Here is a 67,338-nt window from a genome sequence, read left to right as displayed (position 1 = left end):
TGTTTTTTGGGGGGTGGGGGTAGGGGGGATCATCTGTTTGGACAGATTCTCTATCGTGATCATTGTGAACGCTGGAATCACTTATTTCTCTGTCACCAGTGGGAGACGATCTATATTAATGTGCCTGTCCCTGCTTCGTCTATGTTCAACTACAAAAGCAACTTAAAGAACAATTTAATATCGCAATATCTGACCTAATCCAAACACAACACATGAGATACATGGGAATTGCTTTAGATTGTGTGTTTTCTTTTATTCTTTGTTTATATTTTTGTAAGATTTCTCTTTTTTTCTTTTCTTTTCTCTTTCTTTTTCTTTTTCTGTTTTTGTGCTGGATTTTAAGTCATCTTCTTATGTACAACCTTTACATGCTTATTTCTTTTATTTTCACTTTGAATTTGTGCAGGAGCAGCATTTGTACAAGCCTTTTGGCTTTTTATTCGTTCCTATGCACATAGTCATATTGTTTTGATTATATGTACAAAAAAAAAAGATGGATGGAATAACGCCATCTCCAAGGCGGACAACCTTGTCCTGTCCTGTGGAAATCCTGCTCTCTGAAGTCTCACTATACAGCACAGACGAGTCTCTTGCTGGGAAATTCTCCCTCCTTAGAGCGATCTCTCACTTCTTCCTCTTATTTCTGTCTTTAGAAAATATGCAAAATGAAACAGGAGATCAACACAAAATCATCTAAGAGTTCACTTTCTTCCTTTTTCATTCTATTTTATTCCTTCAAGTTTCTTAGAACCTCTCATTCTCATTTTTCAAGTTAATGCAAATCTGTTCCTAAAAGTTGCTGTAATTGTTAATGAGTCTACAGTCAGGTGTGATGTTGAAAAAACATTAAATCCTATCTGTGAAAAGTTATTCCTTGAGCCCTGCTCGCTACCGTCCCACACACAGGTGTCACAGCAGAGCTCCGGCTGAATCTCCACACAAATGACTGGAGCGTATGCGCCTCTGGACCGGACCAAGATGGCGGCCGTATTTCTCGTTGCGCAGCGCCCCAAGCGGGGTCTACTCTTTATTATGTCTATGGTGGCAACGACCAGCCCCAGTCACTGATACGCACATTCTCACGTTGGTGTTTGGTGAAATATGACAGGTCATTTACGGTGTTCTGACTTTACAAATGACACACTTTGCGCAATGTGCAATGTGTGCAATCTGTCATTTTCCAGCATCCTTGTATTCCCACAGCTGAGCAGCCACACTTAGAGGAGGAGGAGACTGGAGACTGACTGTGAAGCAGCTTTGTCTGGAACTCCAGCTACTAAGGTGTATGTCAGGTTCAGAGGTCACTGATGAACATGTTACTTGAAGTTGTTGTGTAATTATCTCCTACTTGAGTTAATTTACTGTAAAAAAAAAAAAAAAAAACATTTAAAAATAGATTGTCCTATTGTGTATGATATTTACATGTGAATACATAGAAAAGCCCAGACCTAAACATAGAAAATCTCAATTAAAAAAATCAATGAAAATATGTGACACACTATGTTTTTCAGGAGCTTTTCATTGCCAGAGCCGTCCCGGTAAGCAGTGCAACAACTTTCATCAAGTTGGCGGATGACACCACGGTGGTGGGTCTCATCTCTGGAGGAGATGAGACTGCTTACAGGATGGAGGTGGAGCGACTGTCAGACTGGTGCACCATCAACAACCTCACCCTCAACACCTCCAAGACAAAGGAACTGCTAGTCGACTTCAGGAGGTGTAAACCAGACATACAGCCCATCACACTCAGCGGGGACAGGCTGGAGATAGTGAAAGACTTCAGGTTCCTGGGCACATACATCAGCCAAGACCTGACTTGGACTGCAAACTCCACATCCATTCTGAAGAAGGCACAGCAGAGACTCTACTTCCTGAGGATTGTCAGGAAGAATAACGTGAGAACTGAGCTCCTGGTGTCCTTCTACCGCTGCCTGGTGGAGTCGGTACTCAGCCATGGCGTCTGCCAAGCGGTCTTCCATCTTCCCGAGGGGGCTTCTCCGGAGCCTCTGCAGTGGTGGATGGAAGGTGAGCAGCCTGCACAGACAATAACACACTGAACTTGCTGAATTCTTGACGGATTTACAAACGGTTTGGTTTATTAAAAACCCTATTAACGTGGCTATGATTCAGGCCACGCAGACCTGTTGAAATTGCAGTTTTTCTTTTCGAAAATCGCTGCATAGTTGTGTGTTTGCTACAGCCATTTGCAAGACTGGGAGTTTATTATTATTATTATTATTATGGGACTTTGTTATTATTATTATTATATAAGTTTCCGTGAGACCAATAATAATTTTGTGACAACAACATATTTTGTCTATTTTGTCAGCTGCATAAGTGTTGAGCAGAATGCATGAGGGACCCTGTCAGGAAATAACAGATGACAGTACATCCACCTATAGAGGATGGAGATCCTGGTTCAGAGGCTCAACCCTCCTCAGCAGCCACGGAAAGACAGCCCTCTGATCAAGACATGGGGTTTAAGAGAGAGAGGAGCAAACAGTCCATGACATCCATGACCATGCCTTTTTTGAGCTGCCTGATTCTCTGACTTTGTAGTCTTGAAATCAATGTCCTCAAAAAAAAAAAAAAAAACCCTCCTGACCCTCATTTCCAACCTGAACGATCCACTGGAGACACTTTGACTGTGTGAAATAACAGTTTGAAATCAGCACACTGGATGTCTGTGGACCCCTCACCAATCAACGCTGGTCCTGCGCCTCAGCCAGCCTCCAGCTCCACACGGTGGAGGCCTTGATGCAGACCTGATGCCGCTGATCCGGACCACAGTCACTAAGTGGCAATGATGGCGCCTGGACACCCGCACCCACGTCCTTTTCTGGATCCAGGAGAGTGAGGGACTCCTTTGTTTCAGACTGAAGCAGCTTGTGAAGGAGCCACGCTGTATATCCACAAAGTACCGTTTATAAGAGCTGATTCCAAATGCTCATCTGGAAGAAAACTGATTCCTGAATTTGACAGCAGCTCATCTTGATATTGACGTTTTCAGATGGACAGCAGTTTTTAGAACTCTTACATGAAGTCCATTTCATTGGAAAAAACAGATTCCTCCTCCCTCCTGAGTGTAATCTCAGCCTTTGTAGAGGTGAGACTCTGTCATGAGGCTGGTGGGGGTGAATGCTGTTGGAATCATTTAGATGCTTTTTCCACTTCCACAACAGTTTGATCTCAGGCGGGCCAGACCAGTTACAGTTGCACCCACGATTACCAGCTTTGCATTGAAGCTTTTTTCTTTTTTGACAATTCCAAATGTTTTCCCCAAATATTTCTCAGCTGGTGGGCCACGGACCACGTGGGTGTTTGCCAGTGAAAATAGAGTCCAGGGGGAAAAAGCTGAACGTCTATTCACAGAGCTGAACAGTAGATGGCGATAATTCCTTGTAAAACGGTTTGACACCCACCCTCAGGATTTCGTATTGGTTATTTTGACCCCATCTGTACAATTTAGTGCACTGCTTGACTTTTTCTGGACTTCACGGGAGCAGTGCATTCATGCCAAGAAAAATAAGGTATTTTAGGAGCTTCTATGTATTATTTGAATATGTATGATTTTCTCAGTTAGTGTTTGAATTTGTTTTTAAATACTGGATAACTTCATGAGGGCCCCGTCCTGCCCACCCGCCCCTCATCAGCAGGCTTGGCTCCGTGAAAACAGCTGACAACTAAAAAAAGTCAATGCCTCATTGTGGTTTGAATGTTCTGGCCTGCAGGTTGTGTGTTTGACAGCCCTGCTGTGGAGCAGTGGTTCCATCCGGAGGGACCAAACGATGGAAGCAGGTGTACAGTGTGTGTTGCTGCCCATTCTGACAGCAGCGGGTTTCAGCTCAGGCACCACAGGCCCTGTAGGGAAGAAGAGGGACGATGGAGCAGGGCAGGAGTGGAGGAGGCGCAGACACTGTGGGTCTCTGGCCCTGAACTTTGACCCCCATAAGCTCCCTGTGCTCCCTCACTGTGACCCTAGAATCCTAGATGGCTCAATGTGAAAAAAGCAATTTCCCAATGGGAATGAATCAAGTATGACTGGGTAGTTTTTGTTTTTCAGTTTGTGGCCTTTTCAGATGTCAGGCCTTTGAAGCAATAAGTAATTCCATCATGTGTTACCCTCATAAACTTGGTTCTATTTCACAAAGTTTGACCTTTCTACTGTACCAGTATTGATTGCCACAGGTTACTCAGAATTCTGACTTTATTCTCATAATAATAAATCTCCATGCAGGACTTCATGGATTGATTGTCCGCGGGCGGACATGCAGACTGGGCCTCAGGTGCTCTTCCCATATGGACACAAACAGCGTTGGTGTAACATGCTGGTTGATGTTGTTTTGTTCTGCTCCTCCTGGCGGTCCTGGTGTTCGGGGTGTCCGTGATGCTGATTGAGAAGCAGATCCAGAAACTGGACGAGTGGAGAGCGAAGCTCGGTGAGACGCTCCCGGCCGTGGAGCAGTCGTTCTGAGAGGCGTCGCAGAAACACAGCGGCTGGTGTTTGGTCTGGAGAACTTCGGTCCTGCTTCACCACACCTGATCGCAGCGAGGAGTCTGATTCTGGGCCTCCCGGGAGCTTCTCAGTAGATCCAGGCAGACATCTCCCAGGGGGGTCCGCTTCTGCCATGTACCATGAGACAAACGTCAATTCAACTTTTTACTGACATGATTAACAGCTAACTGGCCAGCAGTGATATAGGGGGAGGCGGTTCATTAATAATAACCTTCCTGCTAAATTTGTTACCATTTCAAAACGCTAGTCACAACTTTCTTCAAGAATATAATGGTGTCTGCCATCAGTCTCTGAGGAGTCCTCACATGTCCTGCTCTCCGTCCCTCTCAGAGAGCGTCCTCCTCAAGCCAGAGGTGGCTGAGACTGAGCGGCGTGTCGGTGAGGACCAGCCGCCGCCGGCCAGAGGAGACAACACGGTCATCATTTACAACAGAGTGCCCCAGACGGCCAGCACGTCCTTCACCAACATCGCCTACGACCTCTGCAGGAAAAACCAGTTCCACGTCCTGCACGTCAACATCTCCCCAAACAACCCTGTCCTCTCTCTGCAGGACCAGGTGAGCGAGCAGGACAAGCAGGACTCCAGCTCCCACACCAGCTGGTTTCCATTCACCCTGGTGCTTCTGATGCAGCAGAGACAAAGGGTTCAATAACACATTCTCTGGCGTGGTTGCACGCTGCTGTGCTGCTTCAGAAAAGTTCTGCTTTCAGATGACAAAGCTTTAACCACGCCCTGAGTAGGGCTGGGTAATAAAACTATATACCGTAGATACTGATCACTAAATAACTTTTCCTCCGTAGACATATGAAACACGGCCAATAAGCTTTTGGATAGATTCCATATTTCAATGTTTTGACGGATAATGACAAAGAGCTGCTCCCTGCTGAACCAATCATGTGTCTGGAATAGAGCCATGCCGAGGAGCAGCCGGCCTGCTGCAGCCGTGGACCCCAGCAGTGGGGGGACGACCTGTCCTGCTCTCACTGTGCTCCAGTCTTCCCTCCACCGTCCAGGAAGCTGCGACCGCACTCCGCCCAGCGATGCCAACCAATCTCCCCAAACTCTAGAAACACAAACTGAAATTCAGCCGGCTTTTATCCCTTCTTGACCCTGAGAGAGAACTTTGAATTTTCATTTTTTTAATTTTATAATGACAATCAAATAACCACTCGTTTGTTGTTTTTAGCTTGGACTGGTTTGTTGAGATGTGCGACTGTGAGCCAGTATTATTAGTCTTAAACTTCACTGCCTGGATACACAGCGCTCAACTCTCTGTTTTTGAACATCACTAATCTGGAAAACTTTAATTTGTCTACAGAAGTCCTCCTCAGTCACTGTTGGGCCCACATTGCTTTCTGTTTCCTTTGGGGAAAGACAGCTGAGCTGACTCGGTCTCACTGAAATGTCCATCTGGTAGAAGCTTTCAGTGACTTCAGAACTTTTACATTCATCTCAAGCACCAAACTGCAGCTACTCTTTTCCATATTAAGCTTGTTTTAATCTGACATCTCCAGATTCGTGTTGTGAAAAACATCACCTCATGGAAAGAGAAGCAGCCCGGCTTCTACCACGGCCACATGGCTTATCTGGACTTCGCAAAGTAAGATCTTTCACTTCCGCTGGTAGTGATAGTATTCACAGTACTTAGAAATGGTCAGTTTGTATTTGTCTGGAGGATACACTTCATATATTATCAGCTCTGATCAGAGAGAGTAGTCCAGCTCTGCTCCACTGTCACTCCTCCTTAATAACGCCCTACTAGAAATAAGCTAAATATTCTTAAATCTGGGCAAATTTTCTTGTTTTGAGCAAAAAAATCTGCTGATGGGGTAAGCACAATTTACTTGGCTAGAATTCTTTAAACTAGACTATAAATCTAGCCACTTTAAGACCATAATGTGTCTTAAAACTAGAAAAAAGAGTCCAAAATGTAAGAAAATTTGCTTCTAACAAGCAAAGAAACTTTGTCGTGTAAGAAATATTTACTTAAAATCACTTTTTTTTTGCTGATAAACTGTATAAATGCATGTTTTATATTACTGTCTACTCGTTTCTGACAGTACTTTTACAATTTAGTGCAAACTTGTTTAAAATCCTATTTTTGTGACAAAAACCGAAGTGGTTGAACAGCTTTACTACATTTGAATTTCGTGATTGGCTGGATGATGGCATCCAACGCATTTCATGTATACCATTGTTGTAGCTTATTACTAGTAATTCTAGCTCAATATTAGCTGTAGTGTCTTATTGAGAAAATGTTAGATATACTTTCTGAAAACAAGAATAATTTTCGAGAACAAAACTTGCTTGTCAAGATTATTTGACTTTTTAGACAAAAAAATAAGAACAATATCCCTGAAATAAGATTATTTTTACTTTCTTAGAAATCCTTTTTTGCAGTGTGAGTGTGTGTCTTCAGGAGGGCCTGACTGTAAACCTGAGACGCTCTGGATGCAGATCCCTTTTTTCTGCGGACATGTTTCAGAGTGCTGGTGAGAGAGCGGGACTGACTGCTCATGGCTGCTTCCTGATTGCTTTGTGAAGGTTCACTGGACACTGAATGACACTCGTAACCACAATCTTAAACACCCTCTGATCTTATTGTTTCTGTCCATTTTCTGTGGTAAAATATGCTTAATTTCATTTTAAGAAATTCATGATGATTGTTATATGTCATACAATGCATAACATAGTTGATATAAGAAGAGACATTTACTGTGAAAGGTCATTTTGGCTTCCACTACACAGTATGTTATTTTGATACTGCCTGCATGTACGCTGACATCAGATTGCAGCTGGAGATGATGGAAGCAACACAGTGTTTTGTGAAATCGTTCTCGTTACCATCCTCCTCAAACATGGGACAACACAGCAGACAAACACACAGAAACACAACAGTAACGTCCCTACAGTGGACAAAACCTTGATCATCAGACCTTGCCATCCTCACTCCCAGCCTCGTGGCTCAGTCAGTCCCCAGTTTCTGGGGGCTCGTCCGGTTATGATTAAAGCTACACAAGCAGTTTTACAAGCCACATTATATGCATTCATATTATAGTCCATTTCCACTAGACTATATGTAAGCAAGCAAGCACTCAAATAAAATGTAAGATTTCCCACAAATCCCCCTCTTGGCCAAAAACAGATTTTAGGACCACAAAATTAACATTCCTGCAAAACATACATTTCTGCATGGTCTGCAAGCATGTCTCCAAGTACATAAATAAATAAGTACATCAATTAATGAATAAATAAAGCAATGTTCAGACAAGCAACAGTTTAAAACAAAATGGTGAGATGAGTGTTGATACTCAACTGCCTCGGTGGACAACTGACTTCCCACAGTCCTCTCTTCAGGTTAGGAGGCCGGTGTGTCCTCTCCTCCAGGTATGGAGCTCTTCAACCTAGAGAGGCGAGTGTGACAGATGTGATACCACTTGGCTGCTTTCTCCTTCAGTCAGACAGCATGGGTCGTCCGGGCTGTCGCTTGGAACGGTCCGTCCCAACATGCCTCTGTCCACCCCCTCTTGGGTCAGCGCAGGTCCACAAACCCTAGATTCACGTCCTACTCCAGGTGTTCATTGCGATCAGGACCAACCTCCTGGTCCTGGAAATGGTCTCCCGGTCTCTGGTTCCAACAGGGTTAGGAAGGATAGTTAAACTGAAACACACACGCAGGCGTGTGAGCGTGGCTCTTTTCTCAGCTTTCTTTGAAGGAAATGAGTTTCTTGTGTTTATCAGTTGTGTGTGTGTGTGTGTGTGTGTGTGTGTGTGTGCGTGCGTGCGTGCGTGCGTGCGTGCGTGCGTGCGTGTGAAGCTGCAGAAGGAGCTGAAGAACCTGTGTGTGGAGGAGGGCCAGCTGAAGCGAGCTCTGGACATGAAGCTGAACATCCGGCGGCAGAAGAAGGAGGTGAAGGAGCAGCACGTGAAGGAGGTGCTCGGGTACGGGCCTGCGCTCCTCCGCGCCGCACGCCGTCCACCGCGCTCACGCCCCCGCTGACCCGAGCCGCTCTTTCAGCCAGTGCACCCACATCCACCAGAGGCGCGAGGAGATGGCCGACAAGATCCAGAAGATCTCCGGCCAGACGCAGCAGCTGAGGGCCGAGATCAAGAGCCTGAGGGACGTCTGCGGCGAGGAGACGGAGAAAGCCCAGGTACCGGCGGCCTCCCGCAGCAGCGGCAGGCCACTTCCTGTTCCCACGCTGACGCCTTCCTCCTGTCCCCTCCAGGCCATCTACAACACCCTGTCCGCTGCCGTGGACAAGCTCCACCAGCGCATCCAGGCTCACTCCAGAGACCTGAAGCTCGCCGCCGCCAAGATGTCTGCAAACATCTGAGCCTGTTTACTGTTCTCATATCTTCTCACTTTCACAGCCTGATCAGACCAGGGGGGTTCCACAGTCTGACAGCTCATCTGTTTAATGCTGTTTTGTCTTCTGTTTAATGATTCATAAAGACAAACCAAGTCAACCATGTGTTTGGAAAAATTCTTTATCACTTGTCTTCATATTTTTCTCATGAAAAGTTTGACCACATGCCGACTCTTCTGTTTTCCTGATCAGCCCAGCCTCTTTGGACTTCAATCTAGAAACACATTTCCACTCTGATTTCACTGTAAAGCTGATGCTGCTGCATGACGACGAAGAGAAAAGAACTGAGGCTGGTTCTTCAGCCGATCCCCGAGCTGACGGGGTCAGAGGTCGTCCTCCTTCGGCCCCCCCGCTGCTCCTTGATCCGAGGCGGGCCGGAGCCTGCTGGACCTTCTGAACGTGGAGACCTGAGTCTTGTAGTCCTTGATCTGGGTCCTGGCCAGACGCAGCTGGTTGATTTCACCGATCAGAGTCATGTTCTGCTGGACAGACGGCCGTCACATGTCAGGAGATGAAACTCCAGCGTTTAAAGGTGCAGTACGTCACATTTTCAGTCAAAAAAAGAAACAACGTAAAACTATGTAAATGCATAGTTTGTCTTTTTTGTCTATTTACAGATGTGATGTAAATACATCAGCTTAACTCCTGGGACAATACACAGGTTCACGTTCTGCTTTCATAAGTGCTCAAAACTTGTTCAATAATTTAATTGACACAACTACAAATGGTGCTTCCACAGGTGCTCAAACCTTAAAAGTGTTGAAGTAGAAATGAACACTTATCCACCTCAGCTACAGTGTCAGCCGCGCTGAAACTCTCCCAAGAAGAGGCTTGGACATGCTGAGGACACCCAGGCCGCTCGCTCACATGCTGCACTGCTCACTGGGAAGGCTCTGGCTATCTTGCACAGACGGAAAAGCTCCTGGAAAACATATTGTGTCACATATTTGAAACTGATTTTGTATTGAGATTTTCTGTGTTTAGGTCTGGGGATTTCTATATATTCTCATATAAATATCAAACACAATAGGACAATCTTTTTTTACATTGTTTTTTACAGTAAATTAACTCAAGTAGGAGAGAGTTACACAACAACTTCAAGTAACATGTTCATGAATGACCTCTGAACCTGACATACACCTTAGTAGCTGGAGTTCCACACAAAGCTGCTTCACAGTCAGTCTCCAGTCTCCTCCTCCTCTAAGTGTGGCTGCTCAGCTGTGGGAATACAAGGATGCTGGAAAATGACACACACATACAAGTCTTATTCATGTTCTAGATATTGAACACACACATCAGCAAAATAACCCCGGGCTTCAGTCGACAACTGTCTCATATTCACTTCATCCCATTAACAACAACAACAAGAAAAAAGCAGCTGACATTAATGCTGACTTGGTAATAAAGTTAGATGGATTTGCAGAGCACATCTTTGTCTCTGGAGGTCTGGAAGACACAAGGTCTTTGGTCTGTAGTTCACTTCCTGGATCCTAATGCTTGTCTCTTAGGAGGAATTTAGCCACACATAGAACATTTATCAGTCCTAATCCATTTCAATCTGTAGCCAAAGCTAGTCTAGTGTGGTGTGTGTGTTCCGTTCCAAAGTTTGTAAGAGTTGAAAGGTTTGTTGAAAAAAGAGGGCAAAAGGTTTTAGTGAAGAAGGTGTATATCCCTAACAAGTGTGAGATGCAGCGGAGTGGCCTACCCCTCCCAATCCCCTCTGGGCTGGTGGAAAACTCTGGAAACTCCAGCTTACGGAAGCCCGACAGGCTCGTAACACAAACTCGAGGGCTTCACTCCCAGGCGCCACCTAGTGGTACATGACTGAGAGAACGGCAGCAGAACAATGGATACACCAAAGAAAACACTGACGTGAGTGAAGCACGGAGGGCGATTTCTCATTGATTGTTTGTTTGTTTATAAAAACTATAGAAACACAATAGAAGGTGCGGGGCGAAGAGCAGGAAGTGAGTTTTTTCAATCGTCCAATCAGCTTTTTCTGACGTCACAATTTCCCGTCATGCACCTGAACAAGTGGAAAACAATCGCTGGTATTGTGGCCGCAACCGGAGCAGGTGTGCCAGACCATGTGAAATCGATGTCACAATGCTGTCGGCGACCTGGCAGGACTCGGTTGGTGGGATTTTGACAACCTTGTCATGTGGTCGCACCAGGAGTCACACTCATCTCCATTATATGCAATTGAAATAGTGTTCGCGCGGCATTTCTTTATGCCGGGAACTGCCAGCATCTTCTAAAATATTATTTTATTCATTATAAACATTTGAAAACGCCAAAAATTGTGGCCTCTATCATGCCTCTTTGAATGACGTTTGCAGATGAAAAAAATGCGCAGTATTGAGCGAACTATGATTGATTTAATGTGCAAATAAAGTTGTGTTGAAGTCCCCCTGATATTATTTCGTGTTGAGTATTCGAGTTTTTCTCCAGTGGTTTTTCGCTCATTTGTTGAAAGAGAAATGAGTTTGTGAAAATAAAATGGAGAAATGTCCAAAGTAACAGAGTATAATGAAGCGATGCTAGCAAGAGTAGCTAACATTAGCTGGCATGCTAAAAGCACATTGAAGAGGTTACGGTGGAGGAAAGCTGGCAAACAGGATGGTGTAAAGAATGTGGGCAAAAGCAGCCCCCGCAGAGTAGCTCTGCGGTTCTAAAGTGGTTCATGTGTGTCTCGATCGTGTTGCAGTGGATCAGTATGTATGCTAATGCGGGAACCGAACTCGCTACCCTGCAGTCCCAGGCCTGTGTTGCTAACCGCAAGGCTACACTACGGGGCACGCACACACACACACACACCCACGCTCACACGCACGCGCACACACACACACACACACACACACACACACACACACACACACACACACACACACACACACACACACACACACACACACACACACACACACACACACACACACACACACACACACACACAAAGCAGCACATTGTGCTTTCTTCTGACCAAATATGAGAAATGTAGAAATGCTTTCGGGTGACTGGGAGACTTCCCTCTTTCCATGTGGAGAATAAACACAGCTCTGACCCGGTCTCAGATCAGCTTGACTTGTGGTCTGGTGGCGCCCCCTTGTGGGAAAAGGGAAGACGTGTGAATTGATTGAAACTCACACAGTCCAAACTGTACAAATAAGGATTGTTGTTAATGTAACAGATGATCAATGATCCACCTCAATATCTGAGGCCCTTACACCAACTTTGAAAACACCATGTTGTTTGTAGGTCACTTCAAATGCCATTTGAATTTCAGAGCAACATCAGAAAGTTGGTCAAACAGTGCTGTGGAGAAGTGATTTTGGCATTGAAGGGGATGAAATGCTTGACAGACACAGACAAAAGAAGAGTGGAGGTGGTGTGGCGTTGTTCACTCACACCACTGTGGAGTTTCAGGTGCTGGAACACATGTGAAGCATAGATTACAATGGATTTCTGATGTACCCTCTTCTTAACCGTCCCTTTTTACCGTCTGGAGTAATAGTCTAGTGGTAGAGCGTACGCCTCTCACCCGAGAGCTCGTGGGTTCGCGTCCCGGCTCTATCGTGTTGTTTTTTTCACTCATTGAAATTCTGGAATTAACTAAAATTAATTAACTAAAACTCACCAAAAACACCCCCAAAGCGTTTTTTCTCTTTCCTTCATGCCTGCCTGTTTGAGTTTTGCTCGTTCAAAACAAAAACGCTGGCTAGCTTTAGCTCTTTAGCTCGAGCTTCTCTTCACCCAAAGACACACGAAAACGTCTTTTCCTGTTAGATACCAAGGGCGGACTGGCCATCGGGAGCACCGGGAGGTTTCCCGGTGGGCCGCTGCCTCAGTGGGCCGGTCGGACCACGAGAAAAAAAAAAAAGTCTGACGCGACACCGCCAACAGCGCTATGGTCCGCTCCACAAGGAGGCTGGACTGTCAGCTGGACAGCTCCTGATGCCATAGGCTGGTTTACCTGTGATTGCTGCTGATAGCCAATCACATTTCATCCCTGCGGTGGTTACGTCCCACCCACTCCCTCACTCTGCAGCTGCTGTCAACTGTCAATCACACACAGCCGAGACGGACATCTGACGGCAACTTTGGATGGATGCAAGAATGCAGAAAATATGGAGAAAAACAAAACAAAACAAAACAAAAGGAAAAGGTGGCGCTGAGAAGCTCAGGGACAAAAAGAGAAAATCCCTTCATGACCGGCAAGTAAGTTATGTTTGGTACTTGTTGATGCTTTGATGAAAATGTATTTGGTTAAAGTGAGATAATTCAGCACAGCGAAATTTCCTGTAGATGTGAACCTGGCTGTGCTGTTGCTAATTATGATGGGATGGGGTCTTTCACCTTTGTAGCCACGTTGTCATCTGGTTGAAATTAACCTGTTCTTATCAATTAATTGGCTGTAATACTAAATGACCATAAATTAATGAATTGTTTACTTGTCTGTACAAGTTCGCTATCAGAATAATTCAGTGATACATCCCAGAATTTATTATTTTTTTCTTTTTTATGTAAAATACCTACTGATGATGATGCGTGATGGTGATGATGATGATGATGATTGGTAAACTAGTATAATTAATAATATTAATCTCTTATCTAGATTAAATATAACCCAGATGTGGACAGAGAAGTGAATCCCAGACTTGTTATGGTAAGGCTGATGACAATAATGCTTGTTTGCCCAACCATAACCCACATGCACTAATATCAAATGCTGTTGATAGTAAACCACTAAAACTGCTCTAACAATTCACATTGCCAATCATTTTTGTAGTCTGATGTCCATGCTGCTGACGCAGAAGGCCAAGGACAAGAAGTCAGGTTCCCCCCATCAGTTGATTATTTCACAAGGCCAAAGCCAGAGACTTAGACGTCTTCCTCCATTTTCACCACAAGCAGAAGGCAGACAGCCCTGTAGTGCAGAGGCCATTTTGTTTGATGGAACAAACCAGAAATGACTGACATATAATGAACAAACCAAAACACTCTTCTGCTTTCTTTGCATGGCTTCTGGTAATGTTGAGATAGCAGCTCCTTTATCACTGGCATGACCACCTTCACCCACATACACCTGAGAGTCGATGAGTATGACAGACAGCAAGTATGCAAGAGGTGACAAGTTTTGGAGCGCATCATAGATGTGATCAAGCTCATCGGCAGAAGGGGTTTGAGTCACAGAGGAAAGCAGGCAGAAGCAGCACACACCTTAGATGATGAGACTATTGATCATGGCTGTTTTTTAGAGATCATTCTTTTACTTGGAAAATATGATGTCTGTCTCAAGGAACACCTCACTCTCAATATAGAAAAAAACAAACAAATCCATCAGTCTGACTCTGGATCAAGAGGAGGTAGAGGTTCCCTTGTCACTTTCCTATCAAACAACCATCAACTACATCATCACCACTATCCAATAGCCGACTGTATGAAGGTCACCATCGGCACCGAAATCCGGGAATATTTCTATTCACATTGCGTGTGACTTAGCTACTTACCAATCTTTAAATTAGTGAATGACTTATTGTTACAGACTCTTGAACTAACATTTACAATGTGACCTATTAGTTTTAACCCAGGTTTCAGGACGGCATGATGTGTTATTATAGCTAATGTAATGTTTTGTCTCTCACCCATATAGGCCTGCATGTGTTCCAGAGGGGACCCGGAGAGGACTGTGATCCACATTGTGGATGGTTGTAAACATTTTAACACAACTGACTAACAAAGGTTAAGGTATAAATAACTATAAGTTTTTATATTGTATTATTGTGTATAGTTGTTTGTATAATAGCTGCACAGTTTTTATTTTATATAAAGGATAAGTTATCACATGATAGTATATAGCTGTTTGTATAGTTGCTTGCTGTGTAGTTTATTTATCTATAATATATATATATATAGAAATAATATTTACATCTATATTGTTCATCTATTTTTAAATAAAACAAACGTTGTGAAATGAACTTATTGTTGTAATTAAGTTGCCCTCTAGTGGTTTACTCATGGTATAGACATGTGGTGTCACTAACAGACTGGCAAATAGGTAAGCTAAATTCTATTGTACCAACATGCTATAAAATCATAATATACCTACAGTTATTTTACAATAAGCTCCTTAAAGCTTAAGGTTAATTATTATTATACGATTGTGGTCCAAATTGGTTCTTTTTTCAGCGAGGAACTCAGGAACATGAAACTTGTGTTGCTGGCTGGTTGGTTGCCACACTACGCATGAAGTGGGCCAGTCTGTCCATGTCTCCTGGGCCACTTTTACCCCCCAGTCCGCCCCTGCCTCAGGTTAAAACACTTTATTTTAAATAACAATAAAACATTTCTTTAAAAGAACAATCACACTCATTCATTCAAGTAAGACGGTGCTGTAGGCGGGAAGGCGCCCAGATGCACCGATTAATAAAGACGAGGTGTGGCGCCAGCGGACACAGCGGATGCTGACAAGCAGAGCAGAAACAAACTCTTCGTGTATGCAGATCCGGACGGCCGGGCTGGACAGGCTGGTGGAGACCAGCGGATGAATTGAGAGTTTGAGGAAAGTCTTCTTTAAAATATTCTGCGACCGGTGAACCGTCACTTCCTGGTCTCATTATTTTAAATTTCTTCAGAGCAGTGACTAAATCTTTTCTTGTGATCTGTCAGATTTCTTCCCTTGTTCTCTTGTTGATGATAAAACTAATCTTTTAAGAATCATTTTATATTCTCTTCATTTTCTTTTTCTTTCTTTTATTTGCTCTTCACCATGTCCACGATAGATAGATAGATAGATAGATAGATAGATAGATAGATCACATATATGAAAATAGTTTCCAAACCCAAACAGAATCCATACTTTGAACATGTAACGTTCAGTCAGTAAAGCTGTAGCCTCTTCAGATGTGCTGTAGCGGCCTTCTACCACTGGGTGGCAGCAGAGCTTGAATGTGAAAGTCGAGGAGCTGCAGGTCAAATTCTGGGTGAAATATTTTTAAATCAGTGCCTGGAGCTGCAGTGATTCCTGTGGTCACATTTCCACCTGCAGCCGCAGCTGTGACGGCATTAGCGCATTAGCATTAATATGATTATTAATGTTCTGATGAACACACTCGGGGGAGGCTCGCTATTTACGGCTCGCTCGGCCAGCGGCGGACTGATCAAACCCAATGAGAGAGACGCTGGAAATAACCTGACCTCTGACCCCACAAATCTTACACCTCTCTCTCTCTCTCTCACACACACACACACACACACGGTTTTCCATTCGTCCTGAACTCAGAGACCCTGTGAGCAGATCAGTGTGTGCCTGCTATATTCAATTATACTGACACACACACACACACACACACACACACACACACACACACACACACACACACACACACACACACACACACACACACACACACACACCATCCAGCAGGCGGCGCTGTATGAAATGTGGTGTCATGTTCTGAATGGCCGATGGAGGATTTACAGTGTGTGTGACTGGATCATCACATTAGAGGATATTTAAAGTGACAGAGTGTGTGTGTGTGTGTGTGTGTGTGTGTGTGTGTGTGTGTGTGTAAACAGGGACCGAAACATAAATAAGTGCTTAATGAGCTCTACAGTTACAGTACGCTCGCTCACACCCACAATGCTTTGCAGCGGCTTGTCCCGCATTAGGTTACCATAGTCTGCGTCTTTGTGTGTGTACGCGGCCACCACAGCATGCTGTGCATACACACTGACTCAAATAAGACACAATAATACCTGAACAGACACACACACACACACACACACACACCTCGGAGTCCGGATTAACCTCCACCGATCAGCCATTTTTGCCGACTCAGCAGCGACTCAGCAGAAAGTGTCTGACTCACACCGCCACATTCAGACTTCTCAGGATCGTGCAGCAGCTGGAGCCTACGATTCGAATTCGTTCTGGAGTTTCTCTCTCTCTGTTCTGCTCCTCATACCTGGAGAAAAGCTGCGAACTCCTAAAACTCAGTGTTCAAACTACAAACAGTCTCTCTCCGCCCGCTGTTCTGGACCGCCGTCAGGGTGGACGTCCAGGGTTTTCCAGCCATTTGTGCGTCACTTCATTCTCTCGGTATAATCCACACTTGATGTCAACACGGGAAATCCACTTAGACGTGGCTTCCGAGGCCGTCTTCGATAATCCCCTTCATAAAGGCTCTTAGCGTTTCTCCTAATAAATGCAGGTGCGGACCGTCGGCCCGTCTGTTCCTGCAGTCAATCAGGAGCTGCTGTTTGGCCTCTCTGGCATTAGTACCAATTGACCTTTGACTAAGCCCCGCCCCCAAAATATTAACAAGCCTGGAAAAGCTGACGACTCCTTTGTTGTTTTCTGGCCTCTTTTAGTTATTAAGATGTGATTCAAACTGTTCCACCCTGGATTAGCCGCCCCGATGGCCGCCGTCCGTCAGCAGCTGGATCATTCTTTATCCAGTAAGAACACCGAAACACCACCAACCATAGATCATGAACAATAAAACGGTTTTATTAATAATCTTTTTTTTTTTTTCCACCACAATAAAATTTAACAAAGGCTCACTAGAAAAGTGTGGACTTCTGTGTTCTGTACAGTAGATACAGTACGTTGTAATAAAACTGGCCGCAGCGTGGCACAGTAGCGCATTCACACCCTCACAAAAAAAAAAAAACGGTATTCAAACACTTTTTTGCACATTATTTACAGATAAAATCCTCGAGTAAAACCCCGCTGGCAAACGTCACAGAGAATAAAGAGCCAACAGCTGATAAGACCTCCGACTCTACTGAAAGAGCTTGGTGGCTGCAGCTGCTTTCACACCAGCCAAAAACAAACAAAAGCTGTATGCTACCGAGAGGTGAGAGAAAGCAGACCATTTTGTTACAGCGAGACAGATTTTAACTCTCCTGTATATTCGTAATGTCCCATAAATACGGATTTATTTAGCTTTGTTTAAAGGTAAAATATGTAACAATTTAAGTCTGAACCAAAAATACCACAACCTACCAGCAGGTGGTGCAGTGAGTCACTCTCCCACTTTAACTGCCTTCAGTCTAAGAATAGAAGAAGCAGCAGATTCAGACACGAAAATTATGGAAATTGTGACCAATGCAGAAGTTTTTGGCAACAACGAACTCAGTGGAAGATGGATTCACGGCAAAAAATAAACTAAAACCATTAACATTTTTCTGTTTCATCAAGTTAAACAAAGAAAGCAGCGAAACTTGACATTGACTTTTTTTTTTTGTTGCATTATTTCATGAACTCTCTCTTTTTAAAACACTAATGTTGAACTGTTGGTTTAGAAAAAAATAACTGAAAGTATAAAATGTTTTGACGGAAATGTACGTACTTCATCTTCAAAAAAGCTTTAACTGAAAATTTTTTTTAACAAACTCAAGATGTAACATTTCAGCATTGTTTGTTAAATTAGCTTCAACAGGAGAGTTAAAATGAGCGTCACGTGTTCAAACTGCTGCAGACTCTCACCTGCTCGATGTGTTCTTTTTTCTTTCCAACTAACTCTCTAAGCACTTTCCTGCGTCTGTTTGAGCGGCTAGCTAACAGCTAGCTTTGTAAAGGAATGCACTTTGGTAGAAATAACCAAATGCCCTGGGTGTCACAACAGCGGTAACAAAAATAACTGAGCAATCTGAGGTACCAACATTAAAAAAAAAAAAGTTAACGCTAACAGAGTTAGCGACGAGCGCCGCGCAGCCGCGGCTAGCAGGTAAAAACTCACTACTGGCTTTCAGATCGCAGCAGGCTAGTGTTAGCTTCACTGGAGAGGAAACGTAGGTCAGTGCAGCAGCTAGCGGCTGGACGCTAGCAGTCGAACGGCTAGTGTTAGCTTCGCCCTGTCGTTAGTAGGCGTCGCACGGCGACAGTTGGCTGATATGTGTCTGTACATTGTGCGGACACGTTACGCGACCCCCCCCCCCCACCGCCCAGCCCGCCACGCCCACCGTCACCCCAACACACACAGGTGGAGATGTCGGCGCCGTTCTGAAGCTGCGGCGGCGTCGGTTTGAGCATCGGCCCGCAGCTCTGACGGCTCTGTAAACAAGACAAGACTTACAAAAATAAAGTCTGCGTTTGGTGTGCGTTGAAATCCAGGCGGGAAGATAGAGTTACTGTAACAGAACGCTTGGATCGCACAGCCGATGTTTCCTGGCAGTTTCGACAAAGACCGAGCAGTTGTGACCACCGGATGGCGAGAGCGACCAAACCGCGTCTTTGGAGGTCCGAGCCAATCAGAGTGCAGGGTTTGGCCGTTGATGCTCACACTCCAATGCTAGCTCACTTTCCTCCGTTAGCTTTGGAGTTCAAGCGTAAACATCCCGTTACTGACATCTCTTCAACGTGTTTCGTGTGTGTGTGTGTGTGTGTGTGTGTTTTGGAAGGGCGTGGTATGGCGACGAAATACCGAAGGCACAAAGTTAGGACTCTCAGCACTCCGACTCACAAAAAAAAAAAATAAAAACAAAACCAAACAACCAATCAAGTCTTTAGAAAACAAAAACATCAGATAGGACCCCCTTCTTCCTCCTCTTCCTCCTGGAGAGGGCGGAGCTTCCCCTGAGATGGGCGGAGCAGGTAGTGTCTGTATTTCAGTTCCTTCTGTGCATGGCGGCGTCAGATTCCTCCGTGCTACATTAGCGCCAGGCGCTCACGGCCGACCATCTTCATCCTCCTCCGTTTTCAGAGTGTTCACATACAGCTGTGTGTGTGCGTGTGTGTGTGTGTGTGTTTGTGTGAGGGAACAAGCTTCCAAAAAAAAAGGAAAAAAAATCTGAATATTGCACACGCACACGGAGCTACATACAGCGCTCACACACATTCAAGTATACAGTCAGAACTGCACATCAGAGTCAATACGTAGATTCATTAATAAATATTAAAAAGTGTAACAAATAAATAGTAAGCGTGTCCTGACCCCCCCACCCCCCCGCCCCCCCACCCCCCCACTGTCACACTGAGAAAACCCACAAACCAACACTGCACTTTGATCAACATGTTAGCGGTCGTTCTGACTAGCTTAGCGTGTCAAGCTAGTCGCCATCAATCTTTGGGGATTCGTTAAATTTATAAATAGATCATTGAAAAAGAAAAATTCCAAATCCAAACAAAGTACAAAGACAACTTGTCTGACATTTTATCATAAAGGATAACTTATGAATATAAAACCAGCTATTTTTAGCAATTCCTGTCGTCCAATTGAGGAGAAGCTCAAGTTGTCTTTACTCATTTCAAATTAACACCATTGGTTCTGTTTCGATTCACACATCAGTTTGGTTATTTTTTTTTTTTTTTAACTACTGTACTTTCTTGGTCACGTTATCTGAATTTGACGACCGCCGAAATGATCCCTGCTGATGTTTTGGTGTCGTGAGGTTTTCCCGTTGTCCCCAGCGTGGTTTTCCCACTCCGACGGTTCCTCTTTTTCTCGTCATTGTTCATAAATACGTCCTTGAAAATCCCTCTTCAGTCCACCTGCTGCATGTTCTCTGCTCCTTCGTCTGCCTCTTGTGCCCCGAACAGTCAGATTTGGTTTGTTGAAAAGGGAACAATAAAACTTCCTCCTCCTCTCCTGTCTTGACCTATTTCGTAAAAGAGATGCACGATACCGCATTTAGCCAAAATATGTATTTTTTTTTAACATTTTAGTCTTTTTTTTTTTTTTAAGTCTCATGAGTCAAATGCATCAAATCCATTGAGATTCTATAACTTTAAGCTAATACTGGCTAACGCCACTCGCAGGCTGCGAATATCGAGCATCTCTTAATCTGCCAACACCTCCATAAACCCACCAAACCAGATAAAACTAAACTAAAACCCTCTCGTCGTTCCGTTTCTTTTGTAAGGCCGGGCAGTGGAGAGCTAACAAGCTATGGCTAAAACAAGGCTAAGGCTAGCCATCAGACCGCCAAAAAAGGCATAACTGTGAGCCAGCTACAGCTAGCTGACGGATTTTAAAGTTCGCTAGGCTAACTGCTAGCCAGTTATAAAAGGGAGGGAAAAAAAAAACAAAACAAACTAAAACGTGATACGCAACAGGTAGCCGGTTAGCAGTTAGCCAGCTGACAGGCACTATGCTAGCGTGATAACACGGGCTAGCTACACACTGTGGAACAAACGCCAGCTAAGACGGTTAGCCGGCTAACAGGCAGAGGGTTGAGTCGGGGTTTTGACGGCGTTGAAATGATTGAGTTTCATTTAAAGGGGACCAAGGGTGGGTGGTGTTGAACTTTCACCTTTAACAGAAGCAAATAACTAACTAGTGTTGCGTCATCGTGGCTCGACTTCCTTCCATCTGGACGAGTGCACTGACTTCCATTTTCTAAAGGAACAAGACTGCCATGATCCGATTACAAGTCATAAACCGCTCGTTTTATGAATCGGTTAAAAAAGTGAACAACGTTTCACAGTCGGAAATAGAATGATGCCACTGTTAAAAACATTACTGAACTTTATAAAGTTAAAATTTTAGTGAGTCAGTCGACAGTGAACCGTCGAGCTTGAATCATTTCAATGGGAGCTAGTTTGAAATTCGATGAAGCTGGTGTCAAATTACATGGATTCCTAAATTTTCTCTTTGGTAATTGAAATTGTAGTGACTTGTGCCTTTAGAATTTTTAAAATAAACATTGAAATTCACCTTTTTTTTTTTTTTAATATGATTAAAAACGCTTCCTACTGGGGGTCATAAAGGGAGAAGCTGTTTAAAAAACCCCCTGATGTGGAGCACGGCGGGTCCCCTTTAAGTGGAAAACATCCCCGACCTGCAACGAGCCAGACCAGATGAAAGTCCTCAGCTGTAGTGTTGGAGGGTCGACCCTCCAGCTGTCCGGACGCGACCTCATAAGACTGAAGTTGTAAAAACAAAAAAAAAAAAACAATGTGTTTTCTTTCTTTTTTTTTGGTGTCTGAACCCGCTCAGCTCAATAGACTTTGTGCTAGACCCTACTTGTTCCCTCCCTCAGCACCGCGTGACACGACGTCTGATTGTCTGAGCAGGTTTTCCGTCGTCCCCCGTCCGGCTGCTCCAAATAAAAAACACAACTTTCTTCTTCTTTTTTTTTTTTCCAGACAGTTCTGAGAGCTGGAGGCGTCCTGGACGCGCCGCCGGGGAGGTTGGGGAGTTTCTTTTTCGTGGTGAACGCACCCCGACATGGCTGAGAGTGAGCGGTGGCGCCGCAGCAGGCGGGGTGCGCTCACTCTCAGCTGACCAGCTTGGGCAGCACCGTCCGCGGCTGGATGTTCCCGTTGGCGTCGGTGATGGCGGCCAAGTTAGTCCTGGTTTTGGAGGAGGAGGACGTGGTGGAGGCGGCGGCCAGCTTGGAGATGGAGGTGATGGAGCCGTCGGCGGCGGTGCCCCGCTTCGACGACGGCGTGGTCTTGTCGCCCGCGGCGGTTCCCGTCGGCGGCTTCGGCAGTCTCCTCCGCAGCCACGGGTGCCGCAGCGCCTGGCTGGGCGTCATGCGCAGCGCCGGGTCCCACTCCAGACACTGCTTCAGGAAGTCCAGGAAGAGCGGGTCGTCGCAGCCCTTCAGCGCCGCGCTCCACTCCTTGCTGGCCGGCGGGCCGCGGACCTTGCCGCGCCGCGAGCGGCCGGCGCCGAGCGCGACGCTGCCGTCCGGCTGCGTGGTGACGGCGCAGTACCGCGGGTAGCCCTTCGACGACACGAAGTTCTTGGCCCTCTTGGAGGCGTCCAGCAGCTTCTGCGCCGGCATGCCCAGCAGCTCCATGATGCAGGCCAGCTGGTCGGCCTCGTCCTCGCCCGGCAGCAGCGGGTAGCCCGTCAGCAGCTCGGCCAGGATGCAGCCCAGCGACCACATGTCGATCGGCATCCCGTACCTGGAGCCTGCAGGGCGGGGAGCAGCGCCGCCGTCAGGTTTCACACACAATCACACCGCTTACAACATCGGTACAGAATGCTACTGTGACCAAAAGCTGCAGTACTACCAGTAACCACTGGGGGGCTGTGCTGAGTCAATGTACACATCAAAAGGTCAAAGTAGCTCTGATTGTTCCTCTTTCTCTGTGCAGCACTAAATCCCTTATTCAAACAGAATAAGATGCCAAGCTCCACTGAGCTATATCCTCCCCTCTGCAGCCAATAGAAACCCTGGAAAACCTAAGCCCCGCCTCCAGGAAGGAGCGAGATTGTCTTACCTAGAATGACCTCTGGAGCTCGGTAGAACCTGGACTGGATGTAGGTGTAAACTCTCTGATGTTCGTAGCAGCTGGAACCAAAGTCTATGACCTGACACACACACACACACACAGAAACAAAGACTATCATTTTCACTTTACACTGAAATAGATATAATTGGTTCACAATATCAAGCGGTGTGATTGATGTTTTGTGTGTGTGTGTGTGTGTGTGTGTGTGTGTGTGTGTGTGTGTGTGTGTGTGTGTGTGTGTGTACCTTGATGCCGCTGCGGCCCTGCTGCTTCAGCAGGATGTTCTCGGGCTTCAGGTCGCAGTGGATGATGCGGTTCTTGTGCAGCGAGTCGAGGCACTGCAGGATGGAGTGGGCGAACTTCCTGACCAGCGGGAGGCTGAAGCCCTGGAACTTGTTCTTCTTGATGAGCTCGTACAGGTTCATGCTGAGCAGCTCGAAGGTCATGCAGATGTGGTTGCGGAAGGTGAAGTTCTCCAGCATGTGGATGACGTTCATGCTGGAGTCCTGGTCCTGCTTCCTCAGGTGCTCCAGGATGCGGATCTCCTCCGCCGCCTGCCGGTGGAAGCGCTTCTCGTTGCGGACCATCTTCAGGGCCACGTGGGTCTGGGACTTGTGGTCGAAGGCCTTCACCACCTGCGGGGCGGAAGCGGGGATCAACAGCCATCACAAGCGGCCTCAGAACTGACGGAAAACGACCACAGAACCACAGAAATGAGTGACTAACAACCACACCAGGGCATTACATGAACTCAAAGTCCACAAACACAAGCACACACTGAATCCATGCAGCACATGGAGCGTGCGCACACACACACACACACACACTGACTCCACAGAATAAAGTCTTCAAAAGCACACTGAAAACAACCACATTACATAAAAGATAAAGAGAATTAAAAATCACAGCAAATGCACAATAAAAGGAACCTGATATATGACAAAAACAAACCTCAAAATCACAAAAATGAGAAACATACACCAAAATTTATCACAATGACAGATTATAAAAGGCCACAGACTAAAAACAACCGGAAAGAGAAGAAACATTTCAACTGGAACTCAAGAAAAACCATAAACACACTAAAAACACTTAAAACATTCAAACAGTCTAAAATAACCACAGTTCAGCACGAACACACCCAAAAACGCAAAAAACAAAACAAACAAAAAAAAACAAAACAATTACAAACAATGATAAAGAGAATAAAAATATCACTTACAGCTGCTACAAGTATATAAAAATAAACTAAAAAGTACTATATATAAACTTCAAAAACAACATGTGAACTTAAAACGGCCATAAAGAAACAATAAATAACTTTAAACGGAGTTCAAATGATCACAAGCCAAAAGCAGGCAGGCTGGGGGGGGTGGGGTCGGTTGCCATGGCAGCAGGCGGGGGGGGGGGGGGGCTGGGGGCGTTACCTGTCCGAAGCTGCCCTTGCCGATGACCTTGAGCACCTCGTAGCGGTAGGCGATGTGGTCGTGCGGGACGTGGATGTAGGACCCCTGGTCGTCGTCGTAGCCGCCGTTGTTGGCTCCGCCCATGACCCCTGACCTCTTCTTCGCGTTGGGACCCACAAAGAACACTGAAGAGAGAGCGGCGGGCAGACGGTCAGCGCCCCGCCTCGCCCCTCGCCCCGCCCGCCCCTCCCCCGCCGGCCCGGGCGCAGCCTCACCCTCCGGGTAGCTGAAGACCTCGTGGTGCTCGAACGACGACATCTTGGCCATGAACTGCTTCATGGCCTGCTCCGGCGACAGGGCGCCCGGCTTGGCCTTGCCCTCGGCGGACTTGGCGGAGGCGGCGCTGCCCTGGCGGCCGTGGTGGGCCGGCTCCGAGGACGAGGCGAGGCGGTCGGGCGGCGGCAGGCCGGGCCGCGAGCCGTTGGGCTGCGAGGTGAGCACCGGCCGCTTGTTGGTGTTCTCCTCGTGCAGCTGGACGCCCTCCGACATGGCGGCTTTGGAGCCCCCCTGCAGCACAACCGGCGCAAAGGGACAGGAAGTCATCCGGCAGCCATGTTTTCTGCCCCCTGGGGGTCAGACGGCTGTGGTGCAGGGTGGCAGGAAGGCAGTGAGGTAACATTTCATAACCCGCTTGTGAAGTGTGCCAAGAAATGCTGTGTGTGTGTGTGTGTGTGTGTGTGTGTGTGTGTGTGTGTGTGTGTGTGTGTGTGTTTGTGTGTGTGTGCGTGTCCTTCACAGCAGCCCATAAACCAATCAGCTGTTTAAAGCAGGACGCTAAAATTAGCGTCCAGGCTGCAGCCGCTGAAGTTTAACTTCACACTTTATTCCACTCATTCTGCTGCAATTAAAACATATTTATACATATTATGGTTCCTGTTATAGTTTAACATTTATGTTGTATATAAAGTTAGATCTTTTCCTTTATTAGATTTCTATTATTATTCTTATTACGATTTGCACTGTTCTTATTCTGTATTTGCACTTTTCACCACTTGCCGCTCTCTCCTGCGAGCCTCCGCACCTGGAAATTTCTCTGAGGTGACATTAATAAAGTCTATTCTATTCTAACAGCAAGCTAACAATAGGCTCAGCGCGAGATAAGAACAGGCGAACAGCAGGGTGACGTCATGGTAACGGCACGGTAACACCATGGTAACGCCACGGCAACGCCACGGTGACGCTGACAACCAGGGAGAAAATTTCTCATGGAGACATAAACTCGAGCAAAACCAGATCAGATGAGATCATTCAGAACGTTTACATGCAGCCAATAACCCATTTCAAACCCTTTTCAAACTCGAAACCCAGCAGCGCGTGGCCATGTAAACACTTGCCAAAACCCAGAAAAAGAAAAAGACCGCTGGGTTACTCCTTTTCAAACTCGAAAGTGCCGCCTTGTAAACGATATCGAGGAATGAGACGTTGTTTGTGGCTCTGCGCATGCTCCATCCGCAATGAATCATGGTCTTTTGAGTCCAGGAACGAGTAGGCGCGAAACTCACCACACTTTTGTCCGTGTGAGGCTTCCGTAACGCACGATACGAACTGTTATTCTGAGCGCGCACGTCGCACATGCTTCCTTCTGAAAGTCGGCGATTTGTACGGCCTGCAGGAAAATCATGAACAACAGAACAACCGTTCTGTCGGCGTTCCGTCTGCAGAACGGAGTCACCGCAGCCTCTGCAGTCCAGTGGAGGAGGTTGCCAGATCTGTCGATCTAGGCCATAAAAAAATCTGAAACTCGTAGAAAGCAGCCCAAACCTCCATCTCGGTTGAAAATCCATGTTAAAACCGTATTTGTATGATAAAAAAAAAAAAAAAAACACGTCATAAATACATAATCATTTCATCAACTCATCCATCGTGTTCAAAAAAGAAGCTTGCTTTGGCAGAAATCCCACCCAATCTGGCAACACAAAGCCGCTCCGGCCAGAGCTGTTTGTTCTGAGAACAGCATGACGCGCGCCGTGGTTTGGAAAGGGAGATCCTGATCGACTGCGCTGACTTGTAAACGGGGTAACTCTGTCTGTTAAAGCATGTAAACGGGGTTTTCCTAATGTTTCAGAAACCCAGATGTTGACCTGAACCCAGATATTAGCTGCATGTAAACGTAGTCACTGTTTGAAGTCGAGGCTACAGGTGAAGCAGCAAAGCTTCACTTCAAGATTTACAGGCTGCTCACAAACCCTAAAATGACACTACTGGAAAAATGCGAACTTTATTTGAAACTGACAGAATCAAATAAATAAGACATAAAAAGTGTGATAACCTTCACTGACAGCAGCCTAAAGTAAATGACAGTAACCCCTGAGAAAACTTGAGTTTCGGGAAACTGAACTTTCGGAAAACAGCATTTTTGAAACGCGTGGCTTCGTGTGAACGAGGAAGAAGGAAAAACATCACTTTCCTCAAACACGCAGTTCTGTATAACTATCAGAAAACGTTCTTTTCATTCAGTAAAACTTTTGATGATCCCACCGGATTTGGAGCAGGTTGTATTTCTACACTGTTCGGATGAGAGTGTGTGTGTGTGTGCATGTATGTGTGTGTTACCGTCAGAGGGTGGTGGTTGTTGTTGCGAAGCGGCGGCAGGGCGACAGGCGACGTGGTCTGAGAGCCGCTGTGACCCGGAGAGTAGACCGGCTCGCCCACTTTGCCTGAAGCAGAGGGAGAGAGGGAGAGGGGGGGGGGAGAGCGAGAGAGAGAGAGAGAGAGGGAGAGAGAGAGAGTTCACACTCAGTTCATCTGACCTGAAACACGCCCAACATCACCTCTCTTCACCCACTTTCACACTTTAGAGACTGTCGTAAAAGCTACAAAATGTATCGATTATCATTATTATTTATTATATTATTGTATTATGTTGTATTTTACAATTGTATTTATTATATATTTAGTATTTATTACATATTTCCTGTTAAATTTTTCAGACTCATGTGCATACAGCGAGATCTTCCTGTGCGTTCTCTGAGCCTGGCAGGCCTGTACATTTCTCCATCGCGAGAGCAATAAAGTATTCTGTTCTATTCTATTCAAAACATTTCATCAAACAGAACTTTTCTCAGCGGATCTGCCGTGTTGACGTTTGTTGGAGGGATCAGCGTCGCTCTAAAATGACCTTTCAGAAGTTTAGGAATCAATCCTAAATCCTGAGGAACAAACACGTGAACATTGAGAGAACAAACCTTCTGCTGTCACACAGCGACATCTAGTGGTCGCAAACATATAAGTCACACGAGAGGTCAGGCAATTAAAAAAAGTAAGTTATGGTTCAGAAAATAGGATGAGAAGGTGACATGAAGGTGAGGTTTAAAGTGTTCCTGAGGGCTTCGTTCAGAACTACAACACGGCGTCGTCTTCTGATGCCCACGCCGGACTGAGCTGAGCAGGAGGCTCGTCCTCACCGGGGGGTCGTCAGGTTCGGCCTGACTGCCGATGTTATCTGCAGCATGCGGCGAAACGTGTTCCGATGTGGAGATCGCATGACGGACCACCGCAGACGGCCGCGTTGCGTAACGCACGTGTCCCAGCTGTCTGCGCAGCTTTAATGTTATGATGCAAAGCAACTGGACGTCCAGAGAGACTGAAACCTCCGGCCGGCGGGGACGGGGGGGGGACGGGGGGGACGGACGAGCAGCTGAGAGTGTCTCTGTAAAAAACTGATGATTTTCAGTAGCGATACACGCAAGTCATCGGTAAACCATCGAGCACAACCACCTGAACCCGCGGCGAAGCCGTCGGGCAGGTTGAACACGGCCGTAACCGAAAGGGAAATTCTAAACCAGTTTGGCAGAACTTTTATCTAGAACCTGAAAACAGGCCGAGCACGTGAACCGGGACCACGGCGGTCCTGCTTCATGTGCGGACAGCGGACAGTCGACGAAGAGACGCTCATCGAAGTTCATGTTCGATGAGGTTAAAGCCGAAGTTAAAGTCAAGACAACAGCAGGGAGTCTGGAAACAACAGGAAGAGTCACGGCCGACATACCGTGAAGGAAATTCCATCACAAACATCCAGGAAGTGTAAACGGGTCAAATCTGGTTCTGACAAGTGATCCGGCGACTCTTCTCATCACTACATCGATGGATGGCAAGGTGCACGAAGCCGAGAGGACGAGCACGAAGGCGTCTGAGAACTGGTCAGATCAGTGCGATCTGTGACCAGAAGAGTGTCAATCCCTGTGTTTACGCGGGACTTTCACTCCTCTATCACTCCTCTATCACTCTGAATGAAGCTTAATTCCTCTCTAAAACGACCATGTGCCCTCCTGAAAACTTTATTCACAATTAAGTTTGAATCCGAACAGACCGGCGGGTTTATTCTCCTTTTTATGTAGAATTATATGTTAATGAGGCGACCTCATTCTGGCCGTTCTGCTCCGTCGTGATGACGCAATATTCCAAGATGGCGGCCCGCGGTTCAACTTGGACGGAGACGATTTATTTAACGGTAGTTTTAGGAGAACCGGACATCATTTTAAAAAGCTGCAGCATCAAAGTTAATCCAGAAAGAGAGAGAGAGAAATGCTGTTTAGGTCAGTGCGCCACGGCCGTCCCGTCCAATCAGAACGCTTCGCAGACCCCGGCGGGAGAGAGGAGTTAATCCTTCATTTTTCCCCATGTAAACACGACGCTCATGGATATAATCCTGAATTACTTAATTCAGAATAAACCAATCGGCGTGAAGCAGCCTCTCAAAGTCGCTGCAGAAACGATGTGAGCCTGGAAAACGAAGGCTAACGTCCGATTGGTCGTACAGCAAACTCTGTCAACGAAACATTTCGACAACTGCGTCACAGTTCGGGATTCACTCATTCATCTGCTGAGTCGAGGCGTGTGCGCGGCCGACTCGCCGCCGGGAGGATGAGGGTGTTATTATAGCCGGCTAATCCGCTGCCGGCCCATCTCCGTCTGCAGACTCCACGCCGTGAATAGCAGCAACGGCGCGGAGAGGTCAGAGATGAAAGGTCACAGCGGAGTTCTCCTCCGAGGCTCCAGACGCCAAACCAGCAACACCGGGAGAAACACAACGGCGTGCCGAAGCTCACCGCAGTTTGGGTTTTCTCACAAAACGGGTGGCTTCATATGTCAGGGTTCTGGCTGGTTTTCTGGAGGCTTCTTGGAATATTGTTCAATCTTTACAAAATTTCAAGTTAATTTGTTGCTCTTTAAAAAGAAAAGAGCAACAAATTAGTGGGTGAAATTTACTTAAATTTATAACTAATCAACATTTTTCTAAAATTCAATATTCAACAATACAATATTGTTTATGTCGATGTAGATTTTTGAGTCAGAATCAGGTTTATTTCCAAGTACAGAAGGCCAAACGGGGAATTGGTTTTGGTGGAGGAGCAAACAGACAAAAGAAAGAACAGATTTAAAAAGGCACAAGTATAAAATATAAATAGGAGGAATTAAGAGAAGAACAAATGACATAATGGCAATAAAAACAATAAATATGGTGAGGATTTACAGAATCGACATAATTTACAAAAATTACAAAGGTCAAAGGTGTTTACAGTGATGTTTATGGGGCTGAGGATCGTCCGCTTTGCGTCAAAACATTCACTTTAAGAGTTGCAGCAGGATTAATTTTGCACCAGGATACAAACCGCCATGATGCTGGAATTGTACTTATTTTGAAGACGTTCCATTTTCATGCATATATTCTACTTTTTGCACTAAAACATTTGGATTAGTGGATGTTTGTGCATTACTGTGCTCATTTCCCTGCTCTGACCCTCGCTAGTTTCACCCTCAACTAAAATTACTTTAAACCCTAAAAACGTTGATTTTTTTTATTCACCATTTTTCTGGAGCTTAGTTTCAGTTTTTCAGGATTTTGAGCCACGATGGGTAAGACTGACTGAATAAAACACAACAAAAACAGACTTTACATCATATAATCGCCATTTCGAGAAAAAAAGAGCCACATCGGCCAGTCCGAGAGGGCAGCAGGGGATCAAAGTGCGGCCGGAAGCGTCGTCCGCTCTGATGCTGTCAAATTAAATTCACACGTCAAAGGAAATTAAAAAAAGAAACACTTCAATGAATCTAAAGCCCAGCGTTTATATTGTCAAGGCTCAGCAGTCGCCGTCATGTTTGAGCTGTTCGGAGATCAGAGAGCGTCTGAGTGAGCGGGGCTGGACGGGTTTCCAGATGTCGGCGTGTCGATGGAGTCCCTCGCAGGCCACCGTCCAGCAGCAGCTCAGCGATCGCAGGTGGAGGCGGACAGATGGCTGCCGCCGCTGCCGCTAATCTGAACGCTCGCCGTAATCCTGCTAATGAGGCCGACCGGAGGCCGGCCGGCCGGCTGAGCGCGCCGCCCCGGAGCCGCTGAGCCTCGGATAACCGGCAGGACGTCAACGCCGGAAGTCCTGCAGCTCCGCTAACGCAAATCAGAAACCAGACTCACTGCTAAAAACAGGCTAACACACACTGTACACAACCACCGGACGGGGATCCGGCTGGTTCTGGACCGGTCTCACACCGATACACACTCTTTCTCAGAACAGGCAAAGCTTCAGGCGATCTCTGAGGACCCCTAAAAGGGGCTCCTGGACCCAGCTTGGGCCTCGCTTTGAGAGGTGACTGCGCCGATATATCTGATCTGTAAATCTGACTAATCTAATCAGTGAAAGACGCCGACGAATCGCCGTTTTCTTTTTTTGAGAGCTTCTAAAAGCGGCGTTCCTCCGAAAGGGCGCGCAGGGGGGCGGCCGGGACGCGTTCCTGGAGTCTGCAGGTCGAGTGACGGATCGGTCCTGGAGAGCGCCCCGGCTGCCTGACAGATGCCGGCTGAACCCGACACCGGTCTGGAAATGGCAGCTCGCAGGGGCGAGCACGCCCGGCACGCCGTGTCCCCGGGGACCGGCGGGAGGCGGGCAGGGCGGCCGGGTCGCCGACCTCTGACGGCCACCTGGAAAGCCTCGCCGCTTTCCCTGAACCGCGCCGGGCGGGTATTTGCGTCCGCCGTCGACGAATCCCGAAGCACACGGAGGAAAGTCTGCGTTCAGGTGTCACGCACACACAGAGCGTCGTCAAAACGCCGCCCGGCACGTCGTCAACAGACCAACAAGACTTACTGCGGGAGAAATTCAGAAACTGCTTCTTGAATGCAACAAATGCAAAAAAATTCCAGTTAATAGTTAGATAGTTGATAAGGTCATGAATAAATGAAGCTTATTTAGGCCAACGGACAAACATGGCGGCCTCCACAGCGCCACGACTCGGTGCTTCCACAGCTGTGAGTCTTCTGTAGAGACAACCCAACGCCGCGGTCCGTCCGTACGAATGTCGGCGTCCTCGCCGTCCTCGATGTTAACAGCGTTCGTGGTTTTTGGCACGCCAACCATTGGTTTCACCGTTTTTTTCAAATCGTTGACGTGTAAACGCACGCCCTTTCCAAAAAACGGCGCTTCTTCACGTGAAACGCTGTGGCGTAAATGCTGGCGAATTCAGCCCCGTTTTCCCAAACAAGCTGCTGAAGCTGATCGTTCTCCATCGACACTAAAGTTGGCCTGACCGGCTGTCCAGCTGCACTTTGTGCAGCATCATGCAGTATCAACACCGATCAGCTGCTGAAAATGCTTAAGACTTTAATGCATTTGCAATAAAACGGCCATCAGATATCTGATTTATTATCAATAACCTGATACTGACCGCGAATAAACGCGATGCTAATGCACAGATGGAGCTTTCAGGGCTTAATGACAGCCTCTAATAGAATAAACCTGAATTATTTAAAGCAAAACTACAATAAAATAAGAAAAACAGGCTATAAATAACCGTCTGCAGAGTGTTGTTTAGCTTTAAATAGACACGTCAGTGCAGAATGGGATCATCTCAATAGAAATAAATTCAGATTATTATCAAAACAACGTGGCATCGCCTTATTATTGTTATTTTTACTGGAGGTGGTCTACAGGGCGAGAACCGAGCGACCTGTGGCCGGAGTCCCGATCCGGGCCCGAGGCCACGAACCCGGCAGGAACCCGGCAGGAACCCGCAGGTCTCCGCGGTCAGAGGACCGGGAGAACCGGGAGTCCCGGGAGGAGCGAGCCGGGCCGCAGACGGCAGCAGGACGGCCGACTGTCACTCCTCATCTGCGGCTAAAAATAAACCTGACAGACGGCGGAGGAAGACGTCCGGAGCGGGGCCCCTCCGCGGCTCCCGGCCCCCGCACGGCCGCCCCGCCGCCCGCACGGCGTCCCGCACGGCGTCCCGCCGCCACCGGAGCGTCTGCAGAACCGCAACATCAGTAAAAGCAGCAGAACCGGCCGCGGCTGGAGGATGTTTGTGTCGCCGCCGCACAGCTAGCCGAGCCGCCTGCCTCCTCCCGGCTCCCGCTCCGCCTCCGGCCCGCCGCGGCGACGGAGCCCGGAGGCGGAGGGACGGCGGAGGCTCCCCGCCGCAGCGCCCGGGCTCCGGAGCCCCGAGGCCGGACACGCGCGCTGCGCTCACCCGTCGGGAGGACCGAGGCTCCGGGCTTCTTGGTTAACATGGCGGCCGCTCCTCTCCTCTGGACGCAGACGGACGGGACGCCTCCTCTTCCTCCTCTTCCTCCTCCCGCGGCTCCTCCTCTTCCTCCTCCCGCTCCTCCTCCCGCTCCTCCAGACATGAGGACTTCCTCCTCCGCTTCCTCTTTTCACTCTTTATATAAAAACTTCATGTTCTGCTCCAATATCTGCTTTTACTCCACTTTACTCCTCATACTCCCCTATGTCTCCTCTAACTCATTTTATGTCTTATTTTATTCCCTCTATTCATACTTTCACTCTTCATTTACCAACTTTCACTCTTCATGTACTTTCTTTTCCTCCTTATGTGCCTCTTTTACTCTTTGTATACCTGGTTTTAATCCTAATATACTTTATTTTACACCTAATATGCCTATTTTATGTTCCTCCTTATATACTTCCAGCTCCTTCCATATACTTCCGTTTTCACTTCCAATATCTTCTAATACTCCTTTACTGTTTATATTCCTCTATTGATGGATAATTCCTGACCTCGCAAACCTCATTCGTTCCCTTTATATTCCATTTTATATCCTAATTTTACTCCTAACACACCTTCTATATCTGCTTCTCTAACTAAACTGACTGAAACACCATCTTTTCACTCTGTTTGCACCTTCTTTCATCTTTTAAATATTTTTTGTTACATCCATTGTTGCTCTTGTATTTGTTTATGAAATTACTAAAAATCTAACTCATATTTTAATGAATCAATTTGATTTTTACCTATTCGTATTCATCTTTTGTATCTTTTATACACGTATATATATTTTTTACTTTTGATTTATGAACTTTTGATTTGATCACAATGTGAATAATGGATGTTTATTTTATTTGAACAAAAACATAATTTTATATTTAGGTGCCTTCAGTAATTTACTGATATAAAACTTCATATATTTTTTCCGTTTTGATACATCATCAGTCGTTGAATTGAAAGAGACGTTTAACTGAGCTGAAGAGGTATTGACACTGAACTGAATTGAATTTTTCTTAACTGATTTGCGGCTTGGATTTGGTTCAAAAAGCGCTGTTAGCTGGTATTTAATATACATTTATTTTGGTTTCGTTCTGGTTACCATCATCTTCATCATCCTCATCTTCATCATTATCATCATCATCATGACTGTTCTCAATGGAGGATTACTGACAAGCTGCTTGGAGACCAACAACTTGTTTACATCACGGACGAAGGTGTGTGTGTGTGTGTGTGTGTGTGTGTGTGTGTGTGTGTGTGTGTGTGTGTGTGTGTGTGTGTGTGTGTGTGTGTGTGTTGTTATATAATCACTCTGTAATTTAACTAAAAGGTGTGCAACCTGAGCTGCCCTCCCTCCACACACACACACACACACACACACACACACACACACACACACACACACACACACACACACACACACACACACACACACACTCAATAATAAGCTCAAATAACCACCATGGACACTCTTGCACTATGACTTCATGATGACTGACTGCAGAGGTTTCAGGTTATAGAGCATCTTCCTCCCACTAACTAATGTAACTTCAGAGTAACTAGTACCACTGTCTGCAGGTAACTAGTGAAATAATTTCACATAAATAAAGTAAACAGTAATCAAATGAGTTACTGTTGTATTTTTTACTTAAATGACTTATTGTAATGAGATGTTGTGACCATTAAATTGTCATTGTAACCAATCGTCACGTAATCTCATCAATGAATGAATTACTTTTATTTTCACTGAATAATAAAGTTAGTCCATTTATTTTCCAATTAGTAACAAGAAACATTCGGCAAGTTATGTTTTAAAAGTAATTTTTTATAGATACTAGTTTTTTTTAAAGCAATCTATTTAGTGAGTGAGTTAAAATATTTTAAAACTAACTGATAACTACAAAAAGTAACTATTGCATCACTTTAACAAAATGTCTTGAAATGTGTCAAATAATTGGGATCCTGATCTCAGACATCATTTCAGTCAGATGAGGCCCAGAACTTCTCTCTCACGTCTCCTGATGCACTTTGCACCAATAGGGTTCCTCCGTCCTGCATGATGACGTCATTTAGAACTTTCCTGACTGAGAAGTTTGCAACAATGTATCAGTTTGAATGACGTCAGCATTTAATGTCACCCAGATATGCAAATGAGTGCTATGTAAATTAGATGATGACACTGGCAACTATGGAAAGGAAAAACTCCCTTTGAAAAGGAACAAACGTTCCTTTTGAAAGTTGACACTTAATCAAAAAAATGACAGTAAAAGACACTTGACAGAATAAATTACAAACTGGAAAAGCAACATTAATTTAAATTATTCAAATATTGCTGGGTGATGATCTGAGACGAAACACCAGTCACACTTCATTTGTATCTGCAGACAGCATTTCTACATTCATGGACATACCTCTGCTGACATAGATCTCTCTGTCTGATCACCTGTCAAGTCACGTGATGCACTTTGCTCCAATAGGGCTTCTTCTTTCTGTACACAAACGTGTGGCCCAGCTGGACTCCAGAAAAGGAAAAATCAAACTGAAAGTGGTGAATTATAGTAACGGAGCCACGCCTTATTGCTGTCAGTAACAGTAACGGTGCTGTAACGCTGTGAAAAGTAATCAATTAGATAACCTGTTGATAAAAGTAATAACGCCGTTTATTTTTAACGCAGGTACTCCCATCACTGGTAACCTGCGACTGAAATCAATTTTTTTTCTGTTTTAATTAAATGAAAATATTCAGATTAATGGCAGGTAACTGTAACCAAACACTGACCGAGCACAAGACTTCAAGACTCACCTTCACCAGGTAACAGAAGAGTTAAGGTCCACCATAGAGCGACAGAGCCCTCTGCTGGCCACGAGGGAGAAGTGCATCAGCTCCACCGCAGCCACGTGATTCAGAACTACAGCGGTCTACTTCTACTCTCTTTTACGGTTTTAAATCCTCATAACAGTTTTTTTTTAAGTAAGGGGATTATTTTATTTCTTACGTTTTATTTATTTTGGAGTTAAAAATTGGTCATCTTTGTTTTTGTCTTCCTTTTCTTTCTTTTGTTATTAACATTGATTCGAAATTTGATTCATTCTCATTATGATGCAGTGTTCATTTATTTTAATGTGAGATGTTGATGGAAAAAAATACAATTTTCCCTGAAAATAAGCTTTTTTGTTTGGATGAATGTCATAATTTTATGGTTTTCACATTTCAATTAAAAGGAAATTACTAAAATGTAATTTAATTTAATTAACTAATTAATTAGTTTCACACAAATTATTTTGTATTTATGAAACTATCATCTATTTGTTTTAATAATGTTTTGTAGTCTTTCAATGAATATCCAGCACTGTGTTGAAAGGCCTCAAAAACCAACGGCTGGAATCAATTTTTAATCTAAAGTAGAAATTTAAGAAAGATTTCCACATGAAAAAAGGCAAAATGATTTTAAAAATCACAGATTTTTTTTCAAATTTAACAAAATAATTTTCATTTTTGATTAAAAAATATACATACCCACAGTGTAAAAGGAATCAATAAACAGTTTGAATTTCAACTGAATTTGGACTGATTTTCACTTTGATATTTGATCTTGAACAAAAACGAAGCGTAAAAGAAAACAACAACAAAAGATGGTAAATAACTTCAGAGGGAGGAAGCTGAAGCTGATCTCATCACATCATTTCTCTTTTCATAGATGTAATCTTGACTTCCTGTTTCTTTAATTCCATGTTCTACCATGTAGACAATAATAATAATGATAAGAAGAAGAAGAAGAAGAAGAAGAAGAAGAAGAAGAAGAAGAAGAAGAAGAATGAATGAATGAATGAATGAATGAACTGGGTTTTCACATAGATATAAACCATATTTATATTTATACAAAGTATATCAAAACACGACAAGTGATAATAATACATAAATTACAACAAAAGAACAACAATAACAAATCAATGAAGACATAAATCATTTCTCACACCTTCATCACTGTATTATGTAAAAGAATTGTCTTTATATTGTGTTTTAAGCTGTCGCCTGTTTGAGTTTCACCCTCATTGAAACACTGAATCTTCTTACTCTTTGATTTCCAGGTTGCATTTTGTTTATTTATTCCGAAACAGCCTCTGTATATTTGGAGCCGGTGTTGGTTTGTGCATGGTGAGTTCTTATAAAATGATTAACAAGGTGAAGTGTGTGTGAGACTCACACACCTCTCATAATGTTGTAGAAGCCTGTTAACCACATGACATGCTTCTGTTCACTTTACTGTCAAGTTCTTCAACATACATATTCATATCATTTTAGACTATTAAGGTACAAACACAACATACGGTAAACAATAATAATTACAAAAATTTGAATTGTTATTTTCTCATCCTCTCATTAAAACATATCAGATCTTACTTGTCACATTGTATATTTACATATAAATTCAATATAATATGCATACACAAAAATATGTCACCTATATAACTTTGCATCATGCAACAAATTCACAGCTATAAACTCACACACACCCTCTTTCCTCTTTTTCCATTTTTATTATTCACCCTTTCAGTTTGTTCAGTATGTACTGCACAATACACACCTGGTAATGAATACAGGGTGAAACGTTTCATGTTGAGGTCATGTTTGTGCCAAAACGTCTGGATTTACTGAGGACAGAAAACATGAATAAATCTGACATGAAAATAAAGAGGTGTCACAACTGTTCAGTTTTAAGCAAAGACTCCAGGAGGAACAGCTGCAGATCAACAGAAGAAACTGTGATCTAAATTCAACCCGATGCATGATCTCCCTCTGTCCTACATGAAAGCAGAGCTGTGACTTATGTCTTTATAGATACAGGTCGTTCCTCTGCCGCTCTGAGAACCTGCCCCTCCAAAGGTCACGGCCCTGCTGGGTTTAACCTGGACTGCCCTTCTTTGAGGAATATTGAATTCCTGTAATTATGACTCCAGATTTCTACACTGTAACTGAAATATGTTCAGACAAGGGATCAACATGTGTGGAGATTCATGATCAAGAACAAGTTTTTTTTGGTTTAAAACTGAAATACTTCTTGAGAATCTGCTTCATTGCTTTGTGATTGATCTATATTTCTACTGGCTCCCTAATTGTGCAATTTCCAAATAACATTATTTGTGTTTAAATCTTCATGATAGTTTATTTTTGTCAAACCTTGCTTTCAAGTTGCTCATTTCTTGACTAATTTTCTCCAGTTTTTCTTTTCATTTCTACCTTGAACAGAAAATATCTGTCATCGGCAAACAAAACCTGTGGCACCTTGCAAATGACATTTATAGACAGAATAACTAATCAAATTCAGTCTGGTTGAAGTTGATTGGAACCAGCATGATGCAGCTTTAAGTTATTTCTTATTAAAGTCTTTCTTCTGCTTTCATTTCTGTTCTTCTGCATTGTGCTTCTGCAGACGATCAGCATGATTCAAATCATCACTGTGTGTGTGTGTGTGTGTGTGTGTGTGTGTGTGTGTGTGTGTGTGTGTGTGTGTGTGTGTGTGTGTGTGTGTGTGTGTGTGTGTGTGTGTGGTTGCTTTTAACCCACTCACAGCTTCCTCTGCAAACAGGAAACAACATACAACTTCATGGAAATGCCGCACAGAGCTTTACATGTTAATGAGCTGTGTGTGTGTGTGTGTGTGTGTGTGTGTGTGTGTGTGTGTGTGTGTGTGTTTCCAATGAAACCAAAGTGCAAACATTGACTACTTAAGAATAAATACTTTATTCAAGCCGCTGAGCTTCAGTCTGGTTGAAAATGAATCCAGGTCACTTTTTACGCAGATGACACAAAATTTATTTACCAGAAGTGAAAAGAATTCAAAGAAAAGTTGGAGAAACACATACCTTTTTTATTGAATGCTATATATCTAAAAAGCTTCAGAAGAATCCAGTAAGCTTCCAGATTTTTTGTATGAAATAGCTGTAAACTGATATTTTCTGTGTTTCTCCTTTTTTCTTTGTTTGTTTGTTTTTTGTTTTTTTTTTTGTTTTTTTGTTTGTTTTGTCTGAACAGGTCAAATAAAAAGTCCAAACTATCATAACTTGATATCTTAAAAATGCTTTTTACAAAGCAGGCCTTTGTTGAAGCTCATACTATGCAGTGCATTGTTTTCATAACCTCAAGAGCCAATAAAGATCTTCATAAATCTCCTGTTGTTTGCCCAGTCAAGGCCCAAATTTCTGTCCATTGACTGAAGACAGTGTTAGTTTGAAAGCACGGTGTACCACAGGAAATATGCTGAGATCCACTGCAGTTTTCATTCATTGACACTGATCTCACTAATGTTTCAAAATGAATCGAAATCCAACTTTATGCAGATGACACAACATTATACTATATATAAACCAGGGGATTTGGTCACAGAGGTGTGATGGCAAACGGTCATTTTCTATTTTCAGTCAGTGTTTCTATTTTTGAGTCATGTTAGTGGGAAGCCATTCCGCCTCCGTTCGTTCTCCATCGAGTCTTCACTTTAAATACATTCCTCATTTGGAAGGTACGACGGAGTAGAAGGGTCAGGTTGAAGATGGGCAGCTATGTGTTAAAGTGTCTTTTGAAAAAAATCCAAAATGAATCAAGCCTTTTAGACCCTGTTGTTTCATGAAAACGCATACTTAACCGTCTTCATGCATTCAGTTGCTGGAGTTCGGGTGAAGCGATGCTCTGCAGGGTCGTCGGGGGGTTTGCAGGATTTATGCAGCTCACAGAAAGCCAGCCTCCTCCCATCGCTACGTCACTTCTGGTAAATGGCTTGTGGACTTCTCTTACAGTAACCCAGCCCGCAGTGCAGCCCGAGCTCTCTGTGCTTTTTTGTGATATTTGGCAGCTGTGACTTCTAAGAACCAACGATGTGCTTCCCCCACAATTGTTGTTCACAAACTGCGGCGTGTTTGTCAGTGTGGTCGATGAGCTCTCTCGCAGGGACTTCACACATGCTTCAAACACTGCAGGCTACAAAAGGAGGAGACAAAACCCTACTTTTGAATGTTTTGTTTGCTTGTTTCAGTAGACATTGGGGAAAGTTTGCACTGCAGCACCATGTGCGGAGTTCCTCAAGGATCAGTTCTGGGGCCTCTTTAAATACACTTGGCTGTTAGTAAATAACCCCACACAACATCTGGACTAGAAAATAAACAAATTGATAAGAAAACTTTGGATGAGGTTGTTTCATATCTGTTAACTAGAGATACACAAGGGACCCAGAGTTGATCCCTGAGGAACTCCGAACCTCAGTATAAAAGTTGTTTATTTCAATTCGTTCACACCAGAGACGTGACAGCAACATGCTGACAAAGTAACCAGGATGATTATTCTTCTGCTGCGCCAAGACAAAAGTCTTAAAAAGCCTCTGTGTTGTTTGAAGTGAGGCGTATGTAAATTTCAGTTTTATGCAGATGATGGCCTCGTCTATGTTTCCCACCAACAGACCCAAAATACCGTCTCATGCTCGTGTCATGGAGGAGAATTATTCAGTCAAACAGTAAAATAGAAAAATAAAGAGGACCCACAATTAATCCCTGAGGAACTCCGATCCTCACAGGCAGTTTCTCACAGCTTTCAACTGTGAAACAAACTATAAATCATGTGTCATTTGTTGACACATGACAGCGCACATGCTCACTTTTTCAAATTTAATCAAAACATTAAAAGAGTATAGAAGCAAACTTCCTCCTCGTCTTCTTCCTTCTTCTCCAAGTGTCGCTCCCTGAGGAACTCCACAGTCAAACTTAAAAAATGTGAGGCTGAAGTTTTTTGCAACCTGTTTGCCTTCAAGAGGCGATGACGGATCGCGGACAGTAGAGGGAGACTGAGCTGCCTGTTGGTTTGAATTAAAAGACACCTTGAAGGAGGAGGAGGAGGAGGAGGAGGAGGAGGCTGGAAACCTTGACGCCGCCGAGCGAGGAGTCAGACTTTTACATTTTTAGTCCTCACCTCTTGTTTCGGTGGCGGCCTTGGTGTGTGTGTGTGTGTGTGTGTGTGTGTAAGTAAAGGTTTCAGTGTGAGTCAGCTTGTTGCAGACACTGCTGCTGCTGCAGTAATGAGAGGAAGTCATTTTGTCTTGGCTTTCGATGTCTATGAGAAGATGGTTTTCATTGTGAAAGCTGCAAACAGCCTCAGAGATCAGATTGCATAATCCAATAATCCAATAATCCATCAGCATGAAGTTTTCAGCAGGAACAATTTATTGTTAATAGTTTTCTTGAATCATTTCACAGCTATTTGCGAGGAAGCAGGAGTTCATGAAATTTTGTTTTTGTGGCAAAACAATCCAATAAGAGGAAGAGTGAAGGAGCCAGACTCAGTTCTACTTCTTCACTACGTTTCAGCTTGTTCAGCACAGAGCGACGATTTCTTAAAGCTGTACATCCTTCAAATAAATAGCATTCATAGTCTCTTTAAAAACCCATCAGCCTGTTTGCAGCTGGTCGGGATGTCAGGCCCAGATTACAGACATGTTGCTAACTGGAGTTTCACCTCAGCCTCGGACCGAAGCACTGACGAACACAGTTCTCTGTGGAGCTGCTGGGATATCCTTCCACCACAACAAACTCAAGAAAGTAGGACAGCGGCTTAAAAGAAAATCAAAGAAAGCAAAACCATTCACACACGTGCGCGCGCACAGAGGTCACACTTTCGGGGTTGAAGTCATGGCAGAAAATAAAGGCCCGTCGAAAATATTTCACTACTTCTGTTTATCTTATCGGCAGGAAGTTTGTCTCGTCTTGCACTTTCTCACAGATGACAATCTAAACCACCGAGACGAGATAAGACGCCGAACCGAGACACAGGAACACACAAAGGGGAAGATAACTGTGAAATTAACAGGAAGACATGTGGTTATTTTCAGATATAGCTGTATTTTCTAATCAATTATTTATAGAAAACTTCTATTTTTAATGAAGTTATGAAAATAGAGTTAAAGATGAGCCACAACGAGGAACAAATGACCGAAACGACTGGAGATGAAAAGAAAGTTTGAAAAAATGATGCAGATTAGTTTTCCACCTGGACTTTTTTTACTAAAGATGCTGCTCTGAGTCAGACTGGTTTAGAAAAGCTGTCAGATTATTCTATTCTTCAGCTTTTTTAAGTGAAAAATGTACTTTCAATCGTTCATATTATTTTAATTCTGGAGCATTTCTCTGTGTCGCAAAGTGTTTCAGCCAAACATGAAGCCAGAGCATTTAAAGATTCAGTTTTATTTGCATTTGTTTGCATGTGCCCATGCATAAATAGACTAATAAATTAACAATATTCTGTCACAACCGCATGGACAACATATAAATAAACAACTTAAATACAAAAATAAATATGGAATTTATTCTAAAATAATAAAAATCATGATAATAAAAACCATGTCAGTAAGAAATAAAGTTGCCTGAAAAGCTTTGGTAATCATGTCAGCATCATCATCATCATCATCATCATCATCATCATCAGCATCATCATCATCGTCGTCATTCTCAGTTCTCAAAGACAACAGCAGAAACAGAAAGCTGCTTCATCACCAAAAAAATAAAAGTTATTTTGATTAAAATTTCTCAAGAATTAAGTGAATTTTGGTTATTTAGCTCCGCTCCTTTTCCCCAATACCATCCAATCCAGGAAGCACTTTATCGATCTGATTAAGTCATTTTCTGAATATCACATCTATCATCTTACATTAAACTTATGAAAAAAAGTACATAGATATCTAAATAGATTTAGTTACATTTACTGTAGATTTAATGTCGCTTAATTCATCCAACAGAGATGCTTGCGTTAGTTTGGCTCCTCCCCCTTATCGAACCACGTCCAATCAGAGTCCACTGAGAAGAATGAGTTTAGAATGATAAAAACATTTAAAATTACGTCTGGCACTTCCTGGTATTGGTTTTTACAATAAAAAAAAAAAAAAAAGATTTACTTCACTTTAAACAAATACACAATAAGTGAAACTTAGAAGACTTTCATCAGACATTCTGGTGTTTTTGGATGATAAAGAAAGAAAATCAATCCAAAAATCCAAAATCAAGTATTTCCAGGATTAAATTTCTGCTTTTCAAGTATCAAACAGCTTTGTAAATAATAAAATATGTCTCTCTTTTTCAAAACTAGAATATTTATCTTTGGCTGAACTTTAAAAAATATATATTTACTATATGTTCGAAACAGGAAGGCTGCAGTGTCATGAGTTGTTCTCTCTCTCCCGTGTTTCAGCCTTTCAGGAAAGTTTTGGACTTTGTATGCCGTCGTCGCCTCCTCTTCTGCCGCTCGGTGTCGGACAGCCTGCTCGCTTCGTCATACAGCCACGGAAACTCGAACAACGCCTTGCTCTGGATCACATTGTTATCCATCTGTGCGGATAGAGAAAAAAACAGATGTTACGGCAAACGTTTAAATTGGTCAGAAACACTTTGTGAAAAGCTCCAGACAGGTCCTCAGGAAGTCCTGCTTTAGGCCTTGAGACATGTCCCGTACCCCCAGTGGCCCTTCCGTAGTCCAGTCCAGGAAAGATCGTCACTTGTCTAGCTATAGATTAGAGATTTGAGCGTGTCGGGTACCTGGATGTGCTGGAGGGAGTGAAGTCCCGGCAGCAGCTCCTCCAGCTGCTTGTAGCGGGCTTTCTTCAGCTGCTGGACCTTTTCCAGGATGTAGCTCAGGTCCTTGCGAACGTCGTCGCCGCCGGCGCTGGACGTGGTGACACCCGAGGGCGTCGCCTGCAGGGCGGGGCCGGGCGTGGGCAGCTGCTTCAACATCTGGCCCAGCAGCCTCTCGTAGGCCTCCAGGACGCCGCCCATGAACACCATGTTTACCTGAGGGTGGAGGTGAAACCAAAGTTAGCCGAGCTGAACGACTGACGGCTTTCAACAGCTCTGACATTTAACCAACAACAGAGCCATCAAGAAGACGTCCGTCCAGACGTAAACCGTCACATAAACCACCCGTCCTGAAGAGGCTTCCCTCATGCTGAAGGTAAACAAAAAGAGTTTCTCTGCCAGGCCTCAGTTTGAAGCCAGAGCTAAATGGAACAAACTGACGGCCATAAAGAACCAAACCAGAACAAAGCAACCTCCTGAAACCGGACCAAAACTGAGAGAAGGGTTGGAAAACGAGCCAAAAGCTGAATCAAGCTGGATCTGAAAGCTTTTTCTGTCCAAATGGTGAATGGAGTTTACTGAAACAAAAGCCCCCATGGCTGCCATGTGGAGATCAGCCCATCCACCAAGATTTTGTTCAAGGACACTTTGACATGGGGACTGATTTTGATTGGGAGATGACCCGCTGCAGCGTCTGAGCCACAATCCCACATGAACTGAGATCCAACGCCGGTTAAACTGGAGCTGACAGGCGGGAGTCAGAGTGGGCAATCTCCAAACGCGAAGTGAATCAGAGAGGCACCGAGCCTTCTTCACTCTCTGGAAACACGTAATCAGAAAGGTCAGATCGACACTGTGGCTGAATGAAAACACCACCTCAGTTTTTTCCATCTCTATTTTTATGTGATGATTCAGTTCTTCTGAAACCTGGACTTTTCCTTTGCTCCTCTCAGCGATTCAACGGTTCGGTCGGGTCAAGTCAGAATGTTTTTCCACCAAAGAGCAACTGATTACAGAACAATTGACACTGGCAATGAAACACGTTTCTGGCTACCATCTCCAGATTTTCGCACTGGCAACACTAGAACAGCTCTCTCTGAACGAGGCCAAACAGTTCGTCACGCAGGACTCAGTTTGCCGCCAAGGCGTAGCGTTTCTACCGACGGATCCAAACACTCATTCCTAAAACTGGATCGAAACTGACCGAAGGGCTGGAAAATGTCAACAACCCACGCACCCAACTCAGTCAGCCCACAAGGCGGTTGTCACCAGAACTGAAACCGTCCTGACGCAGCAAGACTGACGCCGTTTCACTTTCAAATGAATTCATTTAACCCACAGTCAAGTCTTCTGAATCCAGTGTGATCATGAAGATTTCCTACAGGCCGTCGAGGCAGAGCTCCGTTTCCTCAGAGCAACAATCCAACTGTCGGCCCTTCGAACCGAGATGAATCTCAAATGATGCCGCAGATGTGTTTTCTGCAAATATGTACTTTAAAAATTGCGTCCCAGTCCTGAAGCACGATGAGAAAACAAATGAAACGGCTCTTCTGGAGTGACGGCCGCTGGAAGATGAGGCTCAACGCAACAACTATTTCCATCAGGAGTGGATGAAAACTACATGAAATCCTCAAAAATGAGTCAGTTCAGTTCACTGAGGCCTCAAATTCACTTATAATGACACTTCTTTCTAAAAATCAATAATACTTCTTGTTTCTGCTACGTATGACTGCGGGTTTTGCTAAACGCCGTTAGCTTCATCGTTCATTATTAGCTTCTGATCATCGACGACGACATCGGCGACAGAATTCGCTTTCAGTCGCAGCTTCTGAGAGAGAAAACTGGAGGAGATACAAGCTGCAGCGTTCAAACACTCAGCTGTGAACCAGAAACTGATCTCTTCAGCGCTCGAAACCAGACGACGGGCCAGCAGTGAAAGTACAGCCCCGGTTCTGAAAGTCGCTGCAGAAAGCAGAAAAACACGCCACAGAAACCTCGAGGTACACTGCAACACACACAGGAAACCGGACGACTTTCATGCTCCCTGTGTCTGCTGACTCAGCAACGAAAAGATGGATAAAAAAAAACATGGAGCTCGAGAGAGAAACCAGGTCAAGGTGCCCAAGCATCGACTGGAAGGCTTCACATCAACCAAACTGGGAAGATTTTCACAACTCTGACACCTAAAAACCCAGGAATCTTTAAAGAACTCTCCAGAAATAGATAAGGATGCAGGCCTGTGGAGCAGCACCAGTCTAGGAAGCTAACCGGCTAGCCTAGCTTAGCCTTATATAGTGGAAGTAGTGTTAAAACAAGCACATCAAACTGTACTCACAATAGATTCATTTATGTTTTTGGTTAAAAAAAAGCGGAAAGAAGGATTCTTTGAGTCACTCGGTTTGTTTCTGCTGCTGCAGAAGTTCACTGAAATTTCATCAACTTTGGTGGGATGAGTTTGAAAGTTACATAATGTTTCAAGCTTCCCAGTTAGCTTAGCTTAAAAGAGAAAACACAGGTTTGGAGAACAGATTTACCAAACTTCGCCTGTGACCAAACAGAAATGTTGAATTTATTTGCCAAATTTAAAGGTTTTAAGGACCTGGAAAGTAAAAAAAAAAATTAAAAAAAAAGTATTTCTATTTCCCGCCCTTTTCCTGTCCTCATGCTAAGCTGACCAGAAGATGATTTTTTCTTTTGCTTGTTTCTTCATAATCATTAAAAAAAAAACAATAATTAATTTTACCAAAATTTGATACCAAACAAAAACAAAGAACAAACGTAGTGATGAAGTTTCACTGACCGGTTCGCTCTTGGACAGCAGCTCTTTGGAGAAGACGGGCTTCCCGTTGAATCTTTCCTTCGCTGAAATCTTCTGCAAAATGTGATGAGAAAAAAAAAATATTAGCAGCTTGTATTTTCATTTTCTTCTTTCAATCGAACCATCAAAGAATCACGTCAAAGCAGAAAAACCTTTCTGTGTCAGTTCATGACTTTCAGGAGGGTTCTGCATATTGGTGGTGCTTTCAATGACCGTCAGACATTTGAAGTGTCAGTTACTTCATTTGCCAGATTTTAAACAAAACCTACTTATTGGTGCATTCGAACACCGCTGGACTCCACACTTTTAATTGAAAACAAATTTGAGGAAAGAGAAAAGTTTGTTCTCTTAATTTTTCAACGTTGTTTGTGAAGACTAACACACTTTTTCATTGTCCCTGAACGCACCAAACATTGGCCTCCAGAGATGTAAACAAACTGCAAATCAGAAGAGCTGAAAAAGACCAACAAGTGCAATTTGATGAGATGGCGGTGCATTCAGGGACACCGTGACATTTATGATTTTTTTTCTTTCTTTCTTTTTTTTTTTTCCTTTTTTAAAGTCGACTTTCGAGCCCCCCAACGCACCACGAGACCACGCAGTGGCAGAACGGCACACAGGAAGTCGTACAGGGAAACTGCTGTGGGTGAAGAGGCGAACGGAACAACACACTAGTGTGTGTGTGTGTGTGTGTGTGTGTGTGTGTGTGTGTGTGAGTATGTGTGTGTGTGGACAAAGCATTACAGACAGCAAGTACGTCTAACTGGTGGCATCTGTAGCAGGTATACTGCGTTTGTGCTACCACCACTGTTTGTATAAGTGTGTGTATTTGTATGTGTGTGTGTGTGTGTGTGTGTGTGTGTGTGTGTGTGTGTGTGTGTGTGTGTGTGTGTGTACTCACGTAGTGCTGCAGCAGGTTCTGGATGGTTCTGTTCATCTTCGGCGGGATGTACGATCCCCCGACCTCGCTGGCAAACAGCCACACACACAGGCAGAGCGCCGCCCTGGCCACGGTCACCATGGTGTCGCCCGGTTCGATTCCCTGCAGGCCCGCTGAGGCTGGTGGACGTTGGCAGTGGCCCCGAAGAAGCTCAAAGTGCTGAAGCGTCTCCCAAAGCCGTCATTTATAAGGCTGCGAGCGAGACAAGAGAGAGAGAGAGGAGCCGTGATGATGAAGGTGTGAAAATGTGGTTGTGCTGTTTCCTTTAAATCACCAAACTTCATAGAAGTGGGTGAGGGGTCTCGCACCACCGGCAGCGGCACCTCCACTTCACAAAACTCACTCTTTTTTTATCAGAATCTGCAGTCTGCATGCGGGCACACACCTGAAGTCCACATCTAGGTGGACCCTCACACACACACACACACACACACACACCCTGACACACACTCTGCAGCTCTGCTCTGCATGTGCAACGCTCACACACTGCACTGCAAGGGTCTCCACTCTGCAGATCCTGCAGCTGGACTCGGAAAGAAAATGTTCAGGGAACACAAGGTGACCATAAGGAAGTGAATGACGAACACTCAGACCCAGAGAGATCAGGCGGAGCAGCGGTGCTCCAGAAATGTCACGCAAAATGTCAAAAAGTGCACGGAAAATTGTGAGTGCAAACTGATATGACGCTGCTAAATGGCCCAGAATGTCAAACTCCGTCAATAAAACCAACATAAAGAAATGTAAGATGAGCATAAAAATGCAAAAAATGCCAAAAAAAAAACTTGTGAGAACTGTCAAGATGCAAAAAATGCAAAAAGTGGATTTAGGTGAAATCATGAGCAAAGATTCAAGGCATTCAACATGGAGTCTGTGAAAACTGTCAAAATGGGCCAAGATGAGGCAGAAAAGTCCAGAAAGATGTGAAATGAATTCAAAAGTCAAAGCTATGAAACGACTAATGTCAAGCCCACAAACACTAAAAACTGCTGGGTTAAAAAATAATTTAATGCAAATGTTAGAGCAGAGGAGGATGAACCCCAGTTTTGGGTTATTTTTAACCCAACGAAGTTGAATTATCCAATGCAAAAGCTGGGTTATGGTAACTACAATTCGGGTTGTTCCCAACCCAACTGTTAGCACTTTTAGCAACTCAACACATCATGCAACCCAAGGGCTAATAATAATTCATAATCATTACGGAGGGGGTCAAAGTAGTCATATACAGCATGGTCAAGTGTTTAGTACCACTTTAAGAGGTAAAGGATGCATTTAATGTTCATAAGATGTGTTAATGTTCATGACATTATGCCATAATATACTCCCTTTCAAACAAAAACTTTTAATAGCAAAGAAAAAAACCAAGCCTCTAACCCAAAAATGGTGCATCACTTTGAAAACCCAGAAACCTGGTTAAAATAACATCTCTATAACTCAGCAAAAGGGCGACTCTTCATAAAAATAACTCAAACACTTAACTCAACAGAAGTAACTCATCGATTACATTTCTGCCATCAACCAAAACAACCCAGTATTTTTTAATATGCAGTTTCTATATTTAACATTAAAACAATATAAAATAAATAAATTACACTGGTAGTCAAAATACCAAACGATATTCCTGAACATGCCACAACACGTCACGATACATCATGAAACCTCCCAGTAAACCACGATCAAACATACCAGGAATACAGAATTGAGCAGGATACGTCACGTCGTCAACACGATAATCAGTTTACGTCGTTTTACTGTCACAGCACAGAACGACACCATGTGGCGCAATTATATATAAACTCTAGGACAATGAGGCTGGTGTCATATGACAAGCACTTGATACAACATATTAAATGGAAAGAACATACAAAACTTGTTTTGTATTATAATATATTTCTTTATAAATTGGTTGTCATTTGCATATATTTGAATATGTGGGAACTGGGAAACATTCGAGCCGATGATCGGTTTTCCTCCGATTTGCATAATGCCGCAAAATTGACCGAGAGTGTGACTCCGCAGGAAAGTTCACTGTGACGAGCGAAGACATTGGATGACATAAAGCAGAAACAGGAAATGATGTGACGACGCAGAGGAAGAGGAAGATCCCCTCTTCAAGGTGTGAAGAGCTTCTGGTGAATGATCAGCGGCGCCTCGGTGGGTTTAGTGGAAATGGACGCCGGGCAGGTTTTTCTCGTCACTCCCATTTATATGAAGCCTGAAAATGTAAACCAAGCCAAAGAGCAGCAGAAGGGCAGAGGCTCTAAAATTAAAACTGCTTATGAGAACATGAGAGGGGGAAGTGCCAGTGGGGTGAAACATCCTTGCAGCTCTGTGAATGGCAACACTCGTTTAAGCTGAAACGGGAAAATTTAATTGCTGAAATAACTTTTGGAAAGTAGGAGCTTTTTGGAAACACTGCAGCCGTAGTAAATAGTTCTTCTGCATATGTGAAAATAGATGGACAGTAATGTTTTCCTCCAGCGTGTCTCGACTCCCACCCCAGATCCTCCTTGTAGAGTTGAGAAGAGCAATGCAACTTGATCGTTCGCCCAGATGCTGCTCTCTGCTGGTTTCACTGCAAAAACATCCAACAGCGCTAACTTGCAGCCTGACGTGCTAACTGCATCGCTTCTGTCGTTTCTGTGGAAACGAACCGAGAGACTGGATGCTAACATGTCAGGCGTCCACCTGTGAGGACGCCGGCGTTTCTCGCCATCCCGTTCGGATGTAGTCCAGGCAGAAGGGTTCGGGTTAGGGTTAAAGTTAAGGTTAAACCCTAATAAATCCTCAGCTTCACACACATCCTGCCTCTCAGACGCTGAGCTCAGCAGAGTGGAGCCAAAGCGGCACAGAAAGCGAAGGTAAGCTGTCTCCCAGGTGTGAGGATATGTGGGCATCCCCTCCTCTAACCTCACCCTCTGGGGCTTCACACAAACAACTTCATCTCAGTTTGGAGGAATTCGCTGCAGTTTCTGCAGAAATAAAACCCTCCTGCCAACTCTTCACTTCCCTCGATAACAAACAGTGGAGGGTTGAGGTTTCTCTGAGAAGCTCCTTGAGATCATTGAAGAACTTCATTAAGTCCTTGTTGGTGTTTCACGTAGTCTTTTTCAGGTCAAGTGAAAAAATGACATTTATGTTTTAAAATTTTGATTAATCTTTCCTAACAAATCATATTGAATTTAAAGGTTGTTTTCTAGTTTGTTGGGGTCTAAATATAACAACTGCGGCAGAGGGAGGGATTTTTAGCAGCCTCTAGTGGCCAAAGAGAATATGACCTCAACAGAGACTCAAGTTAAAACATTAAAGTTGTATCATCAGCATAAACACTGATCTTGTTTCATTTGAAGTTACATAGAGATCAATAGTTTTTTGGGGTTTTTTTCCAGATTGCTTGTGCTACATCGATCTCTAAATCTGTACCTGTGATTGTTTTTCATCAACAAAAGGAGAATTTATTCCATAACTGAGCCTAGCTGCACTCTGACAGCGCAAAAAAAAAAAAAAAATAAAGTTTCGTCTTCACACCTTCACCTATAATCAGATAAAAACAAAAAGTAGTTCTAATCAGGCTCCCTGCGGTACACCGCTGCACACTTTCAGAAACAAGAGGATGGCACTGCAGTTTCATCGTAAAGGAAGGTTTAGGTAATATTGAAATCATGGTGTATCTTTTATCTGTTAAACTTTTAGTCATGTCTGTATTTAGATGTTAAGTCGTACTTTTTATTTTTAGCACGATGTGGTCATTTTATTTCAGAACCCGAGAGGCCAGAAAACAGAAGTGGTCCTCATGGGAAACCCTGCGGTACTCTCACAGTCTGATCTACTCATCGCCAGACGTTAACTTCATTCATATACGAGGGAGATAACAACTCTCAGGCCAGACCAGGAAGTGTTTTTGACTGCGTGCTGGTAGTGAAAGTGTTTAGCCGAACTGATGAGCGGCTGCAGGTTTGTTAACGTGACCTTTAATGACCTTTAATGTTTAAACTCACCCGAAGCTCGTCGTCTCCACTCTTCATGTTTTCAGTAGATAGTTCATGGAATTGAACCCTGCTGCTCTGAATCTGTGGGACTGACAGGAAACAACGTTCAAACGGGTTAATATCTGTAATATTCATGTATCTGCTTGATTCGGCCTCATAAATTGACTCTGACTGAGTTTGGTTCCACCACAGTTCGAACATACTGCAGTATTGTTGGAGCTCATTTCTCTGTTAGTGATATTCAGTTTTTGGTCATTTTCTAATTTTCAAAAGATAATATTAGTTGGTAAATTTGGCTTGTGATGCAGTTTTTTGGAAGTATATGTTTTTATTTTGTGTGTTCTTGGTCAAATATTCAATAAAGGTGATTTTATTGAAGAATTTCTTTGCTGGTAGACTTCAATGTTCTTTTTTTTTCACTGATGGTCATTGAACCAGTATTTCATATTGATTTTTTAAAATTAGAATTCTCTTCAGTGTTCATTTAATTTTAAATGGATTGTATGTCAAGTAGTATTTACAGCACCTTCTTCATTATTGGTGCATTTCAGAAAAGAAAATCTTGGTTTGTCCGTCCAGGTGTGCCACAGGTAATCTGACTGGGACCACTTCTCTTTGCAAAGTTCTCTGTTCCGGAATCAAATGAAATCTTTTTTTTTTTCTTTCTTTGCAGATGATATGTAATATTTGCCAGGAGTTTTGGATGTGAGACTGCGACGGAGCGATGAGAGTTAAAGCTGTAGCGTTGGTGGTTTGGAGAGCTTAGCTTAGCGGTTAGCTTAGCGGTTAGCTTAGCTGACGTCCCGATGTGACGTCGAACCCTCCTCACCAGAAAGGTTAAATTCGCAGCGTGACTCAAACGAAGAGACGTTTTTCCAGATTTCACTCCATCTTCCTGTGATGATTCAGTTTTTCTGCACCTTGGCATTTCCTCTCTCCCCCCCGGCTTCACCTTTTCTCACCTGTCTGGTGAAGAAAAGCCCCGCATGATGTTTGGTTTTAGAGGGAAAAACCTGACATTCATCACCCATGTGAAGGTCCACAGGAAGTCCTGGAGCCACAGACAAAAAGCTTTACTAAAGGGATCAGGGGCTTTTAGACGGTAAATTCTATATTTCTATTTTTATACGTTTACATTTTCCACTGTTTACTTAGTGCTTTTAAAATTAATTTATTTAATCATTCATTTATAAATTGATTTGCCATATAAACTCAACATTCTGACCTACGGATTTTCTAAATTCATAAATCTGACTGAGATCTTTTCTCTCTCTCGTGGTTGAGCGCAGATGAATGGTGGACAACAGAAACCAGCTCCAACCACAGATTCCTCCCGGTGAGGCCCTGGAGGGGAAATCCCTGGTGTGACGGCTGCAGAGAGGGAGAATACAATGATGTCAGTGCTACGTCACAGGAAGCTCGCCGCTGTTATTCCACACTAAGAGCTTCTCTCTCTTCCGTCTTCTGACAGTTCCTCATTTTTCAGGTAAAACTGCCTGAACGTGTTTGGACTTGTTCTCATTTTCATGATCATTTTGTTCCATTTTGAGCTTTTAACTCTTTTTGTACCACCTGGATGACTCTCACGAGCTTAATTCTGACCAAAATTTTGATTTATGGAAATGAAAATGAAAGGTCATGTCACGTTTAAAAAGAGAAGGTTTATCTGAAAGAGTCATAATGGTCCAAAGTTTCAGTTTGTGGAAGTGTTTGAAGTGACGTTGGTCTCGGTGGATTCAACACTGAAATATAGTATTTTTTCTTCTCTGTTCCCATTGTTCCAATAAAAGAGCTGTGCGCTTTTAAACTGTGAGATTTGTTCAGGGATTGATGCACCAAGTTTCAATGCACAATTTGGCTACTAAATGCAGCATGTTGTGAGTTTGAATCCGGCAGCTGCCCTACTCCTTGAGCACATGCTGAAGAATCTGTGAGGACGCTGAACGATGTGATTCACGTTGAGTATCACTCCTGTAGCCATACTGCTCGGACAGGGTAAAAAATATAAAAACTAAATCCATTTACTGGAGATATGATGAGAAACACAGTTTCAAAAATACGTAATTGTGTCAGACTAGAAAATCTGAACTAAAATCAGTGTCGACTCGTTGCTGATCAACATGATGCTGAAATGATATTGCTGCTTCAACACTGGCGAGATTAGTAAAATCTAATCAAAATTCAAGAGTTTTACAAAACTGATGCCTGATGTTGATTCAACAGTGACTCTGTCAAAATACCGGCTGGGTCGGCGTTCCTCAGGGCTCAAGTCTGGGCCTCCGTCAGTTTCAATTGATCCATGACGAAAAAAGAGACTGGAACTGAAAACTGATTCTATTTCTTTAATTCTGTGTTTTTAACGTAGAAAATGTTGAGACGAACTCTGAAGTGTGAACTATGAGCAGCACAGAAACGGAACTTAAAAAGTTTTATTACCTGAATCCAGGGTTGGGAGGGTTACTTTAAAATTGTAATCTGGTACAATTCCAAGTTACTTGTCAAAAAATGTAATCAGTAACTTACTCTAATTACTTCAATTAAAAAAGTAACATACCAGACTACTTTTAGATTACTTCACCAGCAAACATAAAAATAAAGACATAGACAAATACAGTGTGTCGTCCTCACGGCGTATCGACGACTCTACACAGCAAACACACAAAGCTCTGAGCGTTCTGAACTCTGCTGGACTCTGTGTGTTCAGCCCAAATCAACACCAACAGCCTGACCTTTAACCTCTAACCTACTGAGAATCTGTCTTTCTTTCTGACTCAGATCCGCTCCATCAGTTCAGACTGTGTTCCTCTCGTTCTACAGTCCAGCAGCAGCAGCAGGAGTCTGCTGTGCTGCACTGCTGCAGGGAGGACCAGTGCTTTGTTTCAGGTATGGAATTCACACTGTTTCTTGGAGAGTTGAGAGTTCATTCAGAAGTTAATGTTCAGCCTCCAGAAGGGCTGCAAAGGGGCGGAACATTTCCGGTAAATTTCCAGAAACTTTCCATGGTAGGTTAAGCTGGGGAATTATGGAAATATTCAAAATTAGAAAGTTTTCATGGGAATTATTGGGAATTTATGGGAATTAACTGCACTGTAAATTCTAACAAGTTAAGTTTACTCAAAAGAATTTAGGAAACCGATTACCTTGGGAAATCTAAGTAAAAGAACTTAACTGTGTCAAGTAGAGTAAAATTATCATATCTGAGGGAGCCTTTTCTTTTAAAGTTGTGAGCACTGGAAGCGTCTCAGTGATGTTAACTTCCATCCACGTTTTTTAAACTAAAATTCCTTGAGTCAAATTAATATAGTCCACGGAACAAATTGGCACATGGTCCAGGGATCAAACCCATGACCTTCTGGCTGTAAGGCAAGAGCACGAACTGCTCAGCCACCGTGCCACTGATGATAGATTGTATGGACTTCCAACGCTGTGTGAGTGTGTAGTTATTACTAAATAAAATGCACTTCATGTACTTTAGTTCAGCTTACGTAAAAATAATAATTCCCAAAAATAGCTTTATGAAAACCATTATTTATTATTTATTGTTTTTTTGTGTCCGTATTTGCAAACAGCAACAACAGTCATCAGAGGTCGACTTTGGCTGAAATGTTATAAAATTTGGTGGCTTTACAAGAAGCTCCCCAACACCACGTCTTCATCGGGAGTCCGGACATTCAAATTACAAACAAAAGCTGGAATCAAGGCCAGCCTGTCGCATTGGGCTGTCTGCACCGCTTCAACAGCTGGCATGTTCATGCCTCCTTCTTCTTCGTTGGTAAACGCGCACCAAGCGGAATGGTCACAAACTGCCACACACTCAGAAGAGTCCAGTAAATATCACTGAGTGGAGAAAGTACAGAAAACTTGGTGAAACAAAGGAAACTTCAAAAACTAGCATGAATTAAGTTGAATATACTATTTACACCTAAGTCATGTCACTGTTTGCATTTACAGTGTGGAAATTGGGGGTAATTAAACAAACTGCATCATATCCAAATATAAATGTAAATATTTTTTGTCAGAAGCAGACATCCCTGCAAAATAATACAAAAACATGACATTTCAACAGATTTATTTCAGTAGAACTTTAAAGGGGCTGTATCATGCAAAATTCACTTTTTGTATGTTTTATCGCTGTTATATAGTTATGTACTCACCAAAAACACCCCAAAGCATTTTTTTTCCTTCGTGCCTGCGTGTTTGAGCTTTCCTGGTGTTTCTGCTGCTCAGAGAGGCAGCCCCTCCCACCGTGAAAACTCTCTGTTTCCCACGTTCACGTCACACGGTGAAGATGGCTCCCCTGAGTCCCCTCAGTCCATCAAACAGTATGCGAAGCGTTTACACTACAGCATACTACATAATAACCCACAATGCATTGCACTCCCCCGAGGTGAAATCAACCTGCTAAAGCTGATTTAACTTTAGCTCTAAACTCTTCAAATGTACAAGTTCTTCGAGATTTTTTTTTAAATGAGGCGACAAAGTGGTCGTTTAGAGCCCGACTATGTCTTTTATTTTTCCGAATACCAACCGTTTAGGATTTTGTTCGGACGAATTCGGAGACATTCAAGCCAGCCGCAGTGAGCAACGCACTTCCGGTTATTGTCACCAAAATAAACCACCCCTTTCCCTTTCTCATGCAAAAAAACCGCAGTGATCAATCTGTGCTTTTACTTTGAAAACAAGAAGCCAACCGCTCCGCAATATGTCCCGCTTAACATCGCCATCTGGACCGTTGTCCCGTTAGACTTGCAGGAGTGTCAAACTCCTGCCAGAAAGGGCCGAGTGGCTGCAGGTTTTCATTCCAACCAAGCAGGAGCACACCACACTCCACTCATGTCATCAGGTCGTCAGTGTAGCTTGACGACATGAGTGGAATCAGGTGTGCACCTGCTCGGTTGGAATGAAAACCTGCAGCCACTCGGCCCTTTCTGGCACAATTTTGACACCCCTAACGGAAGTGGACCAGGATGCCTTACCGATGGAGAGTGTTTTCGGCCCTTCATCGAAGATCGGCTCGCCGTCTTCGCTACATCGTGGTTGCTGTCAACATGGACCTGCTGTCAGATGTAAGTGTTGTATTGTTCTTTGTCTAAACCATTTGTAATAAATGTAAATCCCATCCGAAATTTCTAACATAACATACCTACTAGCACAAAAACTGGAGGGAAAATTATATGTATAACCATACTCAGCTTGGTAAATGTACATCATTAAGAAACAGTCACTGTGAACTGAATAAAGTTTATTCAAATGAATAAATAACAAGATAACCAATAATGTGGAACAAATTTTTCATAAAATCTGTTCCAGGTGGCATCAAGAGGGCCATACTGTAGGGTGAATCCCCAGGTTCCTCTTCTGCGCCTCTTCTTCAGCGGAGGTGATACTAGGAAGGACTTCCGTGTGTCCCGGGAGTCCCTGGACAGCCTCATCCAGCTTGTGGCAGACAAGGACCATGGATGGGGAAGGTGCTTTAAGGTCCTGGTGTTCGTGTACTGGCTGGCCTGTGGGACGTCCTACCGGGTTGTGTCAGAGGCATTTGACATTCCCCGCACCACCTGCCATGACATGGTCCACGAGGTCAGCGGGGTCATTCAGGGGGTGTTCAGGAGGCTCATCCGCTTCCCTGACAGGCAGGAGCTGGAGGAGACCGGCGCTGGATTCCAGCAGCTGGCTGGCTGCCCAGCTTTCTCCAGAGTGGCAGGAAGCATTGATGGGTGCCATGTCCGCATTGTCCCACCTGGGAGGTTTGCGGGGGACTATTTCAACAGGAAGCTGTTCCACTCCGTCCAATTTCAGGCCATATGTGACCACAAGGGCCGTTTTCTGGACGTGGTAGTGGGCTTCCCTGGCTGTGTGCATGATGCCAGGGTCCTGAGGAGCAGCCCGTTCTCTGTGCACCAGCTGTACCCACCTCCTGGATGGGACCTGATTGGGGATGGTGGATACCCCTGCTTGGCTGAGCCAATCTGCCTCCTGACACCCTTCAGGGAGCCTGTCCGCAATGCCATGGAGGGCAGGTTCAACGCCAGGCTGTCCAGGGCACGGTGTGTGGTGGAGAGGGCTTTTGGAGTCCTGAAGACGAGGTGGCGCTCCATTTTCCTCAAGGCACTAGAGGTGAAGGTGGAGTTTGTGCCTGAGGTCATCACTGCCTGCCTCTTCCTGCACAACCTCTGCATCGCCACCGGGGACATTGTGGAGCCTGAGCTGGTGGAGGAGGAAGACGGTGGTGATGATGGAGGCGAAGGACATGAGCCAGTGCAGCGGTCTGGGTCTCAGGAACAGACTGGCAGCTGCAGTTTCTGCACCGACAGACCGGGAATTACTGTTAATACAGGGAGTTGTTTTTGTGAAAAATGTTCAAGTATTTCTTGTTATTGTTGTTTCATTGAACCCTGTTGTAAATAGTTAGTGCCTCTTAAAATCCAACCCCACGTCCAAGTCGTAAGAGGTGGAAACGGGTGAAGTACAGGACTGCCAGGCAGGGCCAAGTATGATGGGAAGGTCAGTCATCCTGGCAAATACAGTAACCAAGAAGGCCTGTCTGGATCAACCTGGAAACACGCTGGCCAACGGGGCTCTGGTCAGTGTGCAATAAAACATTGCCTTTTGGTGAATCTACTGAAACATTTCCAACAAATATTGTATTTCCCTCTGCCAAATCTTCTACATCTGCAGAAGTGCTTAACAATGGACTTTTAGCTGTCTTTCCATTCAATGTTGTCTTTATTTTGTCATTACCTCCTCCCAAAAAAGCCGTAGCTTACATTAATGTGTACAACTTTAGACAAGATGACAACTGGTTACCGAAATTGTGGAATAACAATGCCTCGTCTATTTAAATGCATAATTGAAATGTATGATTAATCTGTCTACAAAGCTATTTATTCATCATGGTCATGGCTACCCAACACTGCCAGCACTCACTCTACTCCAGCGTCTACATCCCCATACTATTTTGAAGTTTTTGAGTGGTGTAAATGTAACACTGGCACTGTAAAATATGATGTGATGTGATCACATCTCATCCTGATCCTATTCCACTCAAACTAACAGTCACTCATGTAATGCACACATTTATATGGCAAAGTACAACAGACACGCTGACACTGAAAACTCTTCCCCAGAACACTTATTCTACATTCAAACTCATTTCTTGTTCAGGAATTTCTCTGTGATTTCCATGAGTTTGTCTTCTCTTGCCCGGCTCTGTCTCTCTCGCTCCTCTCTCTCTTGACGCTCCTCCCTCACCCTCATGTCCATCCACTCCCTCCACTCCCTCTCTCTCCTCTCAGTACTTCTTCTCTCCTCCTCTCGTCTTTCTCTTGCAAGCCGCTCTTTCCTCCCGGAGGAAAGTGGCCCAAACGTCACGTTTCCCCCGGGAGACGCCTGATTTGGATGCTGGGGGGGGACCACACAAGCATGGTCATGGTTCTGATCATGATTTAAATGCGTAACTTTTCAACACCAGTCAAAAACCCACCACCATCATTTTTTATATTAGTATATATTTGTTCACACTGGCACTGTCATGCTTTTGTTATTCGACTCACTTTGTACTTTTGCTTCAGGTTCTCCCATTTTTTCTTCACAAAGGAAGCCTCCACCTTCCCCTCCAAATGATTGTCCCTGATGAAGGTTCTGTACAAGTAAAGGATTTGTTGACTGTATACAGATACAACATCTTCTGCCCTTACACTCATCCACTGAGAAACGATTCCTCACCCAGGACGGGCCATTTTAATATATGTTATGACCATTGAAAGACAAAAAAATACTTACTCATAACCTCGGACTGCGGCAGTGCGCCGCCCGGTGAAGAGGGGCTCGTTCTCCCCCCTCCATTTGATGAGCCGCTGCTCGTCGGTCCCTTGAAGAAACAAACACACCGATAACGTTGAGGTATGCGGACTAACTTCGGATGTAGGTTAAACGGCAACCATGTTAATAAGTACTTCTACACCACAAGTCGTCGTTCTTGGCGAACTGTATCGATAACGCAGTTTGTACCGCTGACGTTATGTGGCACTAAATGGGCTAACGCTAACCGGCGGGAGCGATAACACGACGTGACATTACATGTAATGCACACAACAAAGAATAGATGACCTACGCATCTTCATCTGACTGCATACAAGCCATTAAGTCGCTGAAACACTTAATAATTTACGTACATTTGTAAACTTGCGACGGCTCGTCCGCCATGGTGCTGCTGCTGTTGTTGCTGCTGCTTCTCCGTGCTCATCGGCTTCCGCTCTCCCGCTGTCCGTCACGTTGCATCTTGGGTAGTTTCAGTATGAGTAGTGAACACACGATGTCTACTCAATATTTCTGGCGAATGTAGTATACATCCGGGAACTTCTCGCATACTCAAAATCGCACACTGCCAGTGTAAACACACTGCATACTCAATAAGTTAGTATGAGTAGTAGGTAAGTATGCGGTTTCGAACACAGCCAGAGCGTTTTCTCTTTCGGGTTTCAGAATTAGCCCCAGAAAATCTTTTATTTCACACAAAATGACTTTAACTTAGCGCCAAAAATAAACTATTACCATGTTAATGCCATTTCTAGGGTTTGGACTGGCTTAAAAAGCAGGATACAGCCCCTTTAATTTTTATTCTTGTATGAACAATTATTTTAATGAACAACAAAAACATGAATGTTGAGTAAATACCCCCCCCACACACACACACACACACACCCAATCTGCAGAAGAAACAGCATCAGATTTGAGCTAGCTACCACCATATGGAGCTAGCCTCTTAAATGGTCAATCCAATGAAAAATATCTTTCATTTTGCACCTAACATACCAGCCAGTTAGCTACTGCAACTGTATAAATACATTTTTATTTAATATTTGCAAGTTAACAGGGCTTCGGTAAATATATTTACCTCATGTTATTATCAAAACTTAGTTGACTATATTACAATTCAATAGGCTTCAATCGTCTTGTGCTATGAGCTCAAAAGTTTGGCCTGCAGGCTTCAAGAAATCATCTGTGCACGTGACGGAGGAATGCACAGTGCATGTAGGGGGCGTGGCCTCAGTAGCCCTGCAGTAAGCAGTGTGGTGTGTGCAGTGATGGAGGAGCAGACTTGCATTAAATCTGGTTGTTCAAGCCAAGACTATGTTACAGTATATTCCACCAACTGTATTTAAGTTCCCTGTTAAGGGCCAGCCTTCAATTTTGTAAATTTCTTATTTATTCCCATATATTCCTGTTAATTCCTGTTAATTCCAATGGAAAGTTTCCAACTTTGAAAATTCCCAAAATTTTGCAACCCCAGCCTCCAGTAAATCCTCAGTCCAGGCTGAAGATATGATCTCCATCAGATTCTTCTGAGTTCAGCCTGATGAGGCTGGTTAGCAGGTTACTGACAGGTTACTGACAGGTTACTGACAGGTTAGCAGGTTACTGACAGGTTAGCAGGTTACTGACAGGTTAGCAGGTCACTGACAGGTTACTGACAGGTTACTGACAGGTTACTGACAGGTTACTGACAGGTTAGCAGGTTACTGACAGGTTAGCAGGTCACTGACAGGTTAGCAGGTCACTGACAGGTTACTGACAGGTTACTGACAGGTTACTGACAGGTTACTGACAGGTTAGCAGGTTACTGACAGGTTACTGACAGGTTACTGACAGGTTACTGACAGGTTAGCAGGTTACTGACAGGTTAGCAGGTTACTGACAGGTTACTGACAGGTTAGCAGGTTACTGACAGGTTAGCAGGTTACTGACAGGTTAGCAGGCTACTGACAGGTTAGCAGGTTACTGACAGGTTAGCAGGTTACTGACAGGTTAGCAGGTCACTGACAGGTTACTGACAGGTTACTGACAGGTTACTGACAGGTTACTGACAGGTTAGCAGGTTACTGACAGGTTAGCAGGTCACTGACAGGTTAGCAGGTCACTGACAGGTTACTGACAGGTTACTGACAGGTTACTGACAGGTTACTGACAGGTTAGCAGGTTACTGACAGGTTACTGACAGGTTAGCAGGTTACTGACAGGTTAGCAGGTTACTGACAGGTTAGCAGGTTACTGACAGGTTACTGACAGGTTAGCAGGCTACTGACAGGTTAGCAGGTTACTGACAGGTTAGCAGGTTACTGACAGGTTACTGACAGGTTAGCAGGTTACTGACAGGTTAGCAGGTTACTGTCAGGTTAGCAGGTCACTGACAGGTTAGCAGGTTACTGACAGGTTAGCAGGTTACTGACAGGTTACTGACAGGTTAGCAGGCTAACAACACTTTAGCTTCACTGTGGGTTCAGGTGTGCTTCATTCCTGTAGATGTGTTTTCAGGTTCGATGATGAGTCCCTGGATGTTGAGGGCATTTTCACAGCCTGAGGCAGAATTTAGAGAAGTTCTGGGCCTCATCTGACTGAAATACAAAATGATGTCTGAGTTTCCACCAAAAGAAAGAGTTTCTCTCTGGAGCAGCCGTGACTCCAGCAGCAGGGGGTAAAATCCACGGCAACACCGGGTGTTTAATTCACGATTAAACATAAAAGAGTAGAGGCTGCTCCAAGACAGCGGTGGATTTGGCGTCTACTCTTTATATATCTACGGCGTCTATTGTTTGTGTATCTGTGGGGGTGTGGCGGTTTGTGCCGTTAAGTGTCACAATGTGTGTATACGGTGCAGGTCTGTTCTAATTCTGGTACATTCCGTCTGATTTTTAAAAGTAATCCCACTGAGTAATCCGTGTTTTTATCAGATATACCTGCAACGAAATAATTATTTTTTTATGTACTGTAATGGATTACAGCTACTTTTTTGTATCCTAATTACATAACGCCATTACATGTAATCCTTTATTCCCCAACCCCGCCTGAATCAAGGTGTTGTTAGTCTTGTCACATTTCATTCCATTTTGGGATGTTTTTAATTTTTAATTTATAAAAATTATTCTAGTTTTTTCTCTTTTACTTATATATATATATGTGTGTGTGTGTGTGTGTGTAAATATATATATATATATGTATGCATACATATATAAATATAAATATACGTATATAATTGACTGATGCTGATCGGACTGTTAGTTGGAGGAGGACCTTCGAGAGAAACAAAACTTGACAAAAACAGTAAGTTTAAGACTGAGTTTCTGTTTTTATTCCAACACACCTGACAAATAAATAAACATAAATAAATCATAAATAAAACATGGTGATCTACAACGTGATAAATACGTAGCTTTGGGCTGGGCGGATGAAAACCGACTCCTTAAATAAACGATAAATACAGCAGTCGCCATGGAAACAGATTAACTCTAAACCGCAATCAAATCAAGAAATAAAGGTTCGGTGTGAATAAGGTTGCTGCGCTGCAGCGATCAGTGGCTCCGGGAATTGACCACCGACACCGCCTGGTAGACTTGCAACACCTCGGCCAGGGCTTTCCGCTGCACCACCGGATCGTCCACCTGCAGAGAGATCAGTCCCGGTCAGGGAAGACGGAGAAAGGAAGCCACACGTTCCCACATCGAGTTCTCCAGAAATCATTTCTAAAATCATTTCAAAACTTTTCCCACCGATAAACTAAAACCTGACCTTAAATGAAATTTTTCCTCCTGTTATTTTAAATGTGTTGATTTCCCCATCTTTTGTTTTGATCCCGATGAGGCCCTGAACTTCTATTTTAAGATGTTTTATGGTGTTTCTTTGGTCATTTTGATCCAGTTCAGCTCGAAAAGTATCCAACAGAGTACTTCTTTATTTAAAAGGTTTAAAATGCCAACAATGCCACTGAGGGATTAACAGAGTCCTCAGACTCCAAAAGGCCTCAGTGGCTAAAATACTGGCTGAAAACCGTCTTGTGCAGCGTTGTGATCGGACCGGCTGTGGAGACGTGAAGCGTCCGTCACCTGGATTCGGTTCAGGGAGCTGAGCAGCCTCTCCCTGTGGTGGCTGGCGTGGCTCAGGTGCTTCTGCAGGGTCTCCATCTTCTCCTGCAGGTACAAGACGACGTCCTTCACCCCCTGGTGGGCGAGCAGGGACGAGGGCTCCTGCTCCTGCTCCAGGATGCTGGAGAAGACGCGCCGGTAGACGTTCAGGGTGGCGTTCATCAGCTGCATGTCGTCTCTCTGCTGTGAGGCCAGACAAACTGTTCTGTGAGTGAAGTCTCAACAATCTGAGGCTGGACAGCAACAGCCTGTCAGTCAGTACTCAGGGAAAAGAGTCACCTTGAGTGTTTTTTTTTGGTGTTGTAGTTACACATAAAAAGTAGTCAATATTGGTTTTTAGCACTTTAGTGGCAAAAAAATCTCCAGTTAGTTTGAAAGGTGCATAAAGGTTAGATAAAGGTGAATAAATTCAATTACTGGACAAATATTCTTTCCAGTTCCAACTCTGGAGTTCCTCAAGGTTCTGTTCTGGGTCCCATTTAGGTTTTTATGATCTAATTTATTTTATCTGAGGGTGGCTGGGGGACAGCTCACAGGGATTACAGAAACTTTACTGCTGCAGGGGCGTTACTCAGGGCTCCTGTTTTGGTGCCATTAAGTTTGACAGATAATAATAATGAAGGTAGATGTGAAGAAATAAGTGTTTAAGGTTAAAAGGTTAAAAAAAATAATTGAGACGATGTTCGTGAATATTCCTAAAATTCCTGAATGGTGTCGAAACAATGATCTTATGAGTTGACCCAAATTGTTTTCAAAAATTATTTTAGATTTTTTTTAAATTTGTGTTTGAAAAGTACTTGATATCATTTATATTGCTCAATGAATACAGAAAAAATAATTTCCAAGGATCTCTGAAGGAACCACAAATGATTAAAAATGGCTTTTAAATCTTTTTCCTCTGTCATGTCTTAAGATAAAATTACAGATCTTCCGTCTGACGTCAACAGCTTTTTAAAGACATCACTGGCCACAAATTTTTTAAAGTTGTTTTTTGTTTCCCGTTTCTTTGATTGGACAGATTTTTTTCATTGCTAACATATAGATTTATTAAACCCATACCAAAACATTGCCATCAAACCGAGAATGACCTGAAGTTCTTCACTGTTCACCGGTTTCACCAGTTAAAGCTCATTTTATAACATGAAGTTAATCTTAATTACATTCACGACACTCGTCGATACCGAAGTCTTTTTATTTAAAATGTAACATTAAAGTAAAATCACAATTTGTAGTGAGGTTGCTGGAATACATGTGGTTTATTATTTGAAATCCTTTTAATCCGTCTGGTTATTGCAAAAGATGTTGAATCATTTAGAATTTTTATGCAGAAATCTTCATTTTATGACCTAAGGAGTTCCTCTGGGCTTAAATTTGGGTCCACTGCAGTTTTTCAGTTTTGATTTAAAGGAAGAAAAAAAAGATTTCCAGAGAATAAAGGAACTTTGACAGCAGCACATTACCTGGCAGGAGGAGTTGATGCTCCTGATGACTTCTGCAAAGAGAGGACTGCCGCCGATGTTCGGCTTCGTCAGGCCCTAAAGCATGCAGGGAATTATACATCAGTGAATATAATAATATATACATACAGGTTCGAGGCGTTCGACAATTCATATTTTCTGTACTTTTATGCAAATTAGAACACAATAATTCATCAAAGATGTCTAATTCATCTAATAATTGATTAAATCTAAATAGATGGATGATTATGTGAATCGAGTCAATTTTATTCAACATGTATCAAAAAGCTGCAGCTTTGTTGCACCAATCATTTCCAAGTGTCACAGGAAAGACAACATTTCCCAAAATAAAGGTTAATTTATTGACTAAACTACAGCCGTGGTTGCTCTGTTCTTTAGTTTTGATGTACAAAAATTTGAAATTGATTAAAAAAAAAAAAAAATCCTTTCACTGATTTCAAGATTGTTTATTTTTAAGAAAACATCCCAAGTATTTTTGGAATATGCTAAAAAGTACGTACATTAAAGTTATCTATTGTGTTTTAAAGAACTTCACAGTTATTTTGTATTTTGCTAAATTTCTGATGAATGCATTGTGATGAACACTGTTTTCAGCTCATTTCCTTTTAACACGGCGTCCCAACTGTTTTGGAATTAGACTGCAGATAAATAGCAAGTCAAGATTCATTCATAAATGACCAACAACACAAAACAAATAAAGGATAACTTTTCATTTTCAGCCCACAACGCTGAATCGGTGATTGATTTAGTCTCCGAAGGTGATTTCAGACATATTAGATGATCACTGAGTCAAAATGAATGAAAGCTGCTGTGAGAGACTCAAAGATCCGTCAGAGATCGTCGACACGTGACGTCTTCCTCTCAGTGTGAGGTGAAAATCAGACCAAACCACAGGCTGACGGCCTGGTTTCACTTCACCGCTCTCTACACAGAAACCGTCTGACGCATGAGTAGGAAGAGTTAATTCATCAGGGTAACTCTTAATATCTGTTTTAATGTGTGTGTGTGTGTGTGTGTGTGTGTGTGTGTGTGTGTGTGTGTGTGTGTGTGAGCACTACTTTATACTACAAAATATAGTCTTTCTCTGTAAATGGTAGAAGGCATTTTATCAGTGCTGTTGAGCTGCATGTCAACTTATTTTAGCTTAGACACACACACACACACACACACACACACACTGGAGTTCCTCAGGGCTCAAGTTTTGGTCCCATTAAGTTTTTCTTGTTCCAGATTCATCCTGACAAAAAATATTTTCAATATGACTGATTCCTTATTCCATTTTTCCCACTCAGCTTTAACGCTTCGTTTTGTGAGTTCAGTATAAACTCAAGGTTGTTCGTGAGGCTGAAGGGTGAGATCACATGTCTCCACATGCTGAACGAAAAGTTTAAAAACCCTGAAAAAAAGTACATTTCAAATGAGGATTTAGATCGAATGGAAGTGAAAAACAAATCACTGTAAAGTAAATTAAATTATAAAAACGATAAATGTTTCTCTGCTGACTTACAAAAAGATCAGAGAAGAACATGTGTTGTTGTGATGAAGAGTGCGAGATGAAGGGGGAAAAGCTGGAGGCTCCAAAATGGCGCCCTGCGGGACGCCGCAGGTCAACTCACCAGCTTCGTCTTGAGGGAATCCACTCTGCCTACAAAGTCGTCGGACAGGTACTGCACAGGGTGGCTGGACGCGAGCACGACTCCCAGGAGGACGAGGAGGCCGGCGGCGGCGGCGGCGCTGTGAGCGGGCATGCTGGAGGGCGAGGCGCTGCAGGAGGTTCTGAGAGCGAGGCTGCAGAGGTGATGTGATGCTCTCTGATGACCTGTACCTGCTTATATACAGCCGCCTGCATCCCTGCACGGCGCCTCAGTCTCATTTCGTGTGTGTGTGGTTGAGCATCTCTGTGGTCTGTGGGCTCCACAGCTGCTGCATCGACACCAGTTTTCCTCTAAAAGCCGGAGAGCTGCTGCTAAGCCGAGCTCGCAGGAGACTCCCCGCCAGGTTTCCATGCACTCCCCCCGCCGCAGGAGACTCCCTGGTCGGCGTGGTTTTGCCGCCGGACGGACGCTTCCTGAAAAGTCGGGCTCGCGCGTGGCCCAGCCAGGCGAAGCTCGTCCCCCCCACCCCCACCGCCACTAATACCCCCGCTGTGCCAGTAAGGTGTAGGAGTCTTATCGGGGGGAGCATCAAACCTCAAGAAAAAGAGTGCAGACCATTCGTGTGTGTGTGCATAACTGCAGAGAAGCTTGCACGAGTTTGCATGTTGCACGTAATCTGCAGGTCCATCGGTTTCAGACAACACTAGAAGTTCCAGAAACATCTCAAGAGCTGGCACACACTTCTCTCACACACATCTCTTCATGGATTAGCAGTTAGACGGAGCGTGTTTTCAACAAAAGAATGCAAAAAGTCAAAAAGCTTCGCACAATTCAAGTTTGGTTTCATTCAGCTGCGGTTTCTGTACTGATGACTTTTCAGCCTCACCAGTAAACACGCTTCTGTCTTCACTCACAAACAGGAGCTTGGTGTCGTCCTCAGCTGAAATAGGTCTGAAAGGCC

At 43.9% G+C, this 67,338-nt stretch overlaps 5 protein-coding genes and 1 long non-coding RNA gene across 7 annotated transcripts; 3 read left to right on the top strand and 3 right to left on the bottom strand.

Annotated features, from left to right (window-relative positions):
- Window positions 1-1,262: 1,262 nt before the first annotated feature.
- On the bottom strand, window positions 1,263-33,116 carry dyrk2 (dual-specificity tyrosine-(Y)-phosphorylation regulated kinase 2). Of its 2 annotated transcripts, XR_003933335.1 has the most exons (9): window positions 33,008-33,116; window positions 27,098-27,201; window positions 24,760-25,051; window positions 24,506-24,669; window positions 23,324-23,713; window positions 23,067-23,157; window positions 21,886-22,755; window positions 16,903-16,907; window positions 1,263-1,273 (listed from the first exon to the last, which is right to left on the bottom strand). XR_003933335.1 is itself a non-coding variant. In XM_030113633.1 (7 exons), the coding sequence occupies exons 1-7, from the start codon at window positions 33,045-33,047 to the stop codon at window positions 22,112-22,114; spliced, it is 1,725 nt and encodes a 574-aa protein (XP_029969493.1). In that variant the 5' UTR covers window positions 33,048-33,116; the 3' UTR covers window positions 17,384-22,111. The 2 variants fall into 2 exon arrangements, 1 of the variants encoding a protein (XP_029969493.1); XM_030113633.1 differs by lacking the exons at window positions 1,263-1,273; window positions 16,903-16,907 and having other exon boundaries at window positions 17,384-22,755.
- On the top strand, window positions 4,346-6,121 carry LOC115404621 (heparan sulfate 2-O-sulfotransferase 1-like; the record flags this gene model as incomplete). Its single annotated transcript, XM_030114027.1, has 3 exons — window positions 4,346-4,439; window positions 4,847-5,073; window positions 6,032-6,121. Coding segments are annotated over 3 exons (411 nt in total), but the record flags the coding sequence as incomplete, so codon positions are not given.
- On the top strand, window positions 8,409-8,965 carry LOC115404346 (uncharacterized). The gene is made up of 3 exons (XR_003933336.1): window positions 8,409-8,459; window positions 8,536-8,671; window positions 8,747-8,965. It is a non-coding gene; the product is annotated as an uncharacterized LOC115404346 (long non-coding RNA).
- Window positions 33,117-42,311: 9,195 nt separating the features above from the next.
- LOC115404256 (interferon gamma-like) lies at window positions 42,312-47,538 on the bottom strand. Its single transcript, XM_030113512.1, has 4 exons — window positions 47,362-47,538; window positions 46,443-46,514; window positions 43,607-43,858; window positions 42,312-43,399 (listed from the first exon to the last, which is right to left on the bottom strand). Exons 1-4 carry the CDS (start codon window positions 47,479-47,481, stop codon window positions 43,259-43,261), a joined length of 585 nt encoding a protein of 194 aa, XP_029969372.1. The 5' UTR covers window positions 47,482-47,538; the 3' UTR covers window positions 42,312-43,258.
- Window positions 47,539-56,251: 8,713 nt separating this feature from the next.
- Window positions 56,252-62,054, top strand: LOC115404620 (putative nuclease HARBI1). The gene is made up of 3 exons (XM_030114026.1): window positions 56,252-56,265; window positions 56,762-57,615; window positions 62,044-62,054. Exons 1-3 carry the CDS (start codon window positions 56,252-56,254, stop codon window positions 62,052-62,054), a joined length of 879 nt encoding a protein of 292 aa, XP_029969886.1.
- A 457-nt stretch (window positions 62,055-62,511) lies between these two features.
- LOC115404484 (interferon gamma 1-like) lies at window positions 62,512-66,555 on the bottom strand. Its single transcript, XM_030113826.1, has 4 exons — window positions 66,399-66,555; window positions 64,765-64,839; window positions 63,266-63,487; window positions 62,512-62,824 (listed from the first exon to the last, which is right to left on the bottom strand). Exons 1-4 carry the CDS (start codon window positions 66,528-66,530, stop codon window positions 62,735-62,737), a joined length of 519 nt encoding a protein of 172 aa, XP_029969686.1. The 5' UTR covers window positions 66,531-66,555; the 3' UTR covers window positions 62,512-62,734.
- Window positions 66,556-67,338: the final 783 nt, after the last annotated feature.

This window comes from Salarias fasciatus, chromosome 17 (assembly GCF_902148845.1).
Source record: "Salarias fasciatus chromosome 17, fSalaFa1.1, whole genome shotgun sequence".
NCBI lineage: Eukaryota > Metazoa > Chordata > Actinopteri > Blenniiformes > Blenniidae > Salarias > Salarias fasciatus.
The sequence above is the reverse complement of the archived record's forward strand: the minus strand, read 5'-3'. Positions and strand labels throughout refer to the sequence as shown.

Excerpts from the sequence above, each read along its gene's own strand:
- LOC115404484 (XM_030113826.1), bottom strand. The coding sequence starts at position 66,530 with ATGCCCGCTCACAGCGCCGCCGCCGCCGCCGGCCTCCTCGTCCTCCTG. Across the intron at positions 63,488-64,764 it reads GCATCAACTCCTCCTGCCAG|CAGAGAGACGACATGCAGCT; the intron begins GTAATGTGCTGC and ends CTGGCCTCACAG. Across the intron at positions 62,825-63,265 it reads GCTCCCTGAACCGAATCCAG|GTGGACGATCCGGTGGTGCA; the intron begins GTGACGGACGCT and ends ATCTCTCTGCAG.
- dyrk2 (XM_030113633.1), bottom strand. The coding sequence starts at position 33,047 with ATGTTAACCAAGAAGCCCGGAGCCTCGGTCCTCCCGACGG. Across the intron at positions 25,052-27,097 it reads ACAACCACCACCCTCTGACG|GGGGGCTCCAAAGCCGCCAT; the intron begins GTAACACACACA and ends GTTGTGCTGCAG. Across the intron at positions 22,756-23,066 it reads AGCTCCAGAGGTCATTCTAG|GCTCCAGGTACGGGATGCCG; the intron begins GTAAGACAATCT and ends CCCGCCCTGCAG.
- LOC115404256 (XM_030113512.1), bottom strand. The coding sequence starts at position 47,481 with ATGGTGACCGTGGCCAGGGCGGCGCTCTGCCTGTGTGTGTGGCTGTTT. Across the intron at positions 46,515-47,361 it reads AGAACCTGCTGCAGCACTAC|AAGATTTCAGCGAAGGAAAG; the intron begins GTGAGTACACAC and ends CACATTTTGCAG. Across the intron at positions 43,859-46,442 it reads TGCTGTCCAAGAGCGAACCG|GTAAACATGGTGTTCATGGG; the intron begins GTCAGTGAAACT and ends CTCCACCCTCAG.